General features: G+C 41.9%; 1 protein-coding gene across 3 annotated transcripts; it reads left to right on the top strand.

The window, feature by feature from the left end:
* Positions 1 to 18,063: 18,063 nt before the first annotated feature.
* On the top strand, positions 18,064 to 63,463 carry RUBCNL (rubicon like autophagy enhancer). 3 transcript variants are annotated; one of them, XM_063102431.1, is made up of 15 exons: positions 18,064 to 18,419; positions 19,929 to 19,996; positions 39,697 to 40,348; positions 43,438 to 43,520; positions 43,985 to 44,195; positions 47,431 to 47,532; positions 48,020 to 48,080; positions 48,817 to 48,949; positions 50,101 to 50,246; positions 52,306 to 52,370; positions 58,254 to 58,492; positions 58,954 to 59,015; positions 61,249 to 61,402; positions 62,029 to 62,119; positions 63,262 to 63,463. In XM_063102431.1, exons 3-15 carry the CDS (start codon positions 39,814 to 39,816, stop codon positions 63,372 to 63,374), a joined length of 1,995 nt encoding a protein of 664 aa, XP_062958501.1. In that variant the 5' UTR covers positions 18,064 to 18,419; positions 19,929 to 19,996; positions 39,697 to 39,813; the 3' UTR covers positions 63,375 to 63,463. The 3 variants fall into 3 exon arrangements, with proteins under 3 accessions (XP_062958501.1, XP_062958500.1, XP_062958502.1); XM_063102430.1 differs by having other exon boundaries at positions 39,694 to 40,348; XM_063102432.1 differs by lacking the exon at positions 18,064 to 18,419 and adding an exon at positions 18,893 to 18,981 and having other exon boundaries at positions 39,694 to 40,348.
* The last annotated feature ends 8,626 nt before the right edge of the window (positions 63,464 to 72,089 follow it).

Genomic DNA, 72,089 nt, shown 5'->3' with positions numbered 1-72,089 from the left:
AAATATTCTCCTTTGTGTTCTCTTAAAAAGCTTTATTGTTCCAACTTTTACATTTAGGTCTGTGATCCATCTTAAGTTAATTTCTGTGTATGCTATGAGATATAAGTCATTGTTCAGGTTTTTTCTACATGGACATCAAAATGCCCAAGTACCATTTGAAAATGGGGACCATACTTTCCCCACTGAATTGCAGTGGCACCTCTGTTGCAACTCAAGTGACCATATATCTGTGGGTCTGTTTTAAGATTTTCTCTTTTGTTCCATTGGAGTATTTGTTTATGAAAATCTTTAACATTAATTAGTGAGTTATTTTACTTTTCTGAGGTTGGAAGGATGACCTAAGCTTAATACAGTTTGACACAGTAACTAAATTACAAAGCCATGCATAAAATTTTAAGAAAAGTTACTGGAAGGTGAAAAGTTGTATTGCATAAGAGAATATTTGATGGGCCAAGAAATTATGAACATGTAGGTATTCCAGCTTTTTCTACTATGTGCACCCAGTAAAGCAGATCCTGTATTTGCCTGGTTAGTTTCTCTCACTTTGTCACTCCTAAAATATAAGGAATCTTGCTTGTTGGGAAAGAGTGAAAAGTCAATCTATATAATAAAAGAGAGAAGACAAAAGATGTTGGGCTGTGTGTTAAGAGAGAGTTTAGGTTGCATTTGGAGGTGGGGGGGATGCTTGGGAGTAAATTATGGGTGTAAATAAATTGGAGGGAGGAGAAAAAAATGCAGTGAAGTGTCATGTAGAGTTATCAATGTGATCACCCTTAATCCTTAAGAAAAGCAAAGAAAGGGTTTCGGCTGTGTTGAAATTACTGTTGGTAGTTGAAATGTGTTTAAAATAACTTTGAAGCCATTTCAATTTCGTGAGAAAGCATAAGCTAGAGCTACAGGAACACAAGCTGATTTAGAAAAATTGTGCTGCTCTTAGAGGTTTGCCCATTGACTCTTCAACCGATTCACACAGGCAAGGCAAACTGATCTCATGAATTTTCCAGATAAATGTGGTTTCATTAAACTGTTTCCTTCTAATAGATATGAATTAATAAATTAATAAGATTTTAAGTAAATTTAGCACAATTTTTATAACCTTATGAATTGTGTAATTAAAAATCAGAAAATATTATTTACCAGACTATATCCTGATTTTGGTTCAGAAAATATCACCACTAATGAGAGATTGTGAGCCTCTCTTGGACTCCAAAAAAAGTTCTTTTTCCTCTTCTGTTTTCTTTCTTCTTCTTTTTAATTTTTATTTTCACATTTATTTATGTATTTATTTTTTTTGTTTTGATGGCTGGCGAGTATGGGGATTCAAACCCATGACCTTGGTGTTATCAGCACCACTTTTTTTTTTTTTAATGGAAGAGTTATCCAATAACCTAGTATAGAGACTGTGAGACTCAGGACATGCCTCTGAGGATTCTACTGCTGTAATATGAACCAAAGAAGTGTTGACAGGAGTCTTCTCTCATCAGAATAGCAATAGCAGGTGTGAATGTGCATCTGGGTTGATAGAGATGAAGAAGAGTATAATTTGCACAATGTGATTCTTCTTAAAAGTGAACTGAAAAAAATAACTGCAGTTAACTGTATACCTCTGAAAAACTAGGCAGTGAACTTTTGGAGGAAAACATCCCATTATATCCTGAAGAGAACTGGAGGCACTCCAGAGTTGGAGAGAAGCACACAGCATCCTCACTTTGATCGAGGTCATGCCCTGGTCACTGTCCTGTTGAATACTAATGTACTAATGCTAATAGGGGAGGGGAGGGATGCTAAAGAGAAGGAATAATGTGTCATAGCCTTTTATCAAGGAAACACCACATCTTGTTCAGGTCGTTCTTTCTGCCCTGGGACTGATGGGGGGGGGGCGAGGTTTGCAATGAACGAGGTGACTGAGGTTGAATTTTTTTCAGAAGAAAAAGTTATTTACTGTAGCACTTTTGTAGTAAGAACTCTGAATTCTGATAAACTCCATTCAATTTCACAGATGTTTGTTGAACCGTCACTGTGTGGTAGGCTCTGTGCTGGATGCTGTGGAAGACGTAGACATACATACAACACGAACTATTGTGAGTTGAGTAACTCGCTTTAAGAAGAGGTGTTTGGAGCTGGGTGGAAATGAACCCAAGGAGAGAGAAAAAGGAATGCAAATAAGTTGGGTGGAGAGTTATGAGTACAATCACCTTTGATGATCCTCAAGAAATGCAAGGCAGTGGTTTTGGTTGCATTATAATTATTGTTGGTTGCTGAAGTATGATTAAGTACGTTATTTTACCTTTTTAATCCCCCCAAAGTCTTATTACAGGAAGGTAATTCTATTAACAGGAGAGGGAATGGAAGCTCATCTAAGTTTAATACATTGCCTAAAACGGAGCCAAAATTTGATCTATGATTTTCAGAATTCAAAGCTCTTGCATCTGTCCCAATCACTAGAAAATGGGAAAAGACCTTAACACAACTAACTAATATAAAGCAGAGAAGTACAAGTGCTGAGAAAGGGGTGATAGGCACAAAAAGAGGGATATTTTCCATCTTTTTCCTGGTAAGAAAGGGCTTGGAAGAAGTTTCTGACATCCAGGGTTGTCTTAGTCAATTTTCTGTTGCTTATAACATAACACCAAAAACCTGGTAATTTATAGAGAAAAGAAATTTCTTTCTTACAGTTTTGTAGGCTGGACAGTCCAAGTTTGAGGAGGTGTACCCAGTGAGGGCCTTCTTGGTGGGGACTCTCTGCAGGCTCCTGAGGCAGTACAGGGTATCACATGGTTAGTGAAACAAGAACATACTAGCATGCTTCTTCTTCTCCATATAAAGCCACCAGTCTACTCTGTGATAACCCATTTATCCATGAACTCATTCATCCATTCATAAGGGTATAGTCCTCATGGTCCTAACACCTGTTAAGGGTCCCACCTTTCAAGTTTCATATCGGAGATTAAGCTCTAACACGAGCTTTGTAGGAGGCAAACATTCAAACCATATCAGGTTGGAAGAGCACAGGCTAGGAAATGGGACTCTGCCTGGAGAAACTGACCACTGACTGACTGCCTGTGCACACTAGGGTGTTTTAGTCTGTTTTGTGTTGCTGTAATAGAAATACCTGAGACTGGGTAATTTATAAGGAAAAGAGGTTTATTTGGCTTATGATTCTGGGACAGCTGCATCTGGCAGGGGCCTCAGACTGCTTCTGCTCATGGCGGAAATTGGCAGGCAGCCGGCAGGTACAAGCAGATCACATGGTGACAGGAAGCAAGAGAGAGGAAGCAAGAGAGAGAGAAGGTGCCAGGGTCTTTTTAAGCAACGAGCTCCCATGGGAACTAAGAGAGCGGAGAACTCACTCATTACTCCCCACTCCCCCAGGGAGAGCATTAATCCATTCATAAGGGATCTGCCCCCATGACTCAGTTTCCAACACTGCCACATTGGAGATCAAAATTCCACATGAGTTTTGGAGGGGACAACACATTCAAACTCCATCATAGGGTGAGCTCAACAAAGACCAGCAACTCTAAGTTGGGTCCTCAGAGGCCACTTGGTGAAGCGCCACTCTCAGGACCTGCAAACTTGAGGCCCGTTTCAGATGATGGCCAGGAGGAAAGAGAGAAAACTGGTTAGAAACTGAAGGAGGTGGAGAAGATCTTGAAGAGGGGTGCTTCAAGTTACAATGGTTTGACTATCTTAATTCCAGACATGGCTATCATAGAGTACCCTCAGTCTTTTTTGTTTGTTTATTTAACTATTAATTAATTTAACTATTAATAAATTTATTTATTTTGATCTCACCAGTTTTCTTAGTGCTATTTTTCTAACTAAAAATATTTTATCATAGTAAAATACATGTAACGTAAAATCTACCACTTTAGCCATAAGTATACAGCCAGTCTTAATTGGAGTATGACTGTCATTGCCATTAGCAGGAATGAAGGGAGGACTCCAAAGCCTTGTGTACTCCTGCCACACCTCCTCACACCTCACAGGCATGCTCTCACCACAAAATCAGCCTTGGAGACTCAGGATAATCCTATCCTGCCCTTTATCCAGTGGCGTGTGAATGCCAGTTTTGGAATATCTACCAGCACTCCACTGCTGTTATCCCTCCTTAAGCCAAGCTTTCTTTGTAACCCTCTTCTCCCCAACTCTCCACCAAGCTCCTCATTCTTCTGCTTCTCCTGCTTCTGCTCCTCCTCCTCCCAGTCTCTTCTCTCCTCCTCCTTGTCTCATCATCATCATCAACATCATGAAAGCTGTGATGTGTTCAGCATCTACCATATGCCAGGCACTCTTCTAAGTGCTCTGTACATGTTGCTTTAGTTAGCTTGTTCATCATCTCTATAACATATGTATTTTGGTAATAATAGTTACCATATACTGGATGTGTGCTAGATACTGAGCTAAGTACTTTACATTTATCATCTCATTTATACTATACAGTGGTGTATAGATGTGCTGTATCGACCAAAACAAATACTATAGAGGTCCTGTGTTCTTCTCTCTCTGCAACATCAATTTAAAAAAATCTAATTTATTTATCTGCAACCTTCTTTTGCATCCCTAAATCAAGGCACAGTGGTTACATCTGAAGAATCTGATGTTCTTGGCTTAATGTCAATCTCAAAAAATAGGGAAGTCAATCCCACTGCAGACAGCAGGAAAAAGGAGTTTTGAAGTGTAATGTAGAAAACCCCCACACTCATGTATTCACTATAGAACTAACATTGTTTCCCCTTTATAGCTAGCCCTTAATGATAAACTAAGGTTGTTTTTGAAGCAGCCGTCTATCACACTTGAAGACCTGCACCCTGTCTCCCCAGTATGTTTACCTATATAAACCGCAGTCCTCAGACAACTGGGGAGGCAGTTGGAACTTTATCCTCTGTCTCCAGGTGGACATCTTCTGAAACAAAAAGCCTTTCCTTTAAGTTCTGTCTGGCAGGTGTGATTGGCAATCCTATAGCAGGGAGCACTTGGATCCACTTGGTCAGGGATTTCCCCAACTAAGTTGGTCTCTCACATGTTGAAAGAGAATCCCATGGGACTCGTTCATTACCAAAAGTCCATTTGGTAACTGGGCACACAAAGACCACGCCGAAACAGAAAGTCCTGAGCTGAAAGAGCAGAGTCTCAATGATGGTTCAGACCAAAGTGTTCAGAATGTATGACTAATGACATTGCCACAATGTTCTCTGCCCGGGCAATTAGGTCATTTCAGGACAATACACAGCTACTTGAGTATGGAAAAGAGCTTTCTGTGTGCTATCCAGCTTCTCCCTTGCCTTCTTACAGGCTCCGAAAATGTCAATGGTGGCTGCTCACAAATGATTGTGCCTAGGACTTTTTACTCAATGTGCAGTCCCTAGCTCAGCAGCCCTGGCATCACCCAAGAGCTTGCTGCAGCATCTGGAGCCCCACCGGAGACCTACTGAATCAGAACCTACCAATTTTATCATGATTCCAGGTAATTCCTATGCATATTAAAGTTTGAGAAGCACTGCCTTAAGGAATATTACATCGCCAAGGAAGGCAAATGCAAATTTCAGTAGGCTCCCAATCAGATCATGTCCCACTATACAAAGCCCTTCGATAGCTCTCACTGCCCATGAAATAAGGGTCCAACTCCTTAAAATGGTTTTAAACTCCCATCTCCAGCCTTCCTTCCTTGCTCGTCCCTCTTATATTCCAGCCAAGCTCAACTTAGAGTGGCAACAGAAATCAGCGAGGCTTTCATTTTGTTCTACATGTTGCACATATTTCTATTGACTGATATGCTTTTTGTCACTGTAACAATAGGACTGCTTTAATGCTACAGAAATACAGCACTAGTCAGGAACAATGAACATTTAAAAAAAAAAAAAAGTCCCCTTGCCCACACATGCCCAGCAAGTGTAGCTGCTGTGTCAACTCTGACTACTAAGAGCTCACAACTCAATACAAAAAGCACATCTCTTCCCAGGAGGGTTCTCCAGTCAGCAACTTTCAACTGATGGCATTTTTTAAGAGACCTTTTCATTTACACTTGGTTTGACTCTGTGACAGCAACTCCAACACAAGACAATGACAACAGGCCTCTTGGGAGCCCTTCTTAGTTGACCAAATGCTGTAATGATTCATTGATATGCTCTACTTGTCTTTCCTTCTTCAAATAAGCCTAGTGTTTAGTGTTGTACATGATATGGGTGTCAGCTGTGCTGACCAGAATGTCACAAGCTCTTTCACCAGCCAGCCTAAAGAGCTTCCACATGCCTCTGAATAGAAATGAAGCTTCTCTTGTATGAGGGAAGTCTTTACTGTATGCTAAGACTAGGCATTGATTTTTATTTATTTTTTATTTTTTATTTTATTTATTTATTTATTTATTTATATATATTTTTTAAATTTTATTTGTCAATATACATTGTGGCTGATTATTGCTCCCCATCACCAAAACCTCCCTCCCTTCTCCCTCCCCCCTCCCCCCAACAATGTCCTTTCTGTTTGCTTGTCATATCAACTTCGAGTAATTGTGGTTGTTATATCTTCTTCCCCACCCCCGGTTTTGTGTGTGTGTGTGTGTGTGTGTGTGTGTGTGTGTGTGTGTGTGTGTGTGTGTGTGTGTGTGAATTTATATATTAATTTTTAGCTTCCACCAATAAGTGAGAACATGTGGTATTTCTCTTTCTGTGCCTGACTTGTTTCACTTAATATAATTCTCTCAAGGTCCATCCATGTTGTTGAAAATGGCAGTATTTCATTCGTTTTTATAGCTGAGTAGTATTCCATTGTGTAGATGTACCACATTTTCCGTATCCACTCATCTGATGATGGGCATTTGGGCTGGTTCCAACTCTTGGCTATTGTAAAGAGTGCTGCGATGAACATTGGGGAACAGGTATACCTTCGACTTGATGATTTCCATTCCTCTGGGTATATTCCCAACAGTGGGATAGCTGGGTCGTGTGGTAGATCTATCTGCAATTGTTTGAGGAACCTCCATACCATTTTCCATAGAGGCTGCACCATTTTGCAGTCCCACCAACAATGTATGAGAGTTCCTTTTTCTCCGCAGCCTCGCCAGCATTTATCGCTCAGAGTCTTTTGGATTTTAGCCATCCTAACTGGGGTTAGATGGTATCTCAATGTGGTTTTGATTTGCATTTCCCGGATGCTGAGTGATGTTGAGCATTTTTTCATATGTCTGTTGGCCATTTGGATATCTTCCTTAGAGAAATGCCTACTTAGCTCTTTTGCCCATTTTTTAATTGGGTTGCTTGTTTTCTTCTTGTACAGTTGTTTGAGTTCCTTATATATTCTGGATATTAATCCTTTGTCAGATGTATATTTTGCAAATATTTTCTCCCACTCTGTTGGTTGTCTTTTAACTCTTTTAATTGTTTCTTTTGCTGTGCAGAAGCTTTTTAGTTTGATATAATCCCATTTGTTTATTTTTCCTTTGGTTGCCTGTGCTTTTGGTGTCGTATTCATGAAGTCTGTGCCCAGTCCTATTTCCTGAAGTGTTTCTCCTATGTTTTCTTTAAGAAGTTTTATTGTTTCAGGGTGTATATTTAAATCCTTAATCCATTTGGAGTTGATTTTAGTATACGGTGAGAGGTATGGATCTAGTTTCATTCTCCTGCATATGGATATCCAGTTCTCCCAGCACCATTTGCTGAAGAGGCAGTCCCTTCCCCAGTGAATAGGCTTGGTGCCTTTGTCAAAGATCAGATGGCAGTAAGTGTGTGGGTTGATTTCTGGATTCTCTATTCTATTCCATTGGTCAGTGTGTCTGCTTTTATGCCAGTACCATACTGTTTTGGTTATTATAGCTTTGTAGTATAGCTTAAAGTCAGGTAGTGTTATGCCTCCAGCTTTATTTTTTTTGCTCAGCATTGCTTTGGCTATGCGTGGTCTTTTATTGTTCCATATAAATGTCTGAATAGTTTTTTCCATTTCTGAGAAAAATGTCTTTGGAATTTTGATGGGGATTGCATTGAATTTGTATATCACTTTGGGTAGTATGGACATTTTCACTATGTTGATTCTTCCAATCCAAGAGCATGGAATATCTTTCCATCTTCTTGTATCCTCTCTAATTTCTCTCAGCAGTGGTTTGTAGTTCTCATTATAGAGATTTTTCACCTCCTTGGTTAACTCAATTCCTAAGTATTTTATTTTTTTGGTGGCTATTGTAAATGGGCAGGCTTTCTTGATTTCTCATTCTGCATGTTCACTATTGGAGAAAAGAAATGCTACTGATTTTTGTGTGTTGATTTTGTATCCTGCTACTGTGCTGAAATCATTTATCAATTCCAACAGCTTTTTCGTAGAGGTTTTAGGCTGTTCGATATATAGGATCATGTCATCTGCAAACAGGGACAGATTGACTTCATCTTTTCCAATCTGGATGCCCTTTATTTCCTTCTCTTCTCTGATTGCTCTGGCTAGTACTTCCAACACTATGTTGAATAGGAGTGGTGAGAGTGGGCATCCTTGTCTAGTTCCTGTTCTTAAAGGAAAAGCTTTCAGCTTTTCCCCATTCGGGATGATATTGGCAGTGGGTTTGGCATATATGGCTTTAATTATGTTGAGATACTTTCCCTCTATACCTAACTTATAGAGGGTCTTTGTCATGAATGAGTGCTGAACTTTATCAAATGCTTTTTCAGCATCTATAGAGATGATCATATGGTCCTTGTGTTTGAGTTTATTAATATGGTGTATCACATTTATTGATTTGCATATGTTGAACCAACCTTGCATCCCTGGGATGAATCCCACTTGATCGTGATGAATAATTTTACGTATGTGTTGCTGTATTCTGTTTGCTAGTATTTTAGTGAGGATTTTTGCATCTATATTCATCAAGGATATTGGCCTGTAGTTTTCTTTTTTGGTTATATCTTTACCTGGTTTTGGTATCAGGATGATGTTTGCTTCATAGAATGAGTTTGGGAGATTTGTGTCTGTTTCAATCTTTTGGAATAGTTTGTAAAGAATCGGTGTCAATCCCTCTTTGAATGTTTGGTAAAATTCTGCTGTGAATCCATCTGGTCCTGGGCTTTTCTTTGTTGGGAGCCTTCTGATAACAGCTTCAATCTCCTTTATTGTTATTGGTCTGTTCAAATTTTCTACGTCTTCATGGTTCAGTTTTGGGAGCTTGTGTGTGTCCAGAAGTTTATCCATTTCCTCCAGATTTTGAAATTTGTTGGCGTATAGTTGTTTATAGTAGTCTTGAATGAGTCCTTGTATTTCAGATGAATCAGTTGTAATATCGCCTTTTTCATTTCTAATTTTTGTTATTTGAGTCTTCTCTCTTCTTTTTTTTGTTAGCCATGCTAATGGTTTGTCAATTTTATTGGGCATTGATTTTTAAATTGAACCCACATTTTCCCTGTAAGTAGAAAATAAAGCTGGGTATTACCATCAAAAACACTCTGTTATTTTAAGTCTGTATAATTTAGCTACTGGCTTCTGATTGTTAGTGTTCTCTAGAGAAATAGAACCTATAAGATTCACACGCACGCGCGCGCGTGCACGCGCGTACATGAGGGTACTTCAAAAAGTTCATGGAAAAATAGAATTAAAAGATAATGTGAATCCTTCATGAACTTTTTAAGTACCTTTGCGTGTGTGTGTATACATATATATGTGTGTGTGTATACACACACACAGAGAGAGAGAGAGAAGATATTTATTTATTATGAGGAATTGGCTTGCATATTATGAAGATGAAGTCCCACGATATACTGCCTGTGGTTGGAGACCCAAGAAATCGGTGTATAATGCAGTCCAAGTCTGAAGGCCTGAGAACCAGAGGAGCTGATGATGTAAATCCTGAGACGAGATATTCCAACTCAAGCAGTGAGGTAGGAAAAAAAGCATGAATTCTTCCTTCCTCCATATTTTGTTCTATTCGGGCCTTCAAGTGATTGGATGATGTCTACCCACACTGGAGAGGGCCATCTGCTTTACTGATTCCACCACCATTTAAAATGTTACTAATTTTATCTGGAAACACCCTCACAGACACACCCAGAAATAATGTTTAACTTGATATCTGGGCTCCCCTGATCCATCAAGTTGACACATAGAATTAACCGTCACATTGATATTAGAGGCATTCATTCACAACCAGTTAGAGAGAGAGATGGTTAATCTTTAAAATTTTCCACCTACTGAAAATACAACAGCTACGGCTCACAGACTCTATATTTTCCCAAAATTCATTTATTCAACAGATATTTTTAAGAGCCTACATTATGTTCAAAGCACTTTGATGATTAGAGAGAGAAAAAAATTAAGATATTCCTGGGGGAGTTTAGAAAACCACTTGGCAGTTATACTGCTTTGGAGCTCCAAAAACTTCATGGCATCAGTGCAGCCAATATCACTCAATCTCTTGGGACCTGTATTAGTTTCCTACTGCTGCTGCAAATGATTATAAATTTAGTCACTTAACATAAACTTCATATCATATAATTCTGGAGGTCAGAAGTCTAAAATGGCTGTCACTGGGCTAAAATCAATATATCAGCAGGGCTGTGTTCCTTTCTGAGGCTCTGGGAGAAAATACGTTTTCTTGTCTTTTCTAGCTTGTAGAGGCTGCAGCATTCTTTGCCTCATGTATGGCTTCCTTCTGTCCTCAAAGCTAGCGACGACTGTTCAAAACTTTGTCACATTGAATCACTCAGACTCTGACCCTCCTGCTTCTCTCTTTTACTTATAAGGACCCTTGTGATTACACTGGGCCCATCTGGATAATCCCCTCATTTTCAAGGTCATGTGATTAGCAACCTTAATTCTGTCTGTAACTGTAATTCCCCCAGGCCATGTAACATAATTACAGATTCCTGGGATTAGTATTGCAGTGGATTGATTATGTTCCCCCAAAACTCAGTGAAGGTTGAATTTTGTCCCCTAAATTTTATGTGTTAGACACTTGGTCCCCACTATGACTGTTAAGAGGGTGGGAAATCCTATTATTGTAACTGAAAGGTGGAGCCTTGAAGAGGTGATTAGATTGTAGGACCATGCTGTAGTGAATGGATTAAAAATGGTGATGAGGGGTGTGGTTCTGAGGGCTTCAAAAGAAGAGAGAAGAGAGTCTGTCTTTCTTGCTGCTCTCTCTGCTTCCACCATCTTGCAATGTGAGACCCCTGGGTCACTGCCGCCACCATCAGATGAACTTTGGACTTCCCAGCCTCAGAAACTGTAAGCAATAAATTTCGTTTTCTTTATAAATCATCCAGTTTCAAGTATTTTGTTATAAGCAACAGAAACAGACTAATACAGAAAATTGGTACCAGTGTTGCTTATAACAAATACTTGAAAATGTGGAAGTGGCTTTGGAACTGGGTAATGGGCAAAGCCTAGAGGAATTTGGAGGAACAGGCTAGAAAAAGCCTAGATGCTGGTGAAAGTTTAGAAGGCAAGAAAACTAGAGAAAGTTTGGAATGTTTTAGAGACTGGTTAAGTGATGGTTATCAGAATGCTTACGGAAATATAGGCTGTAAAGACCATTCTAAGGAGGTCTCAGATAGAAATAAGAAGGAATTAATTGGAAACTAGGGCAAAGATCAACCTTGCTATGAACTGGAAAGGAACTTGGCTGAATTGTATCCATACCCTAGGACTTTGTAGAAGTTGGAACTTAAGAATTGTGAACCAGAATATTTGGTGGAAGAAATTTCTAAGCAGCAAAACATTCAGGAAGCTACATGGTTACTTCTAACTGTCTACTCTGAGATATGGTGGCAAAGGCATGATGTAAAGCCAGAATTTAAAAGGGAAGCAGAGCATAAAGATTTGGAAAATTTGCAGCTGGCCCATGTGGTAGAGAAGCAGAGAGCATTTTCAGAAGAAAAACCCAATGGTACCCAATATTAATACAAAAAAAAAAAAAAAAAGGATTATCAAGAGAAGGGGCAAAAGGCCCTGAAGGCATTGCAGAATCCTCTGGGGCCAACCCTTCCATTTCAGGCCCAAAGGCCCAAGGAGACAGAGTGGTCTTGGAGAACAGGCCTGAGGTGCCCTTCACCAGCTCTCTGCCCAGGGCCACCTTAGGAAGCTGCTTCCAGCACCAGCACCCCAGCTGCTTTAGCTGCTCTAGCCAAGGTTACATTGGTACATGTGTGGCTGGACCCAAAGCTTTGCAAAACACAAGCCAGAAGCCTTGGCAGAGTCCATGTGGTGTTAGGTCTACAGGCTCACATAATGCCAGAGCTGTGAAGGCTTGGGAGCCTCCACCCTGGTTTCAAGCGATGTATGGAATAGACTGGGGGCCCGGGAAGAGATCTGTCACTGGGGCAGAGTCACCACAAACAGCCTTCACTAGAGCAATGCAGAGCGGAAAGTTGGGGTCAGAGTTGCAGCAGAAAAAACCCATCAGTGCCATGCCTAGTGGGCCATGAGAGCAGGACCACCATGGAGACCCCAGACCTATGGAGCTACCAGAGTGGAACGACAGCCTGGGAGAGCTGAAGCATGGCCTGAAATCAGGAAAGCCATAGAAGCAGAGCTGCCCAAGGACTTGGGATCCAACTCTCACACCAGCATGTAGAGGACATTGAACATGGAATCAAGGTACATGACATGGCAACTCTGAGATTTAATGCCTGCCCTGCTAGATTTTGGAGTTGCTTAGGACCTGTTGCACCCTTCCTTTGGCCTATTTCTCCCTTTTGGAGTAGGAATATATACCCTATGCTTTCCCCACCATTATATCTTGGCAACAGATAACTTGTTTTAATTTCAAAGATGTGACTTTGAACTTGTGAGTTGAAACAAGTTAAGAATAGAGAGTCTGTCTTTCTCTCTGTTCTCTTTGCTTCCACCATATTGCCATGTGAGATTCCTGGGTCACTGTTGCCACGATCAGATGGACTTTGGACTTCCCTGCCTCAGAAACTGTAAGCAATAAATTTCATTCTTTTTAAAAATCACCCAGTTTCAAGTATTTTGTTAAAAGCAACAGAAACAGACTAATACAAGTATGTAGACATTTTTAGGGGGACCATTATTCTGCCTACTACAGAGTCCAATGTAATCTGACCAAACTCACCTGGGATTATTTTATTTTTTAATTATCAAAATTGTTATCTGTTTATATTTATTGAAACAGAATGGATTGTACGTATCTGTGGGGTACAGCATTTAATATCAATGCCTGTGTGCAAAATGTGATGCTTAAATCAGGATAATTAATATATACATCATACAATACAACCATTTTTTGTGGCCCTTTACCTATTCTTGCTATACTCCCCTCCCCTTCCCCATTTCCTATCTCTGGTGGCCTCAGTTCTGTTCTCTCCTTTTGAAAGTTCAACAAATTATTGTGATCGTTGGATTTTCTTTCTTTCTTTTATTTTATTTTTTTTAGTTCCCGGTTATGAGTGAGGAAATGCAGTATTTCTCTTTCTGTGTCTGGTTTGTTTTACTTAACGTAGTTTTCTCTAAGTTCAGCCATGTTGCTGCGAATGGTGGAATTTCATTCTTTTTTATGGCAGAGTAGTATTTCATTGTGTACCTATAACACATTTTCTTTATCCAGTCATCTATCAATGAACATTTAGGTTGATTCCAATTCTTGGCCATTGTAAATAGAGCTGCATGGGATAAACATGGGAGTGCAGGTATCCTTTTGACATGGTTTCCATTCCTTTGGATATATACCCAGTAGTGGGATTGCTGGATTGCATGGCAGTTCTACTGTAGTTGTTTGAGAAACCTCCATATTGTTTTCCATAATAGCTGCACCAGTGTACAGTTCCACCAACAGGTAGAAGCATTCCCCTTTCTCAATGTCCTCACCAGCATTTGTTATTCTTTGTCTTTTTGATAAAAGCCAGTCTAACTGGAATGAAATTATATCTTGATGTGGTTTTGATTTGCATTTCTCTGATGCTGAGTGATGTTGAGCATTTTTTCATGTGTCTGTTGGCCATTTGTATGTCTTCCTTTGAGAACTGTCTATTCAGCTCCTTTGCCCACTTTTTAATTGGGTTACTTGTTTTTTTTACTGTTAAGTGGTTTGTGCTCCTTGTATATTCTGGATGTTGATCTTTTGTCCGATGTATAGTTTGCAAATATTTTCTCCTATTCTGCAGTTTGTCTTTCCTCTCTGCTAATTCTTTCTTTTGCCATGCAGAAGCTTTTTAGTTTGAGATAGCCCCACTTGTTTATTTTTTCTTTTGTTGCCTGTGCTTTTGGAGTCTTATTCATAAAGTCTTTGCCTAATACTACATCCTGAAGTGTTTCTCCTATGTTTTCTTTTGGGAGTTTTATAGTTTCAGGCCTTATATTTAAGTCTTTAATCCATTCTGAGTTGACTTTGGTATATGGTGAGAGGTACAGGTCTAGTTTCATTCTTCTACATGTGGATGTCCAGTTTTCCCAGCACTATTTATTGAAGAGGCTGTCTTTTCTCCAATGTATGTTCTTGTTGCCTTTGTCAAAGACCAATCCACTGTAAACATGTGGGTTGATATCTTGGTTCTCTTTTCTGTTCCATTGGTCTAAGTGTCTGTTTTTATGGCAGTACCATGTGTTTTGGTTAATATAGCTTCATGGTATAATTTGAAGTCAGGTAGTGTAATGTCTCAGGCTTTATTTTTTGCACTCAGCATTGTTTTGGCTATTTGATGTCTTTTGTTGTTCCATGTGAATGTTAAAATTGTTTTTTTTCTATTTCCATGAAGAACATCATTGGTATTTTGATAGGGGTTGCATTGAATCTGTAGATCACTTTGGGTAGTATGGACATTTTTACAATGTTAATTCTTCCAATCCAAGAGCATGGAATGTCTTTCTGTCTTTTGGTGTCCTCCTTAGTTTTTGTAAGCTGTGATTTGTAGTTCTTGTTGCAGAGATCTTTCACCTCTTTAGTAAATTTATTCTTAGATATTTTATTTTTGGGTGACTATTATAAATGGGCCTGCTTTCTTGATTTCTTCTGCTGCTAGTTTGTTATTGGAGTAGAAAAATGCTACTGATTTTCATATGTTGATTTTGTATCCTGCAACTTTACTGAAACTGTTTATCACCTTAAGAGCTTTTCGGTGGAGTCTTTAGATTTTTCTATATGTTGGATCATGTCATCTGCAAGGAGGAATAGTTTGACTTTGTCATTTCCATTCTAGATGCCCTTTCTTTTTCTTGCCTAATTGCTCTGGCTAGTACTTCCAATACTATGTTAAATAGGAGAGGTGAGAGTAGGCATCCTTGTCTTGTTTCTGTTCTTAAGGGAAGAGCTGAATATTATTATTAAGTTAAATTAAATTATATGAATATTATTATTAAATTAAATTAAATTAAAAGGAAAAGCTGAATAATAGGATATTATTCAGGATGATATTGGCAATGGGTTTGTCATACATACGTGGCTTTATTTTTGTTGAGATGTTTTCCTTCTATACCTAATTTGCTGAGAGACTTTATCATGAAGGGAAGTTTAATTTTGTCAAATGCTTTTTCTTCCTCTATTAAGATAATCATGTGTTTTTGTCCTTGATTTTGTTGGTGCATCACATTTATTCACTTGTGTATGTTGAACCATCCTTGCACTTCTGGGATGAATCCCACTTAATCATGGTGTATTAATTTTTTTTGACATGTTATTGTATTCTGTTTGCTAATATTTTGTTGAGGATTTTTGTGTCTATGTTCATCAAAGATATTTGCCTGCAGTTTTTTGTCATTATATCTTTGTCTGTGGCTGCATGGTATGGTAACCAGAGAGGCAGGAGTTGCCCAAGTGGGAGGTAGCTTCTTCCAGTTGGAGCTAAGGAAAAGGGATTTTCTGCTTGTGTGTTTTGACATAAAGGGTGAAGAAGGTCTATGAGTGAGGGACAGATTCTTGGAAGGGGTAGCATTTAGATGTTGAGTGACTGAACCACTAAGGGCCTGATGAAGGATCTCTGTACCCATACTTGGCACTGAGTGATGGAACTGCCCAAATTAGTACAGACTTTGAAAATGGGAATTTATGCAGTGACCATGATGGAACAAAGACGAGAAATCTTTCCCAGGATATTACATAAGAACCTGGGCTCTTGAGAAACTCTAGAGAGGGGAAAAAGACAAAGGACGCATGACAGATTTAACTTCTTGCCACTTATTCAAGTAGGGATGCCAAGTCAACTTAATGTGATCTAGAAGAAAATTTTAAGTAGAAGATCACTTGGTGAGCATGACAACTTCCTGATTTAAATCCAGAAGTGGAAAACATTTTCCACTATTATTTTCATACTTATATAATACATACTTATTCTAGGTTCCTCATGTCAATGGACTCATACAAATCTGTCTTTTTGTGGACAATAGATGTTTAAGACAGACAGGCAGGAGGAAAAGAAATAGACACACTAGATGCAGCTTCCCTTGGTTCTGCCCTTCCCTGAGGCATGGCTTGGCTCCGTCCTGTGTAGGATCATCTCTCCTTCTTCCCTGGACTTCTGTGTGGGCATGATGCCATTAAGGCCCTTCTGCTAGCTTATTATGCAGTTCATTTCATCTCATTTCCTTCCTGTTTTATACAGAGACTGATTTCCCCTGTGCTGACTCCATCAGCTGAGTTCAAAACCAGGGTCAAAGCTCTGCTCCCAGCACAAATCACTTCTTGTGATGCCTGGCTGAATTTTGGCGGGCAGCTGCCAGACTTTTAGTTTTCTGGGAGGCTGTCCTGGCCACAATGGAGCTTTGTGTGTGCCCAGCGGGTGCTGGGCATGAGTCCGGCTACACTAGCTGAAGTGGTGAGTTGTTCCTGAAACTCTTATAGCCTTCAGGGTTCAGGTCTTGGAGGGTGCTGTGACCTGGAAGTTGACCTTCCCCATGGAAAAAAAAACCCAAACCAGGGCTGCCCCCCAAATCCAAACCAGCCTCTGCTTTTCCTGAGTGGTGCTCAGGTTTTAATTATCAGTGACTTTCTCAGAATTAACCAGTTAGGCAGTCTTGGAAAGCCCAGGAATTCTACTTCCAGATCCCAGAGGGAACAGAGCAGATGTCCAGTGAGTATTCCTAACCTGAAAAGTCTGTCCTTGAACTTTCTCTCAGAATGTGGACCTCCTTTGTCTGTGACTAGATGTTGAATTTAGTAGAATGCCCAGCGCAGAGGCCAGCCCTACAGCAATTTTGGTAAAAGTGATTTCAAAGTGGCTTCAGAGGAAACTGACCGAATCTCACCATGTTGGTCCAAAATGTCCTAGTCCCCTGCAAGAATGCTCTTCTCTTGATTTGGACTAGATCCAGTCTGCCGCCTGGTGCAGTTGTTTTTGTCTTTAGTGCAGTTGTTTTTGTCTTTTGACTACTAGAATCACTGATTTACTTTGCATAACATTTGTTCTTGTTTTAAGATTTTTCCTTTTGGCTTCCTCCTGACTCTTCGTTCCTTTTAAATATCCCTGAAACAGGATCTCGCTTGGAAATCGGACATAGGTTTGGTGTCACGTACAACAGTCTTCAAAATGTGACTGTGCTACTTATCAGTTGTGTGACCTTGGGCAAGTTATTTAACCTCACTAAGCCACAGATTCCTCCTCTGTGAAATGGGAACAATGATTTATTATTCTCAGGGAAGTTGATAGTTGTTTAAATAATTAGGAAAAGTACCTGGCACGTAGCAGATACTCCACAAATGTTAGCACGCACCCAAACCCGTTTCCTTCCAATTTGTTTAATGCAAGACCTTCACAATGGGCCTTCCGGTGCCCTGAATTCCTGGAATACTATTTTTGGAATTCCAGATATTCCAAATATCCAAAGTTCTTTCAGGTCTAAGCCTAAGGTCCAAATAGACTGCCCTCAAAAAGTGGGGTGACTGGCAGCTAGTATTAATGTGACTTTGTCATCGATTCTTAATTTCTTCATCTGAAGAAGGCAACGCCTAGTACGTGCTGCCGCCCTTAACCACTCCACGCCAGGATTGTGCCAGGGAACGGGCTGTTCCAGAGACACCCGGCAAGTAGGGTCTGAAATACCAGTGCCTTTGTTCCACAACCTGGAAATGACCAAGCCAAGGGGAATGCGATGGGATTTGGTTTCACCGAGCACAAGGGACTCTTCTAAGGAAGCCAGGACCAGTTCACCTACATGTTGTTACCAGCTCAGGCAGCTCGGAGATGATTTCCCACGAGAAATGTGGGCACTTTGAGAGCGCGCTGAGCCCCCTAGGGGCAGAGGGAGCTCGTGCACTCAGCTCTACTAACAGGGCTTAGGTTTCTATTTGTGAAAACTTTCTGTACTGGGTTGGCAGTCTCTCCCCGCACCACCACGATCTCGGGACTGTCCGTGGCACACCTGTGATGGGATACCAAGCCCTCGCTGCAAGAGGACAAAGTGACGAGTAGATTGGACTAATGCTGACCGTGAAGTCCTCTGAATGAGCCGGGCTTTCCGTGGGGTCACCAGCTGAGGGAAAGACGCAGCTCTTGGCCCGGGTAAGTTGCAGGTCCCAGGTGGGCCCCTGATTTCAGTGCAGACTTATCCAAATTACTCATTCTTCACTTCAGGCAATTGTACTAGATGCTGAGTACCGCTGCTTGGGGCGTTTGGGGTTGGGCACTCATTTCTGCCACGTCTGCGTTGATCTCATTTCGACTCCGGAAAGCGCGGTTGGGGTCCGGGCGCGGTGAGATGGGGAGGACGGGAAGAGGGGCGCACAGGTGCTCCCGGCTGCCCCCGGCCCGCGTCGCCCAGGGCCTGGTCACGGCAGCGGGGGTGTGGAAGCGGGAGGGACCCAAGTGCCTTCCAAGTCGGCGGCGTCTCCCTGCGCGCAGCAAGCCCGGGAGCGGCGCTTCGCCTTCTGCAGCCTCCGGGGGGGGGGGGGGGGGAGGTGGGGAGGGCGCGGGGCGTGGCGGCCTCGGGCGTCGCTTCTCCCCGCTCGCTGCCTCTCCATGCAGCTCTGGGGAGCGCGGCGACCAAGGCACGCTGCCAGGAGCCGGGGGAGCCGGGCCCCGACACGCCGCGCTCCCCTGGCGCAGCTTTCCACGCCGGGATGAGGTGGGCAGGGCTGGTGGGCGAGAGAGGGGCGGCGGGGGACAGGGAGCGGCTGGGACATGGGGAAGAGGGGGCAGCAGGCGACGTGGGGGTGGTGGGAAGGGCGCCAGGGAGGCCGTGCTGAGCGGAGACCCAGGATCTCAGGGTGGATCAGGGCAGAGGCGTGGCCCCTTGGAAACTATAGGAAGGGGCTCCTCGTCAGGGTGACGTGCATTTACGGCGTTACCTTTTCAAAGCGCGGGCGACCCTCGACTGGGCTTGGGCCCCGAAGGGCACGGGAGCGGGACTGCAGTGCACTTTTGTGCAGGGTCACCCTCAGTGAGCCCATAGCCTGCCTCGTCCCAGGCGCTGTGTTCTGGGCTCGGTGGTTTTTCTCGGTTCCCCAAACGCGCGCAAACACACTGCCAGGGCCCCCTCCCTAACACACCCCAATCCATGGTTATCTGGTGGCAAAACAAACGCTTCGCTCTGTAACGGAGCTTCTCCTAGGTTGGAGTGTGAAAGCGTGGCGTATTGTTTGGTCAGAGTGCCCCAGGTGAAGTTCACCTGCCGAGATTGCCTCGGGGAAAGCCACACGACCGCATGCACCGCACCGCGCCCTCCTGACCCTGACCGCGCCGTGGGTGCTTGCGACCGAAGTCCTGCTAAATCACTGCGGTCAAATTCCCCGTGGATTCGTCTGCATCTCAGTCCTTTGTTGCAGTTCGTCTTCAGTGCACTGCCACGTGAAACTGCTCGTCATAGTGTGACATCAGAGGACAGGAACTTTGCCGTTTTCATCAACTTCTTTAGGGCTGCGCAAGGGGGGGGGGGCGGGGGTGCTAGGTACGTTGATGAAAATTGAGGGTCGTAGTCTTTGGGGCATTAGATTTGATTTAGGCATAGTTTTTATGCAACCATTTAACTCTGAAAACATTGTTGGCCTTCTGAGTTCTTGTTTTGTGACACAGGGAAAATTCTGTCAGAGCGAAGGATAAACATCCAAGAGGAAGCACTTCATTTGAATGGTGTTGAGAAGGTAAGTTTAGAGCTAAGGAAAGAGTACATTGCTTGCTGTCACATTTTTTTTTTCCACCCATCTGAAGGCACCCACGTAACAGCACTGATCTATTTGAATAGTTTTCCTTGTTACTAAATCTAGAAAATTTTCATATTTCTTAATATGGAAAGAAGAGATTCACATGGTTGGTTGTGTTAAAATTTAAGCTGTTCTTAGATAAGCCTTCCAGAGATGTCCAGACTTACAAAGATTATAAACTTGAGCAATGCTAGTGCCTGGTAATCATATTGTATCTTTTCATGGTACCCAATAAGATCTCTGGTTGGTTTTCCCATTTTAATTAAAAGGAGTTGAAGGATGACTCAGTTAAGAGTTTGGGAACTAAAACTAGCTCTCCTTAATTGTGCTGTTTTGTACTGAACTGTGAGTCTTCATGCAATAATAATGATGGTGATAATAAAACTAACTTGCGTAGAACATTGTGTGTTAGACTGAGATACACATGCTACAATTCATTTAGTTCTCACAACAATCCTGTAAAGAAACTGAAGCACAGAGAGGTTAAGTGCTTGCCCAAGGTCACACAGCTAATAAGTAAATAATTCCTCTCAGATTAATATGAAAATTATATTTTAGTGGGATTTGTGTGTGTGTGTGTGTGTGTTTTAACTTCTGTACCATGTTTTATTCCACATATAGAGGTGTTGCTTTGCCCCCCACAGATTTGTCACCCCACTTCCCCTGGGTGACAGAGATGCAAAGGATTATTCAAAGCCCATCTCTTCTGAGCAGTGAGAAGCCCTGAAGTGGTTAACTTCCCTGGGTCCCTGCAGCAAGAGGCATCTCTTCCTCTGGAAATTAACCCAGAATTCGGGTTCTCTTCCTGCATTTATTTCCAGACCAGGAAGTTACAGGAAGAGAACATAGGTGGGATTATAGTTTAACAATATAGGCTGGTAACTTTCAGTGAAACAAGCCAGATGACATTCCAGTAGACAATTAAGTGATCTTACAGCAATTTCTCAGTATCTTTACATAACAGTCAGTAACTAGTCTGTCCTTGAGCCAGCAACCTTGCTGTGCCACAAATCTTTATCTTACACCAGAGACTTATAGCCTGAGGAAAGTTTCCAGTCCTCCGCAAGGTCAATATTTGAAACTGCAAAACTTTGGAAAACCAGGCCCTGTGAAGTACATATGCTTTTTAGTATATTCCACATAGAGGGACATGGAGAGTAAGACTAGGGGCTCTGGAGCTAGCTTCCAGGGTTTGGACCCTGAGCATGCCTCTGAGTGGCTGTGTGGTCACTGCTTTACTTCCTTTTCCTGGGTCTCAGTTTTCTGATCCATAAAGTAGTGATAATGATCCCATATTTAATGAGTGCTTTATTTTTACTGGAACCTGACATTTGAACTGTGAAAATACTTCTCAGAGTGTAAGGAGTTTCAGATTAAGGTGTTTTTGTCATCTATAACAGTAGGCAGGGCAATGGCAAATGAATAAAAGCTGAAATAAACTACTCAATGTGATTTGCCAAACAATTATATTGAAAAATTGTACGGTTCTTTGTTGTTGTTTAAAAAAATGCTTTAGTTCTGTTATTGAATGCTTAGCTTTACATTTATTAAAAGAGATAAATGTAAATTAGACATCAAAGTTTTTTTGGCAGGTAATGTTGAAAAGTACCCATGGTCAGCAGGTGTTTTCTCTAGTTGATTTGAGGTGATGAAAAGTGGAAAGTGAAGATATTTTTTCTCCTATGCTCTTCTACATTTTTTTATTCCAACAAACTGCAGTGGATCAGAAAACAGCTGAGTTCCAAAAATATATGTAGGGTACTTTCCTATTCTCTATTTAGAAATTGTTCTTAGAAGACAGCTTTTGAGATGGCCACTTTAAATCTGGTGAGAAGACTTGAACTTTTATTTATGCATTTTTTCAACAAGGTCAAGGGTTTGGATCCCCCTGCTGTCCAGCCATCAAAAAAAAAAAAAAAAAAAAAAAAAAAAAAAAAAAAGAAAGAAAGAAAGAAAAGAAAAGAAAGTTATATATGCATATTTTAAGAATATTTTTAAAAATGCAGCTCAATTGTCAAATATGTTCACAGAAAAACTGAATTGTCATAGGCCAATTCAGCCCTAGAACCTGTATAAATATCTATTTTTTGGTTGCCTATTCTTAGTTTAGACTCTTGATTATGCAGATTTAGGTTCTGAGAGGTAAACTTGTCAATGTCACTGGCAGCCATTCTGTGCTTGGTGAATATCTATATTCTGGAGAGATGTTTGGATCCATGAGATTTAAAGGTCTTGCCTTCACTCCTGTGCTTCAGGAATTAGGGCTAGATTAGTATGGGTTGGCCTCCTGGGTCTTGGTCATTTAAAAACAGCTTCTCAAACAGGCTGGCCTTAGTAAAGGACAAACAACTGATCAACTTCAAGTGTCTTCTCTTCTACTGTGAATATAAAGATGATAGTTTCTTACTTTCTGTTTTTCCAAGTAATGCCACTTGGACTTGTGGGTTTTGCTCACATCGACTGTTTCTTAATTAAGATGCTTTTAACAATCTTCACTGCATTTTCTGGCTCCCGTTTGGGTGTTGCTGTGTAGAAACCAAACAGTTCATTTTCACTGGGGGCTGGGCTAGGTTTGATAATAATCTGAAACACCTTGAAGGATTCTGACCTAATGAAAGGATAAGAAAATAATAAGTGTATATTTGTGTAAAAATTTAGAACAGTGCCAGGCACAAAGTAAATGCTATATAGGTGTTAGTTATAAGCTTATGAGGAGGAAGTTGTAAGAAGTTGAATGCTGTAGAAAAATAGGGCAGTAAATGGGGATCGTGCATTCCTGAAGGGATGTGGTTTTTAAAAAGGTGATAGGAAAGGTCTCAGTCCTAAGGTAATATTTGAATAAAGATCTGGAGGGGTGTTGGGGCAGAGGGGTGTAGCAGTGTCAAGGTCCTAGATAAGAAAGTTAGACAGGTCACTTAGGGACACAGGGACAGATCCTTCAACATTTTTAGTAAAAAATAAAAATAAATTTTTTAGTAAAAAATAAAACTTTTACTTATGGGAATTTTCTATGGAAAATTTCAAACTTAAAAGTAGGTATGGTGGTAAAATGAACAACCTCTCTTCTGCCAGCTTCAACAATTATCAACATGACCAATTGTGTTTCATTCATATCCCCCACTGGCACCATTTTCAAGCAAACTCAAGAAATTCTATCACTTATTTCTAAGTACTCCTGTATATATTTTTTAAAGATAAGCACTTACCAAAACAAAGCTGCAATATTTAACCTCTTTGACTTTGTTTCCCATCTGTAAATCAGGGCAGTAGGCCCTTCCTTGCAGAGCTGGTTTAAAGCTAAGGGTGGATGCCCGAAGCCCTCCGTGTAGGCTCAGGAGTTGGTTCCTAGTTGCTGGTAGCCATCATTGCTGATGACGATGTCTCCACCTGGCCTGGATTTTTTTTCTAGATAGTTCTAATGTGGCAATTTTACTTTTACTTCCTCTTTCTTCTCCATACCTATTTTACACACACTTATTCAGTATTTCCTTTATCTACTCTCTACTTCCCCTTTTAACTTTCTCCTGTCCTTTCCGTATGTTTGTTTATAGCCTGACTTAAAGCTTGTGCTTTAATCCCTTGAGCCCGTGAAATACCAGTTCCCTCTGATCTTCCTTGATCTTATTGTAGGAAGATGGACACCTCTGTCTATTTCATTTTTTTTTTTTAAAGCATCGAGATTGAGGTAGAATTCCCAGTCCATACAATTCACTCATTTAAAGTGTACGGTTGAGTGATTTTTAGGATATTCACAGATATGTGTCACTATTATTGTAGCTGTTTTGAGATATTTTTATCACCTCCAAAAGAAACCTGGTACCCTTTAACTATTCCCCTCGTCTCATCTCCACCCAAAGCAACGACTAATCTACTTTCTGTCTCTATGGATTTGCCTATTCTGGACATTTCATATAAATATGAAGTGTCTTTTGTGTCTGGCTTCTTTCACTTAACATAATGTTTTCAGCGCTCATCCATGCTGTAGCATGAATAAATGCTTCATTTCTAACTATGGCTAAATAATATTCCATTATATGGACATAGCACACTTTGTTTATCCGTTCATCAGTTGATGGACATTTGGGTTGTTTCCACTTTTCAGCTGTTATACATAATGGTGCTATAAACATTTGTGTGTAAGTTTTTATGTGAACATATATTCTTATTTCTCTTGGGTATAGATCCAGGAGTGGAATTACTAGGTCAAATGGTAACTGTATGTTTAACCATTTGAAGAACTGCCAGGCCACTTTCCAATATGGCACCCCTTTTCATTTTGCCCAAACACAGAAATTGAGCCATCTTTCAAGTGCAGGTACCTATCATTCCTTTGGATGTTTCTAATATTTTTTTGAAGTCTTACTTAGTTATCTCATTATGTTCATGTGTAATTCTGTTTTTGTTTGTTATAGCTATTTATGTATAAGGTATTTAAGTAGAACATTACTTGAGCAGTGGTCCCCAAAGTGGAGAGTATGTACCTTTAGAGCATAAGGTGATTCATTGGAAAGCAAGAAAAAAATGTTATTTTTACATATGCTTTATAATTACATAATATGTTAGAATAGGTGTCATATGTAAGGCTTATAAATAAATATTCTTATATTGGAGATGTATATGCAAAGGGTTTTTTTTGTTGTTATTGTTGTTTTTTTACGCAAGTAGGAGTAATTATAAAATTAAATTCTGGGAACAAATGTTCCAGAGACTTCAAATATAGCTAGAAGGTCCTTAATCCTATGTTTTATGACAAATCTGATGGGAAAACTCTAAAAATCACTTTGCTAATAAAATTGAAAGTGTCCTAATTTCAGCTCACATGGAACAGGTGAATGCCAGTGGAAGGAACTTAGGATCAGGTGTCAGACTTTTGTTTTTATCCTACTTCTGCTAATTACTAATAGTGAGACTTTGGGTAAGTCCCTTAATGGTCTCCATTTCAGTTCTCAAATTGGCATAATAGCACCTGAAATATTTATAAGTTATCATTGTGTAGAATGAGGGTGGAAAATGTGACATGTGCAGTGATCATAGGAAGTTAGTCATTTGGATGTTTATGGCAACCCTGCAGTTCTTTTTGGTGAAATATCTAGTTTTCCATAATCTTTGCCTTTGTTGGGTCTTCCCCTTCTTACCCACCTACTTATTTCTCTCTCTCTTTTTTTTTTTTTTTTTTTTGCGGCAGGCCACAGGGAACTGAACCCTTGACCTTGGTGTTATGAGCCTCACACTCTCGCTCTACTGAGTGAGCTAACTGGCCAGCCCTCTATTTCTCTTAATTGCTTTTTGTCCTTCCTCCTCGTTCTTCTGACAGCCCACCTTCAGAATTAAAGGTCATTGCTAAAGGCTGCGTCCGTTGGAGAGGAGTCCACGTGATGCCACCCAGCCGCTACTGCAATATGACAGTTTCCTTCCTGCTGCTTTCGTCACCACATCTTGTTGAGCACATTTTGCCGTGAAGGTGCAGCTGTACGAAAATTGCAGTTTTTCTCTGATTCCCGGCCACTGTTGTGGAAGCTATGGAGTCAAATTATGGGGCTTATGGATGGTTTCTATTTGAAGTGTAATAGTTTTTTTAGAGTCTGTCAGCTTCCTTGGGGATGTGAATCTTTGCTTAAAGTCAAAGCATGAGGGGAAGTAGATCCTGAGAGAGATGGGACAAGGTTCTGGGAAACTGTGTCAGTCAAACAGCTCCCATGCTTGGTTAAAGTTTCATTTGTTCTCTGCTCACTCGCATTTGTCTGTTACTGGGTGTGCTTAGTTAGATATAATAAAATTGTTAAAAATGACTTTATCTTTTACCTCAACTCTCGTTTGTGATTCCTATTCTCTACTTCCTTTATTCTAAGGAAATAATTAACAGACATTTTAGGCCGTGATCTTTGATTTCTTCTAAAGGGTGGCATCCATTCTGACTTCTTTCCTTGGGCAACAGAAATAACCAACATAACCATATTTAGGTAGTGTTCATTAGTTTATTCTTTCATTCATACGCTCAGAGAATAAATTATTGAGCACCTATTATTGCCACGGTTTTATTTAGGTTCTGGGGACAAAGCAGTGTCCAAAATAAATTTTTTTAAAAAGGTGCCATCATAGATTTTACATTCTAATGGGCACTAGTCATTGAGGTTAAATAGAGATTTGTGCTACGGAGAGAAATAGAGGTGGAAAGGGGGATAGGGACTGTTGGGAAGGGGCAGCTGCCATTTTTGATCAGGTGACCGGGGAGGCCTCACTGAGAAGGTAGTATTTAAGATGGGTCCTTACCCCGATGACCCTCATTATGCATGCAGTGTGTAGTTAGTGTTGGGGAAGAGAAATTCTAAGTCTGATGTGCTTGTGCCTGTACATGGAGTGGCTTTAAGACTGTTAGGGATATTAGGAGCAAACACTGCTCTGCCATCCAAGTGCTAGCTGCTATGGTCTGAAAGACTTTTGTGAGGTCACTGTAGTGGTGGCTCTTGCCCAACTGAGGCATCTGTCCCTCCTCTATGCAGTCAATATGATGGCTGTAGAGATGTAGCCACTCCCAACAGGGCAGGTGACTGTTAGAGTCAGAATGACTTGGCTTGGGGAATCCTGGAGTCTCTCCTTTGTCTGGGCCTTTTCTGCTGCATATATGTTAACTAGTAATCTGGCCTGTGCTTACCCTTTGATCCCAGTAGGAAAATCAGTAGGAATGATGGTAAGATTTGAGGCTTGATTTCTCTTACTTTAGAATGTTCTTGGAAATTGATTTTATTTGTGTACCCCAGCATCTCTGATTCAAAGGGAGATAGGAGGCACTCAGTTTCCCTGGGCTTGGGCTTCAGGACACACACCTCTGGGTTTCAAGCCACTCCCTGAGGTCTCAGGCCCCTCCTCTAGGGTCTTCCCTAGAGGAGAGTTACTGTTGCTTATTGCACCTATTTTTGGTACCAACATGAGGAAATTAAGACTACAAGAGGTGGATTTATGCAAATCCAGTACCTAAGCATCCTCAGTAAAAGGAATTTGTACAGGCTTATACAACCTCAGTGACCAAGCATGCTCAGTAAAGTGGAGTTTATCCTTTGAATGACCTTCCACTAGAGGTACCAAAGAGCACAGAATATTCTTCAATATGTTCTGTGCATGTGATAGAATTTGACCAATGACCATGCCCTAAAAGAAGACCAACTGAGCATGTGCAAGACTATGGTACATAACCGGGAACCACCTCCTTAGCTAAATATTCATTAGGTAGCATGAATATGTATTAGATAGCAAAACTCTAAAAGTTGAACACTGGAAGAAGGTGGGGTTGTTGCCCACTTCTTCTGGGGCCAACCCACACTTCGCTGGCGAGCTGTGCGTGCTTTACTTTTGTGATAATCTTCTAATGGTTGGCTGCTCACTCTTTTGAGCCAACCTACACTTGGTACTAAACTCTAAATGTGTACTTCTTACTTCCGTATTAAACTTGGTGTGGGCCCTGCCCAGTCTTGAGCTAGGCAACACTTTCTCTGTGAAATCTGTTCCTTATTTTACTACATTAAACCTGCTTCCTCTTTCTCCTGTGACTCTGCTCTTGAATTCTTTCCTATGGCAGAGTCAAAAACCTGCTAGACGACAGGGTAGGTTGAAGCCAGCTATCATCCCCACACCCTCTCCTCTGGAATCAAAAGGATCTCATTTATAATGGTGGGAAGTATGCTGAGAAGATGCCAAGTGTTGCTGAGACCCATATTACCTTCTGCCTATCAGTACCTGAAATGCATGAGTGTGTGTCCGTTCACTGTCTCCCTTCCACCAGATCATAAGCTACTGCAGGGCAGGAAGCTTATTTTAGTCAGCAAAACAAAACAATACCAGGCATGTAGTAGATGCTCAATAAATATTTTTTAATTGAGTAACTGACAGACTACAAACAATTTCGCCACAAGCAACACACCCAGCAACTGTATGATGGTACACTGTGAATTACCTGCTGCCTTAAAAATCAAAAATTGGAGATGTTGCCCTCCTGTCACTAGGGTCTGGACTTTGATTGTTTCCAAGTATTGCTGTCTCCTCAGTGTGAATCTACCTATCAGAGAAACTCAGGCTCCCTATGAGAGTCTAATCTGGCTTTTTGTCTGCTCTCTGCCACTGCCCAGTTGTGGCTTAGACATGGTTTTGGATCTTTGTGGCACTATTTCAGTTCTAAAATGTTCTGATTTTATAACCTGGCAAAGCTAACACATGCTGGTTGTTCGTGTGAAGCAATAACACCTTTCTGAGGAAGTAGAGCAAGCACCTGCTTCTGAAAACTGCTTTTTATCAGGAAGCCTATTTTTTGCTCAATGCACTTAGGTCAGTTTTGTATATAAGAGGCTCTCAAATAACATTATTCTCTTTGAACAATTGACTTTAATCTGTTTATAGAAAACAGATTAAAATATACATTTGAGATCACATATCTTTCATGTGGTTTTACATCTATAATCATCTCCCTCACACACAAAAGATATATGATGTGTAGAAAACTGAGTGTAACCATGACTTATATAGCTTTATTCTCTTGGAAGTAATGAGGTATCATGGACTATGGATGCAGACTAAGATTGGAACTAGTAAGAGAAAGGAACTAGTAAAAGAAAGTGAACAAAAAATGACATGAACAAAGATGTTCATTGATGTATATTTTATAATAGTGAAAACTGAAAATAAATGTTCGTCAGTAGGGATCTGGCTAAGTAAATTATGATACATTTATACCATAGAAAGTGATAAGATGGAAGAATAACCAGATACATCCTCAAGACATACTATATTGAGAGAAAAATAAGGTAAATTATGGAATATGTCCAGTATGATGCCATATATGTGTATAAAAAAAGAAAACAAAACATATGTTCTGACCTAACATATGTATGTTAATTCATAGAAAAGATCTGGAAGGAATAAAATGGTTAACAATGTTATTTCTGAGAATGAAGTAGGGTTGGTGGGGTTCAGTGTGATGAGAGCTCTTTATTATTTACTCTATGTATTAGTCCGTTTTGTGTTGCTATAACAGGATACTTGCAACTGGGTGATTTATAAAGAAAACAAAATTTATTGCTTACAGTTTCTGAGGCTGGAAAGTCCAAAGTCCATCTGGTGGTGGCAACAGTGACTCAGGGGTCTCACATTGTGAGGTGGTGGGGACAGAGAGAGCAGAGAGAGCAAAAGACAGACTCTCCTCTTCTTTTAAAGCCTCTGACCACCATTTTTAATTCATTCACTACTGCACTGTCCTACAATCCAATCATCTCTTCAAGGCTCCACCTTTCAATTACCATAATAGGATTTCCTACCCTCTTAAAAGTCACAGTGGGGGCTAAGCTTCTAATACATAAAACTTGGGGAAGACAATTCAAGCTTCAAAGAGTTTTGAGGGTACATAATTCAATCCACTACACTCTAGGTATCTGTGTTTGGGGCATTTTATAAAAGTGTGGTCATGGTTTCCTTTTGTAGCTATAAAATCCAAAATTAGTGGAAAGGAAAAGATGTGTGATATAGAGAAATTGGGGTACAACATGGGATTTGAAGTCAGGAGAAGGAAAATAAAGCAGTTGGGGTAGCGAGTTCTGGCAGTTAACATGAATGGACATGTCCTGTGATATGTTGTGAATGGTCATTTGTGATTTGTGTGGTGTTTTCAGGAGAGAGACATATATTAATCTGTATCACTCTAAGAGGTATGACCTAGAATAGAGGGCCTCCAAATTAATAAAACCCAAGGACTTTTAAGAACAATTTTCTTATGTACCTTCTTTTGGTCTATTTGAACTTTTATCACTGTAAGCATTGGATGAAAAATTTCCTGTCTTTGGGAAACATGGATTCACTTCTATACCTATATGAATAATTCTGCCCCAGTAATAGGGCAGCTGTACCTACCACCAACATTTTTTCTGTAGCTCTTGACTTTACTTCCACTTTGTTGGATCTTTTGTTCAGTCCATAAGCATTTATTGGGCCCCCATGTGCAACTGTAGGTATGGGGGACGCAACCTGGCAGAGAACAGACAAGGCCCCTGCTCTCGTGGAACATAGACTTAGGTGGGGGAGGGGAAGACTGACAGTAAGAGCTAAAAGATATCAGGAAGTGAACACTACTGTGATGAAAACTAAGCTGGGTGATGTGATAGGGAGTGACCAGGAAACTACTTTAAGAGTGGTAGTTAGGGGATTTGGTTTCAAGATGGCGGCGGCTGCGGCGGCTGGCGCGGAGTAGCTGAGGTGGAAAAGGTGGCCACTGGGCCTCAGGCAGCCGGGAAACTTGTGGACCTTCCTCTGGCCATCTCTTAAGGGAGGACTGCTGCTGCTGGCCGGTCGTGGGGGCTCAACGCCACTTTGCCCCCGGCAGGAGAGGCTGCCTCATTTACAGGCAACAGCTTTGAAGTGTGGAGCAGGAAAAGAACTGATTCTTAGCTGCAAAAGCGAGTCTTGAAACAGGGAACACGGCGCCAGGGCTGCTGTGGATGCAGCCAGGATCCCGGAGGCTGGGGCCGCACTGAAGGCGGCCAGCTGCCCTATTCAGGATTCGAGGTTTCAGGCCGGCATTAAAGAAGATTCCTGGGAGCGCCCGAGCGGTGCCGCGACTGAACAGCCCGAGGCGGCAGCGCCGAGAACACGGAAGGCAACAAACCAGAGACAGAGCGAGCGCCCGACCTGGCACAGCACTGTGAGTGATCCCTGGCCCACGCGGCTCCCGCCTGCACCACCAGGCCACTCACTGCCCCGGTGCTGCCTCCATTTTCCCAGGTGCGGGCAGCTCCGCCCTGCTCGGCCATCACTGAGCCCATTTGCTTGGCCTGGCACGGGGCTTTCCGGACCCTGCGGGCCGACCTCCTCTCCCACTCCCTCCGCGGTTCTCTGGCGGGGCTGGGGGTGTGGGGCGTCCCGACCAGTGTTGAGAGGGCTAGAAAGTACGGGCGGGCCGACTGTCACTCCACCACACCCTGGACTCCGGCCCCGGTAAACTTCCTGTTACTGGGAGGCAGATAACATCTCTGCGACCACCAGTTTGGAAAAAAGCCTAACGAATTTCTGGTTGGGAATAGTGTGGTAGGAGAGTTCCCAGGTCCGCTTGAACCTGCCGGAGAGCAGGCTGCAGGCGGGCACTAGACTCGGTTTATACCGGGGGGATACAAAGGTGAACAAGACCCGAGAAAGATCTACACAGTGCTACAAAGGCACCCAGAGAGACCGGTTGTCTGTGCCTAGCAGAAACCTGATAGACTTCCTGGGCGAGGCGGTGCTGAGCAGGGTCTTGAAGGCCCAGCTGATAGACGAGGGGTGCAGAAGACACGCCCCAGCCCAGCACAGTGTGCACAGAGGGGGGAGACTCGACAGAAACCACACACCCAGTGGGGTCGCCACTGCACGATCTAACAGCCTGGGCCAGAGCACACGGAACGGGGAGAAGTCCTGTACAGAAAGTGAAAGCTCAACAGAGATCACACACCCTGTGGTACGTGATCCACCAGCCCAGCAGAGTACAAGCTGACCAGAAAGGTGGATCCCCGGAGAAGCCCAAGACCCGAGGCAACCACACACACAAGACACTAGAGGCCAACTGAGCAGTCACGGCGGGAGCCATACCAAATTAGCAACCACAGCAACATCCTAGTTAGTCATTAGTCTCAAACCGGTGGACTGTGAAACCCCCTGCCACAATGAATAAACACCAAAAAAAAGACACCAGAAATACAAAAAATCAAGAAAGTACACCACCAAAAGCTAATAAATCTCATACTCTAGATCCTATAGAACAAGAAGCCCTTGAAATAACTGACAAGGAATTTCGAGTGATAATTCTAAGGAAACTGAATGAGATACAAGAAAACTCAGCTAGACATCATGATGAAATGAGGAAAAGTATACAGGATCTGAAAGAGGAAATATACAAGGAAATCAATGTCCTGAAAAAAAATGTAGCAGAACTTGCTGAACTGAAGAAATTATTCAGCGAAATAAAAAACACAACGGAGAGTTTAACCAGCAGGCTTGTCGAAGTTGAAGAGAGAACCTCTGAACTTGAAGATGGGCTGTTTGAAATAACACAAGCAGACAAAAAGAAAGAAAAAAGAATCAAGGACATGGAAGAAAATCTGAGAGAGATATCAGACAACCTCAAGCGCTCAAATATCCGAGTCATGGGTATTCCAGAAGGGGAGGAAAATGGAGATTCCATTGAAAACATATTCAACAAAATAGTGGCAGAAAACTTCCCAGGTATAGGAAAAATCACAAATCTTCAGATCCAGGAAGCTCAACGATCTCCAAACGTATTCAACCCAAAAAGGCCTTCTCCAAGACATGTCATAGTCAAATTGGCAAAACTCAGAGACAAAGAGAGAATCTTAAAAGCTGCAAGAGAGAAGCATCAAATCACCTATAAGGGAGCCCCAATCAGGTTAACATCAGACTTCTCATCACAAACCCTAAAAGCTAGAAAGGAATGGGATGATATTTTCAAAATACTAAAAGACAAAGATTGCCAGCCAAGAATACTCTACCCTGCAAGGCTATCCTTCCGAAATGAGGGGCAAATAGTATATTTCTCAGACAAACAAAAACTGCGGGAGTTCACTACCACAAGACCACCCTTACAAGAAATCCTCAAGGGAGTACTGGGTTTGGTTCCCGAAAAATAACTACCACTGCCATAAAAACCTAAGAAAAATCTAAACCCGCTAGTACAATAAAAATGGCATTCATGAAGAGAAAACAAGCTAACAAAAACACTATCTACAACCTAAGGAACCAACAAACAAAGAAACCAAACAGTAAATCAGAAAGCAAGGAACAAAAGACACCTAAGACAACCAAACAACCAATAAAATGCTAGGAATAAGTCAACACCTTTCAATAACAACTCTTAATGTTAAAGGCTTAAATTCCCCAATTAAAAGACACAGACTGGCTGACTGGATCAAAAAGCAGGACCCAACTATATGCTGCCTACAAGAGACCCACCTCACCCATAAAGATTCACACAGACTAAGAGTGAAAGGATGGAAAAAGATTTACCATGCAAACAGAAAAGAAAAACGAGCAGGAGTGGCTATTCTTATATCTGACAGAATAGACTTTAAACTAAAAACCATAAAAAGAGACAATGAGGGACACTACTTAATGATAAAAGGACTGATCCATCAAGAAGACATAACAATCATAAATATGTACGCACCCAATGTTGGAGCAGCCAGATTTATAAAACAAACTCTATTAGACCTAAAGAAGGAAATAGACACTAATACCATAATAGCAGGGGACCTGAACACTCCACTGTCAATATTAGACAGATCATCTAGGCAAAGAATCAGTAGAGAAACACAAGATCTAAACAAGACTCTAGACCAATTGGAATTGGCAGATATCTACAGAACATTCCACCCAACAACCTCAGAATATTCATTCTTCTCATCAGCACATGGATCATTCTCCAGGATAGATCACATATTAGGTCACAAATCAAGTCTCAATAAATTCAAAAAAATTGGAATTATCCCATGTATCTTCTCAGACCACAATGGATTAAAACTAGAAATTAATAACAAACAAAACTCTGGAAACTATGCAAACACATGGAAATTAAACAGCATTCTACTTAATGACATATGGGTCCAAGAAGAAATCAAGCAGGAAATCAAAAAGTTTATTGAAACTAATGAAAACAATGATACATCATATCAAAACCTGTGGGATACTGCAAAAGCAGTATTGAGGGGAAAATTTATTGCATTAAATGCTCACTTCAGAAGAATGGAAAGATGGCAAGTGAACAACCTAACACTTCACCTTAAAGAACTAGAAAAACAAGAACAATCCAATCCTAAAGTTAGCAGACGGAAAGAAATCATTAAGATCAGAGCAGAACTGAATGAAATTGAAAACCAAAAAACAATTCAAAAGATCAACGAATCAAAAAGTTGGTTTTTTGAAAAGATAAATAAAATTGACAAACCATTAGCATGGCTAACAAAAAAAAGAAGAGAGAAGACTCAAATAACAAAAATTAGAAATGAAAAAGGCGATATTACAACTGATTCATCGGAAATACAAGGAATCATTCGAGACTACTATAAACAACTATACGCCAACAAATTTGAAAATCTGGAGGAAATGGATAAATTTCTGGACACACACAAGCTCCCAAAACTGAACCGTGAAGACGTAGAAAATTTGAACAGACCAATAACAATAAAGGAGATTGAAGCTGTTATCAGAAGGCTCCCAACAAAGAAAAGCCCAGGACCAGATGGATTCACAGCAGAATTTTACCAAACATTCAAAGAGGAATTGACACCGATTCTTTACAAACTATTCCAAAAGATTGAAACGGACGCAAATCTCCCAAACTCATTCTATGAAGCAAACATCATCCTGATACCAAAACCAGGTAAAGATATAACCAAAAAAGAAAACTACAGGCCGATATCCTTGATGAATATAGATGCAAAAATCCTCACTAAAATACTAGCAAACAGAATACAGCAACACATACGAAAAATTATTCATCACGATCAAGTGGGATTCATCCCAGGGATGCAAGGTTGGTTCAACATACGCAAATCAATAAATGTGATACACCATATTAATAAACTCAAACACAAGGACCATATGATCATCTCTATAGATGCTGAAAAAGCATTTGATAAAGTTCAGCACTCATTCATGACAAAGACCCTCTATAAGTTAGGTATAGAGGGAAAGTATCTCAACATAATTAAAGCCATATATGCCAAACCCACTGCCAATATCATCCTGAATGGAGAAAAGCTGAAAGCTTTTCCTTTAAGAACAGGCACTAGACAAGGGTGCCCACTCTCACCACTCCTATTCAACATAGTGTTGGAAGTACTAGCCAGAGCAATCAGAGAAGAGAAGGAAATAAAGGGCATCCAGATTGGAAAAGATGAAGTCAAACTGTCCCTGTTTGCAGATGACATGATCCTATATATCGAACAGCCTAAAACCTCTACAAAAAAACTGTTGGAATTGATAAATGATTTCAGCACAGTAGCAGGATACAAAATCAACACACAAAAATCAGTAGCATTTCTTTTCTCCAATAGTGAACATGCAGAAGGAGAAATCAAGAAAGCCTGCCCATTTACAATAGCCACCAAAAAAATAAAATACTTAGGAATTGAGTTAACCAAGGAGGTGAAAAATCTCTATAATGAGAACTACAAACCACTGCTGAGAGAAATTAGAGAGGATACAAGAAGATGGAAAGATATTCCATGCTCTTGGATTGGAAGAATCAACATAGTGAAAATGTCCATACTACCCAAAGTGATATACAAATTCAATGCTATCCCCATCAAAATTCCAAAGACATTTTTCTCAGAAATGGAAAAAACTATTCAGACATTTATATGGAACAATAAAAGACCACGAATAGCCAAAGCAATGCTGAGCAAAAAAAATAAAGCTGGAGGCATAACACTACCTGACTTTAAGCTATACTACAAAGCTATAATAACCAAAACAGTATGGTACTGGCATAAAAACAGACACACTGACCAATGGAATAGAATAGAGAATCCAGAAATCAACCCACACACTTACTGCCATCTGATCTTTGACAAAGGCACCAAGCCTATTCACTGGGGAAGGGACTGCCTCTTCAGCAAATGGTGCTGGGATAACTGGATATTCATATGCAGGAGAATGAAACTAGATCCATACCTCTCACCGTATACTAAAATCAACTCAAAATGGATTAAGGATTTAAATATACACCCTGAGACAATAAAACTTCTTAAAGAAAACATAGGGGAAACACTTCAGGAAATAGGACTGGGCACAGACTTCATGAATATGACCCCAAAAGCACGGGCAACCAAAGGAAAAATAAACAAATGGGATTATATCAAACTAAAAAGCTTCTGCACAGCAAAAGAAACAATTAAAAGAGTTAAAAGACAACCAACAGAGTGGGAGAAAATATTTGCAAAATATACATCTGACAAAGGATTAATATCCAGAATATATAAGGAACTCAAACAACTTTACAAGAAGAAAACAAGCAACCCAATTAAAAAATGGGCAAAAGAGCTAAGTAGGCATTTCTCTAAGGAAGATATCCAAATGGCCAACAGACATATGAAAAAATGCTCAACATCACTCAGCATCCGGGAAATGCAAATCAAAACCACATTGAGATACCATCTAACCCCAGTTAGGATGGCTAAAATCCAAAAGACTATGAACGATAAATGCTGGCGAGGCTGCGGAGAAAAAGGAACTCTCATACATTGTTGGTGGGACTGCAAAATGGTGCAGCCTCTATGGAAAATGGTATGGAGGTTCCTTAAACAATTGCAAATAGATCTACCATACGACCCAGCCATCCCACTGTTGGGAATATACCCAGAGGAATGGAAATCATCAAGTCGAAGGTATACCTGTTCCCCAATGTTCATCGCAGCACTCTTTACAATAGCCAAGAGTTGGAACCAGCCCAAATGCCCATCATCAGATGAGTGGATACGGAAAATGTGGTACATCTACACAATGGAATACTACTCAGCTATAAAAACGAATGAAATACTGCCATTTGCAACAACATGGATGGACCTTGAGAGAATTATATTAAGTGAAACAAGTCAGGCACAGAAAGAGAAATACCACATGTTCTCACTTATTGGAGGGAGCTAAACATTAATATATAAATTCACACACACACATACACACACACACACACAAATCGGGGGGGGGAGGGAAGAAGATATAACAACCACAATTACTTGAAGTTGATACAACAAGCAAACAGAAAGGACATTGTTGGGGGGGAGGGGGGGGAGGGAGAAGGGAGGGAGGTTTTGGTGATGGGGAGCATTAATCAGCTACAATGTATATCGACAAAATAAAATTAAAAAAAAAAAAAAAAAAAAAAAAAAAAAAAAAAAAAAAAGAGTGGTAGTTAGGAAAGAGTTCTTTGAGGAAGTAATTTATAAACCACGGCATACATAACGGGAGAGAGCCAGATGTGTGTTCAGTTGGGGAAAGAGCATTTCAGGCAGAGGGAACCTAAAATAGCACCCCTAGGGTGAGAAAGAGCTTATAGGGCTCAAGAGCTTGCTGTGTTCTTGATTGGGTCTTATGGAGACTGGATGAAGATAAGTGAGAAAGGTCTACAAGGACAGGATCATCAGGCCTTCAGAACAAGGTAAGGAGTTTGGATTTTATCCCAGATTTTATGGGAAGCCATTGGGGGATTTTGATCTCTGTATTAGTCCATTCTGTTGCTTATAACAAAATACACAGAACCGAGTAATTGGTAGAGAAAATAAAATTTATTGCTTACAGTTTTGGAGGCTAGGAAGTCCATGGTCCGCAGAACCCACATAGTGAGGGTCTTGGTGAAAGTGCTGCAGGGTATCACATTGCAAGATGGCAGAGGAGAGACAGTAACCTCCTCAGTCACTCTCTTTTCAAAGTCTTCAGAACCATGCCCCTGACCAACATTATTAATCCATTCACTACCGCATGGTCCTACAGTCCACTCCTCTCTTCAAGGCTCCACCTTTCAATTACCCTAGTAGGATTTCCTACCCTCTTAACAGTCACAGTAAGGACTAAGTTTCTAATACATAAAACTCACAATTCAAGCTTCAGTGAGTTTTAGGGGGACATAATTCAATCCACTACAATCTCTCTGAATACCTGTTCGTGATGGATGGGTAAGAGTAGAAGCAGGGAAACCCATTGGAAGCTGTGGCTGGCTGTCCAGGTGGGAGAAGATAAAGACTCAGACCAGGGTGGTAGCTCTAGCTACAAACTTGCTAATGGATTAAAGGTGGAAAGGTGGGGAAAGATAGGATCAGAGATGACTCCTAAGTTTTAGGCTTTAGCAACTGAGAGATGTGTTTCCTGAGATGGGGAAAAGCAGAGGAGGAGCAGATTCGGGGGAAAATCAGTGTCTGTTTTGGACATATCAGGTTGTGATTCCTACTGGATAAATGTCAGTAGTAAGATGAGCTAGCCTGGAGTTCAGGGGGAGGTCAGGAATAGAGATGTACATGTGGGAGTTATCTAGGTACACTGCGATGATATTTAGCTCTGGAATTGCCTCCAAAGACTCGCATTCACCACTGTGCATGGGCTATGCCACCCCTTGTTCAGGGTAAACTTGCCAAGACAGACTGCTTGCGTCTTTCCCTTGCTAGACTTGGTTTTGCTGTTGAAGGTTTCTTTTAGTTTCTCAATGCAAAAGACAGTGGGAAGATAGCAAAAAGAAACATTTGCTGGGCGTGTAATTATGGTGATAAGAGTGCTTCTCGTTTATGTAGCTTTCAGCATTTTAGTCATCACCTCATTTACTAAAGCTAAAATCTGAGCTTAAAAGTGAGTGGGCCATTTTAAAGATGGATTCTAGATTCACAGTGTGTTCCTTAAATACTATAAACCAATAATAAATTTATATTGATATTATAATATAAACATTAAAGCTAATGTAAGTTACATGAAGGAACGTTTTTAGTACTACTGACCTTCCTGTTTTTTTTTTGGGGGGGGCAGGTTGGCGCTGGCAGGTGTGGGGATCGGAACCCTTGACGTTGGTGTTACCAGCACCACACTTTCCCAAGTGAACTAACCAGCCAGCACCCCCACTGACTCCCACCTTGTTTTATATACCACTTGCCTACTTTGTTGAAATATAAGAACTAAATAGAACTTAAAAAAATATGAAAATGTGTCTTTACTTCCAGATAGTATTCCCATTCTGGATTTAACATTTAATTTTATCGGAATAATTTTTATATATGAATGCTTTCCATTATTTATTTATTTATTTATTTTAATTTATCGATATACAATGTAGTTGATTTTTCTGTCCCTTTACCAATTCCTCTTCCCTCCCTCAACCCCCTTCCCCCATCAACATCATATCTGTTCACTTGTCTTAACAAGTTCGGTAAATTGTTGTGTTTGTGTCTTCTCCCCCCCCCATTTATATGTTTGTATATTTATTTATTTATTTATTTTTAGCTCCCACAAATAGGTGAGAACATGTGGTATTTCTCTTTCTGTGCCTGGCTTATTTCACTTATAATTTTCTCTAAGTCCATCCGTGATGCAGTGAATGGTAGTATTTCATTCTTTTTTATAGCAGAGTAGTATTCCATGGTGTAGATATACCACAGTTTACTCATCCGAGGATGGACATTTGGGCTGCTTCCAACTCTTGGCTATTGTAAATAGCGCCGCACTAAACATGGGTGTACAGGTATCCCTTTGGCATGATGATTTCCATTCCTCTGGTACTCTGGTACCCAGCAGTGGAATAGCTGGATCATCTGGTAGATCTGAATGTTTTACATTTTTATGTGATTTATCAGTTGATCCTTTGGGCCTTCTTCAATTATTTTTATGCTTTTATGTTTCCTATCCCAATGTCAAGCCCCCTAGGTTTGCTGCTAGTTCTATGGCCCCTAGTTTTATGCTGCTAGTTTTATGGCTTCTTATAAATAGTTTTATTTATTTTTTGACTTGTAAATCTGAGTGGGATTTACTGTGTTGAATAAAGTTTAAACTTTTAAATTTTGTTTGTTTTTTTCTCCTCAAAATAATGTGGAGTCACAACTATTGAACCCTTATTTATTATGAATGATTCTTGCTCACAGCAGAAAAGCTCTTCAGCCCCCTAGCTGACCATGTGTTGAGTTCAAGGCCCTAATCAAGTAGTACAACAACCATCAGAGAACTGTTTTGAGTGGATTCACATCAGCCCCAAGCCTGGAAAGATGGTGTCACAGTCTACGGGCCGGCAGGATTCCCCTGTGAACCCCTGGAAAGGGATCAGCGATGACTTTGGCAATATTGAGGTTTCTTCCAGCCTCCTGGACACTGACCACCCCCCTTGCCAATTAGACATCAGGCTCACAAGGCACAAAGCTGCCTGGTTTAACACCCAGTGCGTGCAGCAACAGCTGCAGGAGTTGCCCCTGCAGGTGCCAACAGTGGGGGACAACAGGAACCACCTGGTGGCAGATGCCGCCTCTCCCTTGGGCTTTTCACTGTCATCACTTGGCAATTCCCTGGCAGAGACATCATTGTCTGAGGATACCGTGGACTCCATTGGCAGCGCCTCTGCCCATGGCTCAAGTAAAAAGACTTGCGACTTCTCTTTGACCTCAACAGAAAACCAGGTGCTGCTCTCAGGATGCTCTCATCAGGTGTCTCTGCCTACAGGCTGTAAGAGTTCTGCCACTTCTCCACATCCTGAGGTTGACAGTGCTTTTTTCAAGCCTTCCCACCTGACAGCATCTGCTGATAAAGGTAACTTTAGTCAATGACTTCCCTCATTCCTCTCTGTTTACAAACCTGCTTTGCCTAGGTCAGAAGCCTGCCTTGTTATCTTCCCCATGACAGAAAAGTTCATGGTTTCCACTTTGACCAGAAGCCAGTGCATTCGCTCGTGTAATATTGTCATCAGCCCAGCCACCTGGGTGGTTACAACAGGGGAAATCAAATATTTGCTTTCTTCTTAACTGTAGAAAATGTCATCATTTTAGCTCAACATGGTTGGTAATCAATACCATGTGCCATCTTTGAGCTGGTTTCTGCCTTCAGGAACTTACAGCTCATTAAATAGTGTGTAAGCAAGAGCATCAGAAGTACTCATTTCAGTGTGGGTAGTGGAAGGTGCTGCGAGACAGAGGGCTCCATCTCACATCAGTTCCCACGTAGGTGATGAACTCAATTCACCTGTTATATTCACTGTCCATGAGAAAACAGAAGGATTTAAAAACAATAACTACAATTCCCCCTCAAGAATGTACAAAACCTCTTTTTATTAAAACAAAGGGTCTCATTGCTAAGAGGTGATATACCTGTTCCTAAAATACCAGAATTCCCCAAATGAGATAATTTATGTTTGTGTGGATGCCACTCAAGAGTCCATAAATAAGCTGTTATAATTTGTGGTATGATTATTTTTAAATATTCGTTATGTTATAGTCTTGCTTTACATAATGTATACATATATACACCCTTGACCTTGGTGCTACCAGCACCATGCTCTCCCAAGTAAGTTAATCAGCCAGCCACCATTATTTATATTTCTATTAGAAGCAGTTCAAATAGTCAGTGAAGTTTTTTCTTTCAAAACCATTTTAAAAGCTGTCTGCTTGCCTATTTGTCTACGTATTTATTTATTTCTCATTAGCACGAACTTGTCTTCCCCCTTACCTAAATTATAGGGTTTATTTGTTCTATTGGAAACATTTGAACAAAGATGTTTACAATCTTTTTTTTTTTTTTGGTGGTTGGCCAGTATGGGGATGCAAACCCTTGACCTTGATGTTATAACACCACTCTCTAACCAGGATTACAATCATTAATACATTATTCACAGTTTAAGAATAGCAGATTTTGGGCAATCTTTCAATGACTAATTTTGAGACAAGAACAAAATTCAAGCAAAATGACATTTTTTTTTTTTTTTTTTTTTTGCTCATGTGCTTGGATAGTTCTCAAGATAAAGAATGATTTGCTAATTTAGTGCTGGATGAGTAAGAGATTAGTCTCCCACTAGATTGTCTCACAGAGGAAAGCCCTCTTTCCCACAGACCACCACCACAGCAACAAGTTATAAACTGAAGATGATCTTTGGGGCCTATATCCCTGCATGAAATTTTTTGTTGTATCACTGTACAGGAAGTAGTTCTGAAACTTAAAATTATCCTCTAGCTTTGTCTCTTTCCCAGAAAGTTATCAGGTACCACAGATCCTTTTGTCCAGAGACAAGGATTCCTAGCAATCCTTCTCAATGCTTTTAAAAACCACTCAGTGTTTTGGGAAGATCTCTTAAACTTGGTAAGGGAATTCATTCCACGGAATTAAGGAAAAGAAGTCCTGAGTGATCTAGTTTTTTTCTTTCTTTGGTGTGGGGGCAGCAATGAGAATAGGCATCGTCCACTAAGACATGGATTTTCCTATGATTGCCGCAGAAGGGTTTCATCTTTCCTATGATTTTCCTATGAGTGCCACAGAAGGGTTTTATCTTTCCTATGATTTTCCCATGATAGCAGCAGAAGGGTTTCATCTTCTAGAAAATGCAATAGAGGAAAGATCACGTGAGCCTGTAAGCATTTCCTGAGGATGTAGGAAATAATTCCACGGTTCCTTTTGTTTGCATAGGATCTACACATTCACAAAGCACTTTCACATTTCTTGTCTCCTTAATATCCTAATAGGCAATTATCCCTATTTAAGAGATGAGAAATTTTTTGTTTTGATTTTTTGGTGGCTGGCTGGTATAGGGATCCAAACCCTTGACCTTGGTGTTATCAGCACAACTGTGGGATGAAGAAATTTTGACACAGAGGCGTGGCTGGTGAACGGACAGCTGGAACTGGAATCCACTCTGTCTGATTCTCTGTGATTTTTTTTCTCTGTACTCAAGGTCTGTGAACTATGACCTGCAGGCCAAATCCTGTCAGCTTCCTGTTTTTATAAATGAAGTTCTGTTTTTATAGCTGCTTTCTCATTACAGTGGCAGAATGAAGTAGATGCAACACATACTGTATGGCACTCAAATCCTACAACATTTACCCCCTAGTCCTTTACAGAAAAAGTTTGCCAGCCCAGATGGCTTCTGACGCTAAGAGGTCCACAGTTTTCCATGCAACAGCCACTTTTCTGAACTTGAGGCAAGGGATTTAAGTGCAACTCTGTTACCCTGAGAGCTGTATAACCACCAGCACATTGGCAGCATTTTATTCTAATTTAGCAGGTTGGGACAACTCAGCTCTTAATAGTGCTTACAGAAATTTTTGCTTTAAATTCTGCAATAAAAAGCCTCATGGCAGAAATAATGGTTTTGATGGTGGTCATTGCTAGTAATGGAGTGGGTAAGGGTGCAGGAATGGATGGTTCAGCAGCACATACCTTCTAAAGTTTCTCTTCGTTTTGACTGGAGGAAGACTATTTTAGAGAAGCAGTGCTGACTTTTTTCAGATAGATTTTGTTTCTTTTAAAAGTTTTGGGTCAATTGCAATGAATTGGAGAAGTGATCCCGTAATTCTTATGGCCCTGCTTCCGGACTGTTTTTTCTCGCTCTTCCCCATCTCCTGTTCATGTTTCCCATGATCCTCATTGGTTTCTTCCACTCCAGTGGCTCTCCCATGCCTTCTCTGTGGATATCTCCCAGTGACTCCAATAGTCCGTCCTAGCAATGATCATCATTAAGGTACTGTCTGCAAGACCTCCCATTGGAACGTCTTTCTTCTGTCATCCTAATTTATTCTGGAATTGTGCTGGTTTTTTATTACAATATTTAAAAGCTGCTCCTTAGAATTGTTTTGTTTTCCTAGATAATCTTTGAACTGCCTTTTCTCCAATTTTAACAATTGCTATATTGGCAGGTTCTGTTCAAGTCAATAGAAGAGCCACTTCTTTGAACAACTTCTCACCAGAGGCATTCGTGCTGCCTGTCGATGTAGAAAAGGTGAACACTATCTTTTTCTTCTTCTTTTTAACCACAGACAGTCTTAATCCCTTAGTGCTGATTTAAATCTGAAAATGTCACCCTGATGAGGCATAGCATATAGGTTCCATTTCAGCATTGAGTTGGTAGAGACTGCCAAGAGCACTAAGCTGAGCAGGGTTCCAAGGCAGTGTCCACCCTCAGCTGGACAGTTCTCCATGATTGATGAATGGTGTCTGCCATTGGGCCACCACCGACCTAGGCTTTGATATCACAAGAAATTCAACTCGGGATGTTTGTTTGTTTCCTGAGGTAAATCTATGTCTCTGGACGATGTGGGCTATAAGTAATATAGTGACCTGTGATAACTCAGTTAAATTAACATATATATTTATATGCATTAACTCCCCTTACATGAACCTTCTTGAAAAAACATTGATTATGCTTGTGAGTATTTTAACTGATTTTTTTTTTTTTTCATGCAGGAAAATGCCCACTTCTATGTGGCAGATATGATTATAGGGGCAATGGAGAAAATGAAGTGTGACATCCTGAGCCAACAGCATGCAGAGAGCTGGAGGAAGGAAGAAGCCAGCGGGTCACTTGGGACTGATCAAACTGACTCTGAAGTGACCTTTTATACCAACATAAAGCAAGAACCTGGGTCTTCCACTTCTTCCGACAGTGGCTATGATGGCAAGTTGGGCAGAGAGGAGGAAGCTTTGTGCTGCGTTGTCCACCTCCACCTCCTCTCTGCTGTCGGTCCTGAAGTGTATCTTGAAATCCTTTTTCTAAAACTTCCTGAGTCATCTGCGTAACTCAGGGGATGGTTTTCTTGGGACTGGTTATCAGGCTCCATCCAGCAGTCAAACCTCGCATTTTGCTTTGGGTTTTTGCCTTGGGCTTCATCCTGCTTTTCTTTTTGGTAGCGCTGATGGCTCTGCTCTTACTGTCACACGGCATTCTCTTAGCTCTTCCCACGTGTTCTTTCCCTTTCCAAGTAGTCCTTTTTCATCCGTTCAACAAACAGTGAGCCTGGGACGTGCCAGGTGTTGGGAACCTTCAGTACGCAGGATGTGCATCTAACCTGCAGGAACTCACACACCAGAGCAGAGGCCAGGGACACAGTGTAACAGGGGTGAGGACCCTGCATGGTGGGTCACAGGACAGGAGCAGCTCATTCTGGGACCCAGGAAGTTCTTCCCAGAGGGAATGACAGCTGACATCACGGTTTGCCACTTTCTTATCATTTCCTAAAGGCAAGTCCTGCTTTTGGTCGTTTATTCTTTTTTTCTGATTCACTTCCTGGTAGATTTTATCCACCATACACCCTCCGCTATTGCCTCTCAGTTGATGTCTCCTGAATCTGTGGCTGCATTCTAGCACCTCTCTTCCAAGCGCTTGTTCCACATGACTGGGACTCGGTGAACTTGTCCACCTGCTTGGCCCCCAGGACCTCTAACTTAACACTTCATTTCTGGGTGGCTTAAAACACTTCATTTTCTCCATTGCTGATGTAATCATATCTGCAATGTAAAAGTGGGTGTAGTTAAACTCTGACTTAGCATGTCTAAACTAGTCATCTCACTGTCCTTCCCTCACAACCCCCTTTCTTCCAGAAAAAAAGATTGAAAACTAAAGCATGCTTTTCCTCTTGACTTCCTTCACCTCGAATTTTAATCAGGAATGTTCAGTAATGAGGGAAGAACTAACTCCATATGGAGAACTCCATATGGGGGTGAAGAACTCACTCCAGGCATAATGCCTGGAACAAAATAAGTATACAGTAAATATTTGTTGAAGGCATTAACTAGCTCAAGTTCAAGGAGATTTTTTTAAGGATATAGAACATACATATTGAACTCAGTGGTGGGAAATACAGCTGGAGCACATAAGAACTGACCAGTATGGACACAGTGCCGGCATCTGTCATTTCTGGGGCTTTGTGGTCTCCCATCTCTTTCCCAGGTGCAATTGCTTCACTCTCCTTTTCTGCAGCCTGAACTCTTCTACCCATCCCAGCTTCTGGTTTCAGCTCTACTGGCTCCCTGACTGCTCACCCAGGTCCTCACAGCTCAACAACTCAGTCTCGTGGAACCCTCAGTACTGATTCCCAGGGCTGAGCACCTGATTGGGATCCACAACTGGTCAGGCAGCTGTGGCCAGGGGAGCTGGGGAATGTGATATGACCATCATCCCCTCTGAGGCTACTAGAACTGAGGAAATGAATGTGGGTGGAAAAGAAGTGATTCGTATTTTAGTACTTTGGGCTTCATCTTTGACTCTTTCTTCCTTATTCCTATGCCCCTGTCCCCTGTTTCTAGTTAGTAAAGGAATCAGTCCTTATCTTCCATTCGTTTCTCATTCCTACCTTTTACCTGGCCAGTCATTCTGTAAGAACTGCATTTAGTCCTCAGTGCATATTTGCTGCCTTTAATTTTCTCTCTTTGCTTTCAGCCTCTTTCCCCTGGCTCATCCTGCACACATCTGTCTTACTAGAACAGAACTTTTCACCCTCGCAAATGGCCTGCTGAGTTTGTTCCACATTTTATCCTGGAATTTTTAGCTTTGTGGGATCCAGCTTCTCCCTGATTTTCCAGCAGGCATTTCCTGCCATTTCCCTCTGTTGTGCATTGGCCTTTAGTTAAACTAGACTACTTAAAGTTGCTGACAGACATTTCTCATAAGCTGCTTCCTCGATCCCTTTGCTTTAGGGAAGCTCCTCTGGAATGTGGGTTCCCTTAGTAATTGCTCATTACGCTCTCCTTTTTCCCATCCTTTAAAAGCAATCTCCTGCCATCAGTACCGTAATATGCTCCCTGATTTGTATCCCAGGGCAGGAGCACCGTTCATGTGGAATAAAACACAGTTGTGCTCTGAATGCTCCACTGTTGTTTGTGCACGTGGCCGCCCCTGGGGTTGTGCCATGCAGAACCCTGGCTGGGACTTCTCAAGGCATGTAGCGTGCAACTGCATTTTCTCGTGGTTAAGTGTGTCAGTGTCTCAGCTCCCTCGTGAGATCTTAAACTCTTGGATAGATGAGAAATTGTCTTGTTTGTATTTGCATCTAGCATAGTTCCTTGTATAACAAATGTAAATATTTGTTAAATGATTGGATGGAAACTGATATTTAGCTGAAACTTTAAAAAACTATGAGGGTAATTTTAAAAGTTTGTGGACGAATAGAATTAAAGAATAATATGAATTTTTCCATGAACTTTTTGAAGTACCCTTGTATATGAATATGTTAAATGAAACTTAAGAATATTTTTACCCTTCAAATAAAAATACTTATTTTTTGCTAAGTATCTTTCTCTATCTCCCTTTTTTTTTTTTTTTTTTTGGCAGCTGGCCAGTATAGAGATCCAAACCCTTGACCTTGGTGTTAGAACACCACAATCTAACCAACTGAGCTAACTGGCCAGCTCCAAATTGCTCTCTTTTATGACACCAGTTGTATTGGATTTAGGGCCTAATCCAGTATGACCTCCTCTTAACTTGGTTTATCTGCAAAGACCCTATTTCCAAAGTAGATCATATTCACAGGTTCTGGAGGGGCATGAATTTTTAGGAGGCAGTATTCAACCCAGTATAATATCTATGTCTCCTATACTCTTTGCATCACTATAAAGCTGAGATTGTTTTTTTCTGTTTCACTTTTTAAAACTTTGTATTACTGAAATTTTCAAACATACTTAGGCAGATTACTATTATGAGCACCCATAGACTTGTGAGCCCGTTTCACTTAATCATAGTGAATATAAGAACACAAAAATAGCTCCCTGCATTTTTTAATTCTTGAAGCTGAATTTTTAAATTCTTTTGAAATAATCTCTGAGCCTTTTTTATTCCCACTTTCTATTTGGTTGGGTGTTGCAGCTTGTGCAGTCTTTCTTCCTGTTGGTGAAAACCCCCTCTCTTCTTTTTCTAGGTTGTGCTGTGTTGCAGGTCTGCCCGGTGGCTGAAACACCTGCTTGCTATGATGTGATGAGAGAGGCCTGCAAATGTGACTTTGATGAATTTGTTATTTTAGGTGAGATTTGGAAACTCAACTGATATGACTACTTGGCCCCTCCCCTCTGCGTACACATACAAACATGCGTCACACACGATACCGCGTTACAGTGGCATTCAAAGAAACTTCTTCCAAGATCAGATGATGCCCCAATATAAAAAATAACATGTTCTTCTTGTTTCAAATGTCTTGATAGCTAACCTCTCATCTCACTTGTAGAACTGAATGAAAAAGCAGATATTCATTATGGCCTGATATCTACTTGGCCTGACATATATTTCAGTGAAATTTCAGATGAAATCCCATCTTTGGTCATTATCTGTAATCTTATAATTGAAACTCAGAAGAAGAAAAAAGAAAAAGAAACTCAGAACTTGAAGCATGGAGATGCTGAATAATTGGTTCTTTCTGAGATGCAGGGAGATATTTTTGTGTTCTTGTAAAATTGACTATGACCAAGTGAAACAGACTGAAAGACCTCACTACTTTTTTTATTTTCCCACAGAACCTGGAGAGTTTAACAATATCACAGAAACCTGTGGATGTTCCTGCAGCTCCTCTAAGAGGTATCTGTTTATCTGTGCATCTGCACATAGACCTCGGGGCTATCTGAGGCACGGTGAACACTGGGCCTCTGATACCTTGGGCCAAGTTTAGCCAGTTACAATGATCAGAATTACCACCTAGAAATGAAACAATCACCCCCAAAGTTTCTACAGTGTTTTATAATGTATAAAAGGGTTTTGTATACATTCTTATTTAATCCTCATGGATAGGCTGGGCAGGTTGTATGTATGTATGCATGTACTTGTATATTTTTCTTTTCTTCTTTTGTTTTTCTTTTATTTTTCTTTGGTGGCTGGCCAGTACAGAGATCAAACCTGGACTTAGGTGTTATCAGCACCATGCTCTAACTAGCTGAGCTAACCAGCCAGTCCTGTATGTATTTTTAAACCTCGTGTTATAGACATAGATACTGAAACGCCTGCAGGATATGCCTCAGGACAGAATGCTGTTAAATAGCAGAAGTAGGGCTTGATCTCAGGTCTGCTCACTCTAAATCCAGTGCTCTTTTCACCACACCTCCAAGTTTGGTACCTTCGATAAATGAAAGATGCTGTATTTGTTGAGCATGGAGGCATTGTGTGGCGTAGGATACCTGGTGAGTGAGTGGCTCGTGGTCTCACACAACGGCCTCCTCTGAGTTTTGGGGGTGGGAAGAACAGTTAGAGACCTGCGGAAGCCCCTGAGCATACTCTTCATGAATATAGTTTTCCAGTGTTTGCATCTCTTACGTTTCAGTGTCACTTACAAGCCAGACTTCAATTCCGCTGAGCTATTAGCCAAAGAGTTGTACCGAGTATTCCGGAAATGCTGGATGTTGTCAGTAGTTGATTATCAGCTGGCGGGTTCTCTGAATGCAGCTGGCTCAGTAGTAAGTATCAAAATAAGTTGACCTTGCATTTAAATTTCCTAAATTCTCATTTTGCCTGCCCCATTCCCTTCAAACATGTATGTTTCCTTGTATGGTCACTGGGTGCTAGAGGAGACTCAAAATGAATGACAAAACTGGCATGTATTGAGTGCTCATTCACATCTTAATCCTTATAAGTATCCCAGTACGTAGATGTTATTGCTATTTTTATTTTAAAGTGATGGACCCAGACCCTCAACAGGGCTAGTGGGAGTCATGCCCCAGGTGGCCTTTTTGAAAGTACACGCTGATTCCCTTGTAGAACAGCTGCCCTCTGAGAGCATGCAGCCCACTGGGGTAGAGAACTTTGTGACAAGGGCTAAAATAGGGGTAGGAAGAAAGCACCCTGGAAGTGCTGGGCAGAGTGTTTACTTTCATCAGGGGAACATGGGAAGGCTGACTGGAGATCTCAGAACTTGACCTAAGTATTAGGCCGGGCAGAACTGTGGCAGTTGGGAACGTGGGGAAGGACATTCTTGGCAGAGGACAGCTGGGGCGAAAGTGGAGGTGCCTGGTGTGCCACTGAGCACAGTGACTCGGTGTGGTTGGACAGTACATGTTGTTCTGTATCTATCTGTGTGTGGAGGGTCGATCTTTGTGGGGAATAAGGCTCAAACGATAGTGGCCAAATTGTGGAGGACTTAGAATTCGAATTTGTGGAGTTTTGATTTTAAATGACAACAGGAAAGTATAAGGTTCAGAGGGGAGCCACTAAACATTTATAAACAAGGGAATGGAGCTGTTTCTGGGTTAGATTGAAGACAACAGGGTTGCACTGGCAGCATCTGTAAGTCTGTTGACTAAGGAGGGTGAGGCTTCTGCTATTCATAAAAGTATTCCAGGTCAAAATGACCTACTTTCAGTAAGTTCAAAGTGGAAAGAAATAAACTAAAAATACTTAGAAAAGTGCTCTCAGCTGGGTGCTAGTTGAAGCAATTTTTCCACTGCTGGCTTTAGAGGCATAGAGGACTCTTAACCATGTCGTTTAGTCCAGTTGAAAGCAGTTTCATGGTAAGTTTTAATGTTGGAAACACATTCAAATGTTATTGTTATTTAAATTCTTAAAGTATGCTTATTTAAGTTGTTTCTAAATCCTTTTATGTATTATGCAGGTTGTAGATGAAGAACGTGTCCGAAGAGACTTTGAGTCTAGCATGGACGTAGTACAGGAAATTAAATTTAAGTCTAGGATCAGAGGAACTGAAGACTGGGCGCCCCCTAGATTTCAAATCATATTTGACGTTCATCCACCACTCAAGTAAGTGCGGGCTGCTGCTTGGGCCTCCAAGGCATTTAAAACAAGGGTGACAGGTCCCACCTGACTCTTTATGGAAGTAGGTGAAGGAAAAAAGTAATACACAGAGGGACACAGGAAATTTTGTTTTAGGAAAAGGAAAGTTGGGTGTATTTTTCTGGCTTAGCTTTCTTGGCACCTTGTTTGTCATGGGCTTTTGGGGGCTCTGTAAGTTGAGAATTTAACTATGCATTCCTAATTATGAATATCACGTAGCAACTGAAAATAACCTTAAAGGGGATTTTTTTAAGTTGCTAGGATTAAAACTTAAAAATCATATACAATAATTTAAAAAGACAGGACCACTCTGTTTTCTAGTGCATTCAGTGTGAAGTAAAAATGAATGAATAAATTTTCTTTTTTTTTTTTTTAAATGATGACCGGTAAGGGGATCTTAACCCTTGACTTGGTGTTGTCGGCACCATGCTCTCCCAAGTGAGCTATCTGACCATCCCTATATAGGGATCTGAACCTGTGGCCTTGGTATTATCAGCACCATACTCTCTCAAGTGAGCCACGGACCAGCCCAGAATGAATAAATTTTAAAAAGAGGAAAATTTAATCCTGAAGAGATCTCCTATAATTAAGAAATATAATAGAATGTAAATAAAAACATCTTTGTTCTCTGAGAAGTAACAAAATTCCTAAAAGATAAAAACAACTGATACAAAAAAAAAGCCATATATATGTGTATGTGTGTGTGTATATATATATATATATATTTTTTTTTTAAGTGGTAGTGTAATTGTAATTTACTCTGAAAGTATATGACAGAGTATACACAAAAAATTTTTAACCAAGTATGGTCATGTACTGCATAATAATGTTTAGGTCAACAAGAGACTGCATATATGATGGTGGACCCGTAAGACTATGATGGAGATGAAAAATTCTTATGGCCTAGCAATTCGTCATAGCTGTTATGACATCATAGTGCAATGCAATACTCACATGCTTATGTTACAAACGCCTACAGTATTCAGTACAGGAACATGCTGTACAGGTTTGTAGCCTTGGAGCAGTAGGTTACACCATACAGCCTAGGTGTGTAGTAGACTGTACCATCCAGGTTTGTGTAAGTACCCTCTATGATGTTTGCACAACATCAGCTAACAATGCATTTCTCAGAATGTATCCCCGTGGTTAAATGATGCATAACTATACAATTTTTTCATTCCTATTGGTTTGTATTTAATTCAGTGTGCCAAGAGTTAGGAAGGGACTAGTGAGGGTTGCTGACTGTGCCCCATGCAGGTGTCTCATAGACTATATCTTTCTTTGTCTGTTTCTTTCAAGAGACTGCCAAGAAGGTCCCTGGGGCTGCTTGGGCAGAAGAGCTCCATCTCTACGTTTTGTGAGGGGTCACTTGCCTAAGCATAGGCTGTCTTTTCTCTAGGGTTTCCCCGTGCTAAGACACATGAGCAGGGATTCAGCATATTTTTACCTTGGCCATTTTTGCTGACTCTGAACTAATTTTATAACTTTCTTTATGTTTCCAAATCACATGTAAACTCATGGCACAAGCAGTTGGATAGTTAATGCTTCAGTGGAATATCTCTCACCACAAACATTTGATAGCTTTGTCTTCCGTTACCTCTTATTCATCTAAATTTCCTTGGCCCCGTATGTGAATTTCGCAAGCACAAGATCTTTTGGCATCTGGTCTGCCTGAACTGTCCTCCATGTACAATGTGTCTCTAGTGATTCTATCTCTCTGGAGATGGAATCTTATGTGGAGGCAGTAAGAAGTCTCTAAAGACCCCTTGGTGGAGTAGTTATTTGTGACACTGACGTTTGCTTTGGTTTTAACAGAGACCTTTAAAGCATTCTAGCTTTAAAAGAACCAAAGATTTCAACTAGAAAACTGTATTGAACAAATGTATTTCTTTCCCAAATTAAAAAAAGTGACAAAATTAAGACCCCACGCCAGAAAAGTATCATGATGTCAATTTCTTTTCCAATCAATGAAAAATGTTCCATTGATCTTCTCTGAAACAGAATCATTATTATTTTCTATACTCAGGAGAGAGATCGTGGTGGCAGCCCAGAATTTTTTCTGCGCTGGCTGTGGAACTCCAGTAGAGCCTAGTAAGTATGGATAATGGATTGGCTGCTTATTATGGGATGACAGGGTGAAGAATGGCAATAATGGGCAGCACGTTGTTTTTCTGAGAGACGCCTTTGAGAAGTTGTCGTAAGAGCTTTGTGGAAGTTGCCCTCTCCTTCATCAAGAGGGCATTGTGACCTATGAGGCTATGTGACCAAGCCTCCTAGTTCTCTCCCCTTTGCATACTCAGTTCCAGCCACATGGCCTCCCTGCTGGCCCTTGAAGATGCCAGGCTCACCTTCAGGTGAGGGGTGACTCAGGGTTTGCATCTGTGGCTTTTCCTTCCCCAGAGCCCTCCCTGCAAACATCCCCAGGGCTGGTTCTCTTACTTCTTCACATCTTCACTCAAAAGTCACGAGGTCTTCCCTGGCTGCCCTATCCAAAATGCTCACCTCACCACACTCCTGGCCACAAACATATACATGTATGCTTGATATTACCCATGCTTATTTTTTATTCTTAGCTTGTTCTTCCTAAAATACTCTTTGATATTTTACTGATTTATCTTTTTATTATCTGTCTCCCTCATTAGATTGCAAGTTCTATGGGGCAGATATGTTGTCTGTTGTATTCACTACTTTATTCCTGGCACATAGTTGGTCCTCAAAGATACCAGTTTAGTGAATGAATGGCGGGCGTATCAAGGATCTGGCCATGCTTCTGAGAGAATTTGAGGAAGTGGCTTGAAGGGATCATTTCTAGGCCATCTGAGGCCTGGAAAATCAGGCTTTCCCCAGTGAGTAACGCAAGTTGCCCACTTGAGACTGGGAATTGTTTATTCTGCTGTCAGGGTGTTATAAGGGCCATGAGAAAAGTTCCCCTTCACCCCCTGAAGGTTTGCTGAAAAATCACCTGACAAAATGTAGGTTAATAGGAGAAAAGGCATAACAAATTTATCTGATTATAGTTTTGCGTGACATGGGAGCCTTCAGAATGAAGACCCAAAGATACAGGGAAAACCCTCTCATTTTTACATTTAGGTTCTGTGAAGCAGGGACAGCTGTGTAGAAATGTAACTGGATAAAAACGTACGATCTAGAGCTAATAGACTGAGGGGAGAAACCCAGTGAGGCCTGTCCAGATTCTTCTTGGCCTCTCTGTGTAGTTTCTTCCTTTTGGGTAGAGGGCAGGACCCCTCCTGAAATGAGGGGTCTTACCACCTACAACAAGACAAGGTAGGCCAGAGAATTTCTTTATGGATGGCTCCAAGACAGAAAGGCAGTGGGAATACTAGAGTATAATTTTAGTCTATGGTTGGCTTTGGGAAAAGGGGGTTGTGGTTTCTATGACCACCTTGGGGAAGAGGGATTCTACTTTCTGTGGCTTGCCTCAAGGGAGAATGAGGCTGAGAGACAGGAGGGCAGGAGAAGGTCAAAGAAAAACTTTGCTATTGAGGCTGCTTCTGAGGCCTTCACTTTGGGGTATCACTTTCTGCCCCAGCAGTGTCTGTAGAAGTGACTGTGGAAGGAAAAGAGATATGGTGGAAAGAGTTCCCTTGGCCTTTGATAGGCAGTCTTTGAAGGAATTTGAGGAGCTCCAGTTCGAGAGAGAAAAATAGAAAGCAGAAGTCTATCTGGGCTTCCTCTACCACATTAGATGATAATGCCCGACAAACATTGCAGTTGTATCTAATTTTCTTTAAATGACTCATTTCCCCAGTTAGTCTAGCAGGGAACCATGTGATTGGTTAACCACTGTATCCTGGTGCCTTGGTAAATATTGAATGCCTGAGTCAGAAACTACAGAAACATGACTATGGTTCCACCAATTTTTTAAGTACTTCCCTAAGTTTATTCAGATGTGGAGATATGTCTGCACTGTTGGTACAGTGGTGAATTTTACAAACAGGGTCCTGCCCTTATGGAGCTGGCTTGCTGTCTTGTAGGGAAAACATAATCATCAGCCAAGTAAGTAAATAGTAATAAGGGTGACATATGTAACAAAAGAGAAAGTCAAGAGCACTATGGGATTTGCAGCAGGAGAACTTAATCTGGGCTTGGGGACTAGGAGTGAGAGGTTTCATAAGGAAGTGATTGACTCCACAAGAGGGGAGTGTGTTCATCACGTGCAAAGGGACTGTGGCAATTGTAGTCCCATGTGTCTGGAAAGTAAGAGGAGAAAATGTGCCATAGAAGTAGCAGAGCACAGATTGTAGACAGCATTATCAACCATGTAAATAATTTTGGGCTTTTCCTGACAACTTCCTCTCACTCTTAGGATAAATTTTTTTTTAAAACTTTTTATTTTGAGCTAATTTTAGACTTGCAGAAGAGTTGCAAAAATAGTACAGAGAGTTCCCATATCCTTTAATGTCAACCCAACTTCCCCCTAATGTCAACATCTTAAAAAATCATAGTATAATTATTACATCTGAGAAATTAGCATTGGCTCCTATTAACTAAACTACAGACTTTATTCAGATTTCACCAGGTGTTCCACTAATGTCCTTTATCTATTCCAGAATCCAATCCAGAATTCCAATTGAATATAGTTGTCATGTTTTTTTAGTCTTCTTCAATCTCACACACATTGAACGTGACATCTCACCCTTTACCACTTCATGTGCTTCTAAATGAGGACATTAAAGTTACCACATCAAAAAAATTAACGCAATTCCCTAATGTCTACTACTGGTCAATTTTCATTATTCTGAAGATTTTATTTTTCCATCCAGGTTCCAATCAAGTTTCATACTTTGCATTTAGTTATTGTTTCTCTTTAGTTAGCTGTATTCTAGAATTGCAGTATCCAATATGGCAGCCACTAATCCATATGGCTATTTAAAATTAATTTAAATTAATTTAAATTAAAAATTCAGTTTGTCAATCACACCAGCTACATTTCAGGTGCTCAATAGCCACAGGTAACTCATGTCCTCTCCTGTATTAGACAGCACAGAACATTTCCATTCTCAAAGAAACTTCTAGAACATTTTTCTCCAATTTTTTTCCATGACATTGGCTTATTATCAGATGAGAACAGCTGTGGTTTAGAGCAGGATTTCCCAACTTCAGTACTACTGGCTTTGTTATTAGAGGTGTATGGGGGGGGTGTTCTGTGAATTGTAGGATGCTTATCAGCATCACTAGATGCCAGTGGCATCCCCAGTAGTGACAACTGAAAATGTCTCCACATGTTTCCAAATGTCCCTTGGGAGGGCAAAATTACCCCTGGCTGAGAACCATTGGTTTAGGATGCTTTGTTTTGTTCTGTTGTAATGAAAGGACTTAGGAAACCAAAAGAGGGTGACAGAATCTATTCTGTATTGATAGTATAACAGTATGTATTCAAGGAGGTTTGATGAATAAGTGAATGGATATGGAGATGTTAGGATTGCAGATGATAGGGAAAGGTCAAGTATATGAAGGAAATTTTTTGGCTTCTGTCCTTTTTCTTCTCACCTTGCTAAGTTTGATCAGGAATGTAGAGTACAGGGGCCAGGGTATACCTTTTCATGGTTTATTTAGTGCCATGTTTTTTGTTTGTCTTTTGCATTTTTGTGCCTCCCCCTATCTTTTTTTCCCATGTAAAATGGTCCCCAAGCATAGGATTGAAGTGCTATCTAGTGTTTCTAAGCACAAGAAGGCTATATTTACCTTATGGAGAAAATGTGTGTATTTGATAAACTTCATTCAGGCATGAGTTATAACGGTGTTGGCCCTGAATTCAGTGTTATAGATCAACAAAATATGTTAAATAAGCTTTAACAGAAACACACATAAAACAAGGTTATATATTGATCAGTTGTGGAAAATGTTACCAGAGGCTTGCAGGTACCTAACCCTGTATTTCTCCAGGAGCAATGGTTCAGTGTTGGGTAATTAAGTGGTCATGGTACCTTTATAGAATGAAACTACCTCAAATAGTGAGAGTCAACTGTATTTATTTGTTTGCTTTTAAAAATCAACTGCAAGTGTGACCTGGGCCTGAGGGATCACTTGGGCACGTGCAAAGGCATTGGCTCCTCTTTCTTTCCCTCTATCAAATGCAGCAGAGGAGGAGTGGGCTGTGATGGCTAAAAGCTGGAGCTGCTGCGGTCCAGGCTTGGGTGGGATTTCTGCTTGCCTACTTATTGTTGTGTTTCCCTGCACCTTGCTCAACTTCACTGTCTTGTGTTTTCATCAGTGACATGGGAGAAATAATAGTTCCTACCTCATTGAGTTTCAAGCATCAAATAACATAGTATGAGGGCACTTCAAAAGGTTCATGGAAAGATTTGTATCATCTTTTAATTCTGTTTTTCTATTAACTTTTTGAAATAGTTTTACACATGTAAAACATTTAACCAAATATTCAATAGAGATTTGCTCCTGTGATCACTCAGGCCTTGTTCATTCTTTAAGCCATTATTTGGAAACTATATTCTGAATCTGCATTGTGCTAGGTACTGTAGTAGCTGCTTTCCCATTCATTATTTCATGGATTTTTACAATATATATCAGCTAATATTTGTATTATGGCTTATGATATTATAATTACAGAAAGACACACGAGTCAAACCATGAATGATAAGTATCAGACTTGGTTCATGTTAGACCCTAGTGTTGAGGGCATACAGGAGACTTCAACTGAATTGTTTTCTTCCTTAAACTGAGTGGTGAGTGCATAGATATTTGTCACATTAGTCTCTGTACCTTTTGTTTGTCAATGTATCTTATTAGAGATATTGCCAAAAGCAATAGATGTTCATTTTAACATATTAAAAAATGCAAAGAGCAATTCTTTCCTTTCTTTCCTTCACCGTCCAGAAATATTCATTGTCTACTTTTTTGGTGGGCATCTAGACTGTGTATGTATCTTTTTTAAAAACAAAATTGAGATCACATTATACATATCTGTAACTGGATGTCCACTTCCCATGCTCTTCCATGTACTTAATAGGCTCTATGGTACTTCACATTGAGTGCACTATACTTATTTAGCAAGTTGCCCTTTGATGGGCATTTTGGTTGCCACCCTCCCTCCCCTCATTTATAATGAAGAGGTGCTGTAATAAACACCTCTTTAATCTGTGCGCCTGTCAGCATTTCCATCTGAGGGAGTTACAGAAGTAGGATTACTGCTGCACATGTAGGAGTCAAAGTGGTCACAGAAATGTCTTCTTAACATCAGCACAAGGAGTGAGTGCTCACCTCTCTACACCTCACCAGCTCTGGATCTTCCAAATTTGTGACAATCTGAGGCAAAACAGAGTATCGCACTGTTTTAATATGCATTTCTTTGATTATTACTGAGATTGAGTGTTTTTCACGTCTTGCTGGTTATCTGCATTTCTTCTCTCCACGTATTGCCTATTCTGTCCTTTGTGCATGCTTGTATTCTTTTCCCTCAGTGGAACTCTTCCGGATGCTACTTCCTGACACTGTACCTGTACTGCTTTGTAATTTACAAAGCACTCTTCCTACCTGCAGTATCACTCCATCTAGTCCTGAGTTGCTTTTGGTGGTGTCGGGACACTTAGCCTGCAGAAATTCCCACCTGCCCTCAGTTTTCCTGCTGGTGAGAGGTGGGGTCTGGACTGCCAGCCAGATTTCCAGACCCTAAATCAAATGTTTTTTGATTTTTGCTACACCGTGGTTTGCAATGCGCATCCTCCAAAACCAGGAGTATTTTGAGAGGGCTCTGTTTTCCCAACATTTGTGCCACCAAAGCAAAGCTCATGAAATGGCCACAGTTTAAGTCCCCAAGTCTCTGCTGGAGCTTCCCCACTTGTCATGAGTTCGCGCGTGGCTTTACCATCAGGAAGCAGTCGCTGAGCCTTTGATCCCTGCGGGGGGCCTCGGGGGTGGGGGTGGACCAGGCTAGACTTTCAGCGTGGTGTGCAGTGCTCAGCCCCGCTGTCCTCGCCCCGCTGTGCCCGGCAGAGTTTGTGAAGCGGCTCCGGTACTGCGAGTACCTGGGGAAGTACTTCTGCGACTGCTGCCACTCGTACGCCGAGTCCTGCGTCCCTGCGCGGATCCTGATGATGTGGGACTTCAGGAAGTACTACGTCAGCAACTTCTCCAAGCAGCTGCTGGACGGCATATGGCACCAGCCTATTTTCAACTTGCTGAGCATCAGCCAAAGCCTCTATGCGAAAGCCAAGGAGCTGGCCAGAGTGAAGGTGAGCGGCTGCCTCCGGCAGGAAGCCCGCGCGGCTGTTGGCAGTGTCCCGCGGCAGGAAATGCATGTCACCCTAGGTCAGGGCCTCCACAGACAGACCCCCTGGAGAGGCAGTTGTACGTGAATTGAATGGAGCCTAAGCTTCCGGGCCTCTCGCCTGTACGAGCTCTTTGCAAGGCTCCATACTGCATTTTGCATTTATAACAGCTTTGCGTGTTTCGTGAAGAAGTCCCCCCAAGTGGTGTCAGCTTCCGCCTCCACAAAACCTGGATCCATCCGGGACCCTCTGTGGGTGAGTGGACTCAGTTGTGAACGCCTGCCATGTAGGCTGTTTGCTGTAAAAGCTTGTTTTACACAGGTGTAGCATGGCAAGGTTAGAAATATCATTTGAATTTGGCTTGCACATTACTGGTGTCATTTATCATATTTAACTTTCCCCCCTCATTTGGTTTCTCACATTAGGAAGTCCAGGAGCAGCTTTTTCATATCAAGAAGCTGTTGAAGACCTGCAGGTTTGCTGACAGGTACTGTCCTTGGCTGGGACAGTCTGCTTCCCCCGTCTCTTCTGCTCATCCTCTGAGTGCCACCTGGTTCCGGCTCCCCTACTACACACGAGTAATTTCCTCATGGCTGTCCTTAGGAATGCAGACCACCTCTTTTCAAAATCACTAGTGGTTTACTTAATTTGTTAAGAATGGACCAGTGCAAGAATGAAACAACTCTAGCCAGTAACCTTTTTATTATTAATAAATTGTAGTAGATGCATGTAACGTAACAGTTACCATCTTAACCATTTTAAGTGTACAGTTCAATGGTATTAAGTACATTTACATTGTTGTGCAATCACCACCACCTTTCTCCAGAACTCTTTTCATTTTTCAAAACTGAAACTTTGTACCTTTAAACACTAACTCTCCAGTCCCCTTTCCCCAGCCCTGGTGACCACCTTTCTACTTTCTGTCTCTATGAATTTGACTGTTCTATCTACCTCGCATAAGTGGAATCATACAGTATTTGTCTTTTTGTGACTGGCTTATTTCACTTAGCATAATGTCCTCGAGGTCCATCCATGTTGTAGCACGTGTCAGCATTTCCTTCCTTCTTAAGGCTAAGTAATATGCCATTATATGTATCTACCACATGTTTATCCATTCGTGCACCCTTGGGTTGCTTCCACCTCCTGGCTGTTATGAATAATGCTGCTATGATCGTTGGTACCCCAGTGGTCTTTTAAAAAATGCTTATAGAGAGGTCTGTCAAACCAGGTGATGCCATGGCCTCCAGAAATTCTATTTCTAGAAGTTTATCCTAAGGACATACCTATAGATATGAGCAAAGATTTAGTTAACATATATTTTTTATAAGAAAAGATATTAAAAATCTATTAGGTGTTCAGTAATAGGATAATACTTAAAGTAATACCACATCATAGTAAGTAATATTTTATAGCCAATAAAGATTTAGGCATGAATCCATTGAGAGACTTTTAAGTGGAAAAAGAGTAGGTTCCTCAAGGAGGTTAAGATAATTTGTTATAATAGATGGGATCATAGATTTTTTAAAATTTTTGTTTTGTTTTAAAGGTTTTTTTTTTTTTCAGTTTTAGATGTTTACTAAATGGTGATGTATTGCTTTGAATTACATTTCTTCAGAAAGAGCATGTATTTGGCCTTGAGCCTATATCTCAAGGCATTGACAAGGCAGGTTAATTCTTCTTAGGGCCTCAGTTTTCTCACCCATAACATGTAGCAACACCCATACTTCCTACCTTCTACAAAAATTTTTTGAATATTCATTCTGTGCTTCAGATAAAAAAAATCAGTAGATCTGTGTTAAGTCCAGGAGAAACATCAACACAAACAGATCACCGCCTGATGCATCAGACACATATGCAAGGTGCCGTGAGGACATGGAGGAGGTGGCGTTTAGCTCAATTAGGAGTGAGGTGGGCTAGAGAGCAGGCAAGGCTCCCTGGAGAAAAAGCTTGAGCCTGAAGAGTAAATTAAAGCATAGAAGAGGATCTGGGATCCTCCGGACAGAAGATGCAGTGTAAGCGAGCATCCCAGGCTGGGTGAGAATTAAAGCCTGCTTAGCATTAGTAGAGAACCAGCATAGGCCATCGCTGGCTTGGGAATGCAGTGATTGGTGCTGCCACTAACTGATTTAGGAATTTGGCAGGAGACGTGGTGGGCTTGGAGGAGATTCAGTTAAGTTTTGAATGCTCTTGGGACTCCTATGTGACCATGACTGCCAGCAGTTGCGTGCACGAGTCCTAAGCTCAGTGCTAGACTCATGGGTTTGGGAGTCACATGCCTGCCTGTGAGCAGTAATTCTCCCACAGGCTTAGACAGTAGTTAGGGATACTGTTGTACTTGGACTTTAGCTGGAATGAATAAGGTAGTAATTTTGATTACTGGGTCATCAAACAGTACTTGATACACATTTTTAAGACTTGAAAAACAAATTTTCAGTTTTCTTTTGCTCAGTTCATGCATGGGCAGCCTGCAAGAGAGGCATTTCTCTGCTTGCTCAGCTTTTTGAAATCGACTTTTATGGAATTTTAACTTCCTGGCTTCCAAGCAAACTTGCAAAAGGCAGAGTGGTGAGCAAGGTTCACTGTGGTTCTTGGGGCTATATTTTTTTAAATTGAGTTAAAAAAAATTAACTGTGAGTGCCAGGAGAAAACAACCAGCCCCGTTCTTCCCCAGCCTCTGTGTGGGTGGGTTTCTGAATTCCTCTTTGTTTCCTCACTGGCAGTGCATTAAAGGAGTTTGAGCAGGTGCCGAGACACTTGACTGATGATCTCCACCTGTTCTCCCTGGAGGACCTGGTCAGGATCAAGAAAGGGCTGCTCATGCCCTCGCTCAAGGACATTCTGAAAGCTTCCCTCGCACACGTGGCTGGCTGTGAGGTGAGGGTTTGCCTGGAGCAGCTGTGTGCCTGAGCTGTCCCTTATGTGCCAGGGCCTGGGCTGGGTGTTCTGCACTTGACCTCAATTAACTCTCACACACTCTGAGGGAAGTGCTGGTGACAGTATTTACAGATGAGCAAGCCGAGGTTCAGAGCTGTGACGTAATGGTCTAAGATCATCCTGCCCACGAGTGGTAGAGTTGGGGTGCAAGCCTGGGCCAAGGGAATTCTTCGTGTGTGCACCCAGCCCCACTTGGGGCCTGCTCTGCTCTGAAGTGCCACGTACAGGCATGTGGACTCAGCATCCAATGGAACAGGAAGCTCTACATCTACATGACTGAAGAATTCCAGTGCAGCCTTCAGAAATGAAACTAGATAATTTAAGAAAGCTTTGTTTAAAATTATGATCTTTTCCTGGTGCCTTAAATAGCCTTGATGAGAAATGGGTGAATGCATTTCTTTGCTTCTGATCCATTCATTGCTGCAAGATACAACATTCTTTTTCTTCTAGAGGCTGGAATCATAGACATCCAAAAATTAATGCTTATAAAGTTCTATAAAAGTGGTAACTCAGCTTCTTCATCAAGTGAAGCATTACCAATGAGGGTTGTAACTTTTTTCTTACAGCTGTGTCAAGGAAAGGGCTTTATTTGTGAATTTTGCCGGAGTACAACCGTCATCTTCCCGTTTCAGACCACAATATGTAGAAGATGTTCAGGTATCTTAGTAATTTAATAACATAGCTTAATAATAGCTTAACAACTTAAGTGCAAAGTTAATTTAAGTTTAATAATTTGAGCACAAAATTAACTTAAGCTGAATAATGGTTTAATAACTTAAGCACAAAGTTATTCCTTTAAAGTACAATGATGCTTTGTATATTGGAATGGAGATAAAGTTCTGGGCACACAGGGAGGAGTATTTGGGTAGGGCAGGGATAAAGGATGATGTCTTCTGGTACAGGGTTTGCATAAAGGAAATGGTCCTCTTTTGCCTATGCCTGCCCCTGTTTTTGTAGTTGGATCATAGTCATACCCAGCATTGAAGTGTTGTCTCTGGCTGCTTTTTGCAGAAAAGGTGGCTGACCCTTGTTCTATGGTATTAGTGCCCGAGGGAATCCCATGCTCTCTAAACTGATTCATGGGAGGAATCCTGGTAATAATTCTGCCTTCACCCTTGATATGGACATTTCTTCCTCTTAGGCCACTCGGGTGTTGTCTCCCCTAGCCCATTAGGTAGTGTTGCAGGACAGGTTCCCCAGCAAAGACACTTTGAGGCAGGGATTTGCATGTAGAGTTGCATGTTCTCCAGCTCAATACATGTGTGGGCTGTGAAGGCAGCAGGATGGGGCAGAGGGAGAAGTTGAACTGTGGTGTGGTTGCAGTGAAGCCATGGGAGCTCTGGAGCTGTGATGGCTTCTCAGCACTGTCCCAACTTGGAAACACAGGGCCTGCTGAGCCTTTCATCTCCACGTTGACCAGTCACTAGATGCAGGCTAGCACCAGGAAGGGGGCATGATCTTGGACGAGGCATTTTTAGGGCCATTTCTAGAAAAGCAATGCTTCATCCCAAGAAGCATCAGCCACCAATTGTCTCAGCAACTGGGGGAACATGGGCCTTGGTGCTCTGATGGGTCTCGGGGTACTGCAGCATCCACTACATCAGGCTCTCTGAGGCTCACGTTCATGGCCTGTTGCGAGATTTATAAACACTGTGAGTTTCAACCTAGCTGATTTCTTTTTAGAAGACTCTGGGTTTTGGATTCAGAGCCTCTCCCTCCCCAGGATGGGAATGAGTGTCTGTAGGAGGGTGAGAAAACAATACAGCCCATTTGCTCATGGCTGTCCTCCTCCCTTACAGCGTGCAGAGCTTGCTTTCACAGACAGTGCTTCCTGTCCTCCGAGTGCCCCCGGTGTGCGAGGATCACAGCTAGGAGAAGGCTTTTGGAAAATTTACCCTCTGCAGCAACGTGATGCCCCTGAGTATCATGAAAAAGACTGTTCAACATGCCTTATGATAACACGAATTTGTGCCTATTATTAGTAACATTGTTTTAGATATCGGGTATTGTATATTGAAAAAAAGATGGTCAGTATTCTCTTAATTGTATATATTTGTTTTAAAAGAATGCAGATTCTTTGTTATTAAACATAGGATTGTTGCTAGTGGTTTTGTTTACAAATGTTCATTGTTTTTGCTGCTACTGGGTTTTTATAAAAAGGTTTTTAAAATACTTCTTACATTGTATTTGAACAGTTGTATTTAGCTAATATTGGAGCCTGTTTTTTAAAAAAAAATTATTGTAACTGACAAGATGAATTAATTAGTTCCTCTTCCATTAAAGCCTGTTTGGTGAAACTGATTATCAGTACTTTCAATGAACAAAAATCTGCTCAGGCTTCTTTTTCCTTCAAATACTAAACTTCTACTTAGATGCCATTTTTTAATTGTGTCAGTCTTACACGTTTTATTTGTTCCAGGGCTTGCATTGAGAGTACATATTACTTCTGCAGTTATATTTATTTCAAGATGCATTTCAAATTGCTTGGCGCTGGGTGTAGGTCCAGTTGAGGTGCAGTTTGAAGCAGTTGCCTCTAGATGACACTCTTTCAGATGGGACAGATAGAACTTGTATTTGTCATCTCTGTTCCACATGCTACTAAGTCAAAGGAGGCAGAGGTGAATAGAACTTCTTCTCTGCCCATAAGGATCTTGCCTCGTAGCCATAAAACCGAACATTAGGTATTTGCCAACTTAAATAAATTGGGGAAAAATACTCTTAATCAATATTGTGATTCTAGTAACAACATTAAAACCATAGGCATCAATTAATAAAGTTGGGTGAATCACACAACCTTTATATATTTCTATTTTCTGATAGTTTTTATGTGTGTATGCTTTTTTGAAGCACATGCACCTATGTTTTTCTTTCTCCCTCCTAGATACTTTCTCCCACTTGAGAAAGGGGGTCTGGGACTGGGTCTCTTCCTGGCATATCTTCGGGCTGGGCAGTTCTCAATCTGGGGCTTGGGTGTCGTATTCCACCGCCTTCACATGCCCTAACTAAACCTGTTCTGAGTGAGCTGCTCAAGAGTGCACAGGTTGACCCCTAACCCCATCTAGTTGTGTGTGTCTGTGTGCATAGGATAATATTGAGCACATGAAAGAAATGAGTGTCTTCTGTCAATCTGGTGTCTTTTCATTCTGTCAGTTGTTTCCTCATCTCCAACGTCTGTGCCAGAGCCAGGCTCACATTCATTATTTAAGCCAGGTCTCCTTTAAATAGAAATTTAGGCACATAGGATAAATAAGATCCAATCTCAATATGTTACTTTCTTGTAGCTCATATTCACTGTTAGGAATCAAGAGTCAGAGTGGTATGTTTATATTCCTCGTTAACAGCTTTCTGAGGTAAATATTAATATCTCCATTTTACAAGAAAGGAAACTAAGGTTTGGAAAAGCGAACTTACCTAGGTTCCCATGGATAATGTGTGATAGAGCTGGGGTTGGCATTCAAGTCTGCCTGCCTCCAAAGCCCAGGTGCCTAGCGCCTACTTCTTCTGTGGTATCTTTCTGAGATAATATGAGCAAAACCAAATTTAACTTGTAGGTACTGATCAAAGCTATTCTAGTGGCACTGGGTGGAGTGTTTTCTCAGTCATTCCCTTGTGTTGATTTAAGTAAGTTGCTGTGGCTTAAGCATTGTCTTCAGGATCCTGTGCTCAGGGTTGCTGTGTTTCTAAGGTACCAATGAGTGTGTGCATGTGTGTGTGACACATCTTTGATATTAAGAAAGAGTGCACAGCAGTGGCCAGGAAGTGATGGTTTTGATTTTTTATTTTGAGGAAGAATGAGGTAAGTTAAATAACCAATTAAGGCTTTGTCTGAGACCTGGTTCCTCTCCACTGCAGTAGTGAAGGCTCCTTCCCAGTAAGGTACCTGTTATAACAGAGAAGTGATCCTCAGCCCGCACATAGCCCCCTGTAGGGAAGTTTGGTGTGACATATATTGCTCTTTAATGGGGTTTCCTTGTTGAGCGGGTTTTTGGTTCAACGCTTCCTTGGCTGCTGGAAGGAATGTGAACACTTGGTCTTTGGACCATCATCCCCTGGGAGGCATCGAGGGGCAGGGCTGTGATCCTCAGTCATTAATTTTCTGCCTCTGCATTCTCCACTTGGACAATTCCAGTGACACGTTATTTACAGTCATGATTCTCAGCTGCAGGGAGGGAGTTATACCATCTCGAGGGAGGGGTGTGGGGTGAGGAGGGGTGAGCCTTCCCAAAGACGTTCTGGGTGTTGAGCTGGGTGAGAATTACTGGCCAGGACTTCAGATTGAATCCCAGATCTGCTGCTTCCCACCTGTGCGACCCTAGGCAAGCTGCTTAAAATGATCTGAGCCTCTGTGAAATGAGAGATAATAACAATATGCAGCTGATATGAGGATTAGAAAGGAAAAGGAAGCACCCAGCAAAGGGCCGGGGACAAGCAAGGGCCCAACAAGTGGTAATAATTAGGTCTAGATAGATAAAAAGTGGAATCATACCACCTACTTTCTTTCTTTTGGTGTGGTTTTTGGTGGCTGGCTGGTACAGGGATCCGAACCCATTACCTTGTTGTTATAAGGATGCACTCTAACCAACTGAGCTAAGTGGCCAGCCCCTTTATTTATTTTCTCTATCTCTGGATAAGTTACTTTCTGAGTCTCAGTTTACAATCTGTAATACAAAGACTAGAACGGTACCTACTATTGTGGGTTCAATTGTGTCCTCCAAAAAATATGCTGAAGTCCTAACTCCAAGTATCTGTGACTGTGTCCTATTTGGAGCTAGGGTCTTTGCATGTGTAATAAAGTTAGGTCATAGTGGGTTAGGATGAGCCCGGATCCAGTGACTGGTGTCCTTCCACGAGGAGGGAAATATGAGCAGATATAGACACAGAAGACACAGGGAATGGTGGAGGCAGAGATTGGGGTGACGCATCAACACACCAAGGAACACCGGGGACTGCTGGCAGCCACCAGAAGCTGGGAGAGAGGCATGGGACGGACTCTTTATCAGAGCCTCCAGAAGGACCCAACCCTGCTGACAGCTGGATTTCAGACTTCTAATGTCCAGAATTATGAGAGTAAATTACTGTTGTTTTAAACCACCCAGTTTGTGGTAATTTGTTACAGCAGCCCCAAGAAACTAATACATCTACCCTTTGAGATTGTTATGAGGGTTAAATGACAATTAAGTAGCATGTGTGAAAGAACCATTAATGTTCCTAGCACATGAGAGGCTTTACCAAGTCTTGGGCCTCTTACCTTCAGGGGTCAAGACATAGGAAATGGGCTCTGGAAGATGATAACATAAAAACCTACACCATCTGTAGATTTGTGGGTATGTGTAGACAGAGACCCAAAACACAGAGCAGCAGCAACTGAACTCTACAGCTCCTTGCCCTCTCAGCCCTCAAGCACTGGAGAGAGCTGCTGACCCTCCAGGTGTCAGGGCACAGCCATGAATTTGGAAGGTGGTGGTTTGAATCCTGGTGGAGGGGATGTGGGAAGCTGGCAGTTACCTCACATGAAAAAGCAAGCGAGTCCATCTTGATTTTCAGCTGTAACAGAAATTGGAATTTATCTTTAAACAGATCTTGAGTGAAGCTATGGTTGGTTGGTATGAAGGTTCCTGCCTTTCCTCATAGTGCACACAGGGCTGGAGACAGGTGGGTGAGGGGCAGTGAGGATACCTGTCCCTGCCGCATGCTGTCCTCAGTGCTGGACTCACTTGGGGGCTTTCCACATGTGACTGGGGAGAGGTTCTGATGTCCCCTCCTCATGCCAGCTTCATGTGGAGAACCTCAGAAGATAAGAGAAGCTACCAAGTAGTGGGTGTCGGAATGTTGTCTGGGATAATGTTGCCTACGAACGACTGTGAGTGGTCACTGCAGACCTTTGCTGTCAGTGTTTAGAGTGTACAGTGTAGAACAGGACTCCATTTTCAAACCAAGTCTGAGGCGTCAACGGGGCATTCAACAGACAGAGGGAAAGAGGTAGGAGACGCTGTGAAGTGAGGTCCACTGCAGAGGCTGGGAAGGAGAAACCCAGACTAACCGTCAGGGTGTAGACTCGAGCTGGAGGCTGAAGAAGTACTGGGCAGTGCTGTGTCCAGCCCTGGTGTTGGAGACTCTGCAGTCGAGGCACCCTCAGTCTGTCCTGGGGGACAACAGGAGTGGGACAGCAGGTAAGGAATATAGAAGTCAGACACTACAAAGATGTGGTACAGTCGAAACACTGTAGAAGGGGTGGGTTCCACGGGGGACACTCCAAGAAGGCGTCATGGGGGCTGATCCCTGAAAGCTAAGCCAGACCCCATAGTGAAGAGAAGGGATGAGGGGAGGCTGCACATGGGAAGAGCAGCCCAAAGGCAGTGAGGCAGGCAGGGCAGGCTGCTTTGGGGAGGGAAGAGTAGACCAAGTGAGGGACATGGCTGGGAATGAAGCTGGAAAGGAAATAGAACCCGCAGCATGGAGCCAGCACGGTGAACACAAGGCCAGGGAGTCTGGTCTCTGCAGGCAGCAGGGATGCTTTGAGGGGTTTAGGAGGAGAGAAGGCACAACCAACCTATGCCCAAGGGAGGTAATGCTGAGTTCAGTGTGGGAGGGATTGTGGCAGGGAACAAAGGGTGACCCGCTGAGGCCAAGGCATCCTGGGCTGGGGCTGCACAGAGGACATGTAAAGGAGGGGATGATTGGCCAGCGGGGAGGACAAGACTGAAGCAGATGAGGAGTAAAACTGAAGGGACCCCAAAAACTCAGTGATCCAGATAAGTCATGTTTCAATGCAGTATTTTAAAAAATTGATGCCAAAAAATCCATGATGAACAAAATATCAAAATTTCAAATGAAGACAGGATCCTTCCCTGTGCTGGCTCAACTCTGCCTTGTTCATCTCACCCAGATCCAGCCTGTGGGGGGACACTGAGAAGACCTAGCAGTGGAAATCTGTGAGCCTGTATAGTGGGGAAAAGCCCCAGAAGATACAGAGGTCGTGAGGCAGTGTAGGAAGCATGGAGCCTCGTTAGCCAAGAAGGTGGACGTGGAGGAGAGGTTGAGCTCTGCCAGGGAGGCCTCCGAGGGAATGCTCAGCAGCCAACTAAGAGTGAGGGTCTCATCAAAACAGGCGCCAGAGCTCCAGAGTTGGGGATGGGGATGGGTGGGACCACCAGGGAGAAGAAGGCCCGGGCAGGACCCTCAGGAATGTTAACCTTCAGGGCACTGGAGGAGCCAGGGGAGGAGAAAGTCTCTCTCACAGACTCCAAGGGAGTTTCAAGGAAAGATAGAAAGGATCAAAGGTTGCAGAAAGTTCTGAGAGATGGTCCTAGTGGAATAATGGGGTAAAGGCAGCTATCAGGGTTTATTTTGAGAAATGAGTGAGATTGGGAGGGAGGTGGGAGGGGGAAGGCCCACCACTCACATCTGCAGAGCCTAGACAGGCATACAACTGTATGTGTATCTAAATATTTAAAAATTAAATATGCTTAATCCTGCCACCATGATGAATATACGCTCATCAGGACCCGAGAGAGCAGGCTTGAATATCAAGATCTCCGACTCCTTGGTGCTCTGCTCTGGAACATGATGGCTCAGGCATAGCTGGCTAAGGGCTGACCCCCACCCTCTTTGGCTTCCCACTTTGGCTCCATCCCACAAACAGTTGTCCCTTGGGTGCCCCTTGGTTCTACTGGGGGCAGCAGAGTTCACCCTCAGGAGATTAGACCAGGAGGAAAATCCTGAGCAATCCCATAAGTGGGTTTGGGACCGTAGGACAGGGAATTCTGGGTCCCAGGTACCCAGAGCACCACCTAAAAGGGAGGGTGGGGGTTTGGGTGTGCATGGTCCATTGGCCTTTGTCTCCTCACCTGTGACCCCAGGCAGGGGTGCTGGAAGAACGAGACCATGGAGGCAGGAGCACAGCAGGATGAGGTCAGGGGAGGGCTGGAGAGAGAGAGGGCTGGAGGCACAGGCAGGAGTCTGCAAAGGGGAAAACTGCATATATTGCTGAAATTACATGGTTAATCCCTTCCATTCTTAGTCTTCTTAGCTAGGAGAGCTGCCCATACGTGTCTGAGGACATGGAGAAGCTCACTTTCTCAATTTTCTGCTGAAGTTTCCCAATTGTGTTTGCAGTCTGCCTACTACATCAACACTCATAAAAGTACTATTTCAGTTTCTGGTGAAGTGAAAAAAGGAAACTAGGATTTTCCTGTCCAAGCTAGCTGAGGAATTGTTTATTTAAAGATGGAGATCCTTAAATGTTTGTTTTAAGCCTGCCTATAGAGGATGCTGGCATAGACAGTGCGGTTCTCTACTCTCCACGCCCTGTGGCGATGACCTCCAGAGGCCCGTGACTGAGAGGCTTCCTGCATGTGGTGTCTGGCTGACATTAACCCAGCACACAGGCTTAGACTGAAGTCTTAGACCCCTCCCTGACATGTCCACAGTGTTTCGTTCAGCAAGAAGAGGAAGCTGGTGTGCAGAGAGGCTGCAAGATGCGTTAGATCACCAATCCTGTTGACAGCGTCATGAGTCAGAAAACTAGCCTCCCCGCCTCAGAACTTGACTGCCACCACCCTAGGCAGAGGCAAAGAAGCTTCTGATTGCTCTACCATCTATTCCAGTTACATTGATCAGATCCTCAGTCTCCTTCACTCTGAATGAATTTCAACATTAGAAATAAATAAATGAAGCCATTCAATAGGCCATTTACTGAGCAAGTACTGTGGCCAGGCACATCAGATGCCTTTGGGGAACAGCTGGACTGTCGACTCCAGTTACCCAGACCTGAACTCTTTCCCCTGTACTCTGCAGTATGGAGTCCAGGAGTGTAAATGAGTACATTGCCTTAGCTCTGAAGGCAGAGGGGAAGAGCTCCTCTATTAATATCCAATGGAATATGACTCATTAGTAGCCATTGGACAATTTTTATTACACCAGGTTAATGGATACTACTTCCATTAACTATGGGCCTGTAGGAAAACCAAGAAGGGCGTGCTTACAGCTTGTAGTGTGTCCACCAATACCTGGCTCTCATCTTCCTCACACACACATGGTTAAACCTCATGTTGTAGCCCACCTTGCGTCTAGGTGGGCCCACGTGGCTGAAGGATAGCTCTGGGAATACAAGTGGGAGGGCTGTGCATTACTTCCAGCTGATCTTCCACACTCTCGTTTCTCTCTGACTGTCTGGGAGTGGAGGACTGTGAGATGGAAGAGCCACATAATGGAAAAGCCCAGCTCCCTGAGTGATTGTTAGAAAGAGAGCTACTCAGGGTGATTCAGATCCCTTCTGGCTGCTTCCAGACACCCCAAGTGGCTTTGCCTCAGCCCACGTCCTGCTGTTATCTGCAGAGGCCATGGGGGCTGGAGGGAGGACACCCAGTCACCTGGAGGCCGGGAAATGGTCTCAGTAACCTTTGAGGATGTGGCCATGAACTTTGGAGGAATGGGCTTTGCTGGATCCTTCCCAGAAGAATCTCTACAGAGATGTGATGCTGGAAACCATCAGGAACCTGGCCTCTACAGGAAAAAAATGAGACCAGAACATTAAAGATCAGTACAATAATCCCAGGACAAATCTAAGCAGTTATGTGGTAGAGAGAGTCTGTGAAAGTGCAGAAGGTAGTCAGTGTGGGGAAATCTTCAGCCAGGTTCCGGATTGTCATCTGAGCAAGGAAACTCCTCCTGGAGTAAAACCAAGTGAAAGCAGTGTGTGCAGAGACGTCTTCATGCATCCTTCATCCCTTCATAGGCACATTATGTCTCACACTGGACACAAACCACGTGACTATCAGGAATATGGAGAGAATCTATATAAATGTAAGGAATGTGGGAAAGCCTTCAGCTGTCACCACTCTTTTCAAATACATGAAAGGGCTCACACTGGAGAGAAACTGCGATTGTAAGGAAGGTGGGAAAACCTTCATTTCTCTCAGAAGCACTCCAAGACCCATGATACTGCACAGTGGAGAGGGACCTTATAAATGTAAGGTGGGTGGGAAAGCCTTTGCCTATCACAGTTTCTTCTGATTACATGAAAGCACTCACATGGGAGAAAAACCCTTTGAATGTAAGGAATGTGGGAAAGCATTCATTTGTCTCAAAAGTGTTCAAAGACACATGACAACACACATGACAGATGGACCTTATAAATATAAGGTGTGTCGGGCCGGCCCATGGCTCACTCGGGAGAGTGCGGTGCTGATAACACCAAGGCCCCAGGTTCGGATCCCATACAGGGATGGCCGGTTAGCTCATTGGGTGAGCATGGTGCTGACAACACCAAGTCAAGGGTTAAGATCCCCTTACCGGTCATCTTTAAAAATAAATAAATAAATAAATAAATAAATAAATAAAAGGTGTGTGGGAAAGAACTGGAAAAGTTGTTCCAGTTCTATTTGAGTACATGAAAGAGCTCACACTGGAGAGAAACCCTGTGAACGTAAGGAGGTGGGAAAGCCTTCAGTACTTCCAGTTGTTTTCAAATACATGAAGGAATTCACACTGGAGAAAAACCTTATGAGTGCAAGGATCATGGGGAAGTCTTCACTTGTTCCAGTTCTGTTCAAAAACACAAAAGGACTCACTGGAAAGAAACCCTACTATGAATGTAAGGACAGTGAGGAAGCCTTCAATTCTTGTT

The sequence above is a fragment of the Cynocephalus volans genome, chromosome 7 (assembly GCF_027409185.1).
Source record: "Cynocephalus volans isolate mCynVol1 chromosome 7, mCynVol1.pri, whole genome shotgun sequence".
Lineage (NCBI taxonomy): Eukaryota > Metazoa > Chordata > Mammalia > Dermoptera > Cynocephalidae > Cynocephalus > Cynocephalus volans.
Note: the sequence above shows the minus strand (reverse complement) of the source record. Positions and strands in the feature narration are given on the sequence as shown.

What these genes read in the sequence shown, in the direction of transcription:
- RUBCNL (XM_063102431.1), top strand. Translation starts at nt 39,814, where the DNA reads ATGGTGTCACAGTCTACGGGCCGGCAGGATTCCCCTGTGAACCCCTGG. An exon ending in TGATGAATTTGTTATTTTAG is followed by an intron (nt 47,533 to 48,019) that starts GTGAGATTTGGA and finishes ATTTTCCCACAG; the next exon opens with AACCTGGAGAGTTTAACAAT. An exon ending in ACCTGCAGGTTTGCTGACAG is followed by an intron (nt 59,016 to 61,248) that starts GTACTGTCCTTG and finishes CCTCACTGGCAG; the next exon opens with TGCATTAAAGGAGTTTGAGC.